Source organism: Schistocerca nitens, chromosome 5 (genome assembly GCF_023898315.1).
Source record: "Schistocerca nitens isolate TAMUIC-IGC-003100 chromosome 5, iqSchNite1.1, whole genome shotgun sequence".
Classification (NCBI taxonomy): Eukaryota; Metazoa; Arthropoda; class Insecta; order Orthoptera; family Acrididae; genus Schistocerca; species Schistocerca nitens.
The window spans coordinates 212,701,628-212,773,716 of record NC_064618.1 but is presented as its reverse complement, the minus strand read 5'-3'; positions in this window follow the sequence as shown (position 1 = coordinate 212,773,716).

Here is a 72,089-nt window from a genome sequence, read left to right as displayed (position 1 = left end):
TTGGGATGCTGACAGGAAGAGCTTTTCTGTGCAGCATCTGTATTAGCCAATAAGGCGAGTGACGGAGTGTCACTCGATGATCACAGGGATGCGAACAGAGTGTGGGTTGATAAGGAGTCTCCCTCTCTGCTCTCGGCCTGGCTTTCCCTCTCTCTTTCTGCCGATTTTTGCCATTGAGGCCACTATGGCCCCTCTGAGTGATTAGTGACTTCTTGTCTCATCCTAGGGCCCACGCACTGTGAGCCACACTTCCAGAATATACAGTATTTTTACCTCTTGAACCGCTACGGTCGCAGGTTCGAATCCTGCCTCGGGCATGGATGTGTGTGATGTCCTTAGGTTACTTAGGTTTAAGTAGTTCTAAGTTCTAGGGGACTGATGACCTCAGATGTTAAGTCCCATAGTGCTCAGAGCCATTTGAACCATTTTTACCTCTTGAACGTATTGTTTTATTTTTATATGTATCGGACGCACACTTTCTCGTATATCCTGCCAACGTACCACACTGGCAGCTGCAGAGACCTGACAGGAAGAGTGAGAACGAGCATGGAGAAAGACACGCATAGTGCGAAGTTTTGTTTATTCTTCTTCGATTGCAGATCATTGTTTTCAAATTGCTTGTTTTTACCAGTGTATACATTCCACAAGTGTAGTTCCTGTACTATAGCAGCAGAAAGGAATATTTAAATAAGTGCTGGCAATAGCCAAGCGGAATATGAAACTTGTAACGATCTTAATTACAGTCAACGTGCCTTTAGCCATGGTACGTCTTTCACGAGAGTTATTCAACTACAGAAGACATTAACTACCACATCATGGACCTGAATTTTATATTCTTACCAGCAACAGCCCACATCATGTTTTGGGCAATACTGAAAAGAATGGATATGTTAGTTTCTGCCTTTCGTTGCGGTGCTTACCCTCCGCTGCACCCAGTAGCAATATAATGTTGTTGAAAATATATTCCATGATGCTGGGTTTTCTTACTCCTTTCCTCTTACTCCTTTTTCGCTGGTACTGTGAAAATCCTCCGCACCTCTTAACTGGTTACTTCACTTAACTTTGAGGAACTTAAAGAAACCTTTTTCCGTACACACACACCCGCACACCCGCACACACACACACACACCCGCACACACACACACACACACACACACACACACACACACAAAATCGAGCGCGCGCCCGTTCCAGCCACCTCATACCGTACACAAATGTTGGCATTCGTACCGTGATATACGCATTAGAAACCAAAAAATGTGAAGCCATGACACTGTTATATTTATTTAAATTTACAATAGTAAACATAACATACTTCTAGTATAATTGTTTTCTCACAGGAATAATATTAGTTTACCAAAATAAATCAGTTGCTCTACACATCAAAAACGTATTGGAAGACTTACACAAAAATGAATTTAAAGGCTAATTCACGTAACTCAAATGTAGTAGTCTGCATCGATACGGTTGGCATTTACGGCAGCTTGTAGACGCCTTGGCATGGAGTGAACCAAGCTGCGAGTAATATCTGGCGAGATCTTCTACCATTCCCCTCTAACAACACTGTCTGAAAATCCACTTCCCTGTAGCACCACGTCTTCGAACTTTTGTACCCAAGTGTGTCCCAAGATGCTCTGTCGGGCTAAGATCAGGGCTCCTTGGTGGAGTGAAAACTTTTCCTGGAGCAATATAAAACAACCACTCCTAAATTCTAACAGCCGTATGTTTAGCGTCGTTGTCTTGTTGCAAGTAAAATACGCCATCGAGACCCAGTTTCTGTGCACTGCTACGTAAATGGTCTCGAAACACATATATATATTTACGACGACGCACGACACCTTCAGTAGTTGCTAAGTCACCAACAGCAGAATCTGCCTTGCATCCCCAGACCATTATGTGTTCCCCCCACGTTTTATTGTAGGTAGAACATGTTGCGGTTGGAGTTGTCTTTGCTTTGCACCACACTTTTTCCTTTCCGTTAGATCAAAACACGTTAAATGTGAATTCGTCATAAAATAGCACTGTATTCCAAAATTCAATCGATTTATTGACATAATCTTTGATGAAGTGTTATCTCGGGCAAATTCCGAAACAAATGGCTTCTTTTTGGGTGATATGCCACGAAAGTCAGCCACGTTCATAACGTTCGTAATAGTTTGAGATCTGATCTGTTTGCTGCACGTTGTCTGGATGTCTGATACAGAAGGCCCTAGTCTTTTAAAGGGCTATTTTTGTGTAAGACGATCTTTCCTTCGACACTCGCTGCATGTAAGAACCCTTGGACGTCCGAATCTGCATTTGTTATCTGTTGTACCAGTCTCTTGAAACTTCTTGAGGATTATAGCAGAGGTTGAAAATACCGCTTCAGTTGTATGGTTCGTTTTATTTAGAACTCGAACTGGTGAGACACGGCATCCTGTACTCGTCCACCGCGGCGCTCGGGTTCACAGCTCAGATTCGTAACATCTGATGATGGGGATGTAAGAGCCCGGAACCTGTCGTGTTCTAAATAAAAAGTACCATTCTACCTCTGCTACAGTGCTCAGTTACGGATGTTCCTCCGACAGGATTGCTTGTTCTTGAGGACTGCCCTCATTGTTGTATAATTAAGGGGCTCCGGAACGCCCTATACTTGCAATGTTAAAATAACGCTTATAAATTACATCTTCCCTCACAAAGTATTTGAGGTAGGAAGTTGAACTTTTTACAGATTATTTATTGGAATATGGGCTACAACTTAACACAGGGATTTTACAAAATTTTAGTTCAGTTATTAAAGACGATTCTTTTTAAATTGTAATGAAAATTCACAACATTTTTTTGCAATTTTTTATTTATATATTCAAAAATATACAGTTTTTTGGAAAAAGGCTGTGTTATATTATGCAGAAGGTACTGTGTAACATTTACTGAAAGTTTGAAACAAATATGTTTGGAAGATCCTTAGAAAACATGTAATTTGTATGAGAAAATAAAAGTTTTGGGAATCGGGCGACAAAGATTGGATTAACTTTTTAGTGCATTCCAGGTCCATAGGATGGATTATCTTCATCCTCTGCAAACTCCTCCTCCAGCTTCCTCTTGTTCCTCCTGCTGTTTACTCTTGCTTGTATTTCTAGACTCTTTACAGCCCTGTCTGCAGCCCGAAGGCGTTCCTTGTCTAAAGCAAGCATCGCTCGTACCATGTTAGAACCTATCTTCATTCCCATATTTCTAAATACCTTGCACATTACAATGTTACCATCATTGAAAGTCGCAACAGCATCATACACACCAAAGTGAAGTGTTTCTATTCCAACAAATACAGTCTTGGGGATTCTCGACCATATAACACTATTTACACTTTCATTGGGGTTTTGAGTTTTTCCGTGAATACACTTTTTCAACAGTTCAGGTGCTGCTAAGTCTCTGAAAATAGGTTTTATCACCTCCATTATTGCATGAGGCAGACTATGCTTATGAGTGTACACTTCACTAGTTAGCAATCCTTTGTTATATTTACACCAACTGTCTTCTTCTTTGGGACACAAGCTGTGTTGGGGATTTTCATCGTCTTTATTGTTTACAGTAATAACACATACCTTTGGCTTTCCAACATTTCTCCTTTTCTTAAAAGCCTTCAGAGGATTTCTAATAACTTTACTTTTACTCATTATTATACTTCAACAAAACAGAGACTCAAGAAACAGAATTAATTACGAATATTTTCGAGATAACGACAGAGTAAATAAACATGAAACAATCGACAATCACACCAGCGATATATATTGAACCATCACAGGTTAGCCACAAAACATACTTTATCTCACGTCACTAAAATGTACCTGATGAACACGGACGTTAGTAATAACACCATTTGACAGCAGTTTAACAGCGCCACAGTGGGTCACGCCCATGTAGAACACATTTCAAAAAAAATTTAAAAATAGTTGTAGTCTTCGGAATTGAATAAATTATATATCTATTAAAAGGTAATAGTCTGCAGATTCAGAAAACGCAAAAAAGTAAAAATTGAACTTTTCATGATTTTGAGCCTTTCCGGAGCCCCTTAACAGAAAGTTCGTTATCATCCTCACAGTAGCTTTTATCCCGCGAATCTTTTATCCCGCGAATGCAATAAGACCACCTTGTTGCGGAACGACACGGAATGCTACTTTCCCTTCGCACTCGTCGTTACAAGTGAATGCCCCTTTAAATTGGCCATTAGGCAAGCGGCTGAACTGTTTGTCAAATCCAACTACACAACTCTGGTACGCGCAGCGCTGTCTGTCAAGAAGAAAACAAATGTCGTACGGCGTGCCAATACTTCTTTGAGGAGGAAAAAACACTCATTTAAATGATTGCACATGTTTCTGTTGTGTTAGGAAAATATACTGTCAGCATGAAGGAGTTGTGCGATATTAATTGAAGTTGGTAGGCGTGTTTCTACGTCTGAAAGATGATGTCTGTTGATAATTCTCGCTAGTCGCATAAGAGCAACGCTGGGAGGTTTGCTTTAAATGCATGCTGTAACGGTTCTGAGCGTTAGTTACCCTTGAGATTGGAAGGGGTTGGTCAAGAATGCATTGAAGGCGGCGAAAAAGGCCATTATCAACACCTCAACGACTCTGAACGAGGACGAGTAATTGGGCTGTCAGAAGCTGGACGTTCCTTCTGCGATGCTACAGAAAGACTCGGCAGGAATGTACTTACTGTACATGATGGCTGGCAGCAGTGGTCACGCGAATTTACGTCCGCAAAAAGACCGAGCCCCGGACTGTCACGAAGCACTAGCGAGATGAAAGCCCATTGTATTCGAGGTATGGGTCCGGCGCATTGCACAGCATCTGCAGCAGCAATCTGAGCAGCAGTTGGGACCACAATGACACAACGAGCCGCTACAGGGACCGCCAGGTACCCGCTGGCGTGCATTCATTGACCCCAAAACACCACCATTTGCGACTTGAGTGATCTCAAGAGAGAACTCACACCCGAGGGCAGGGTATAGGTGTGTCGTGGTTTTGTGATGAAAGCTTGTTGTGCTCGGTGCCAGATATGGCCGTGTGTTGGTCAGAAGGAGGGCAGCTGAGGACCTGCACCCATCCCGTCTACGTGCCAGACACAATGGGCCCCTCAACTTGAGTTATGGCCTGAACTGCGATTTCGTATGACAGTAGGAATAGCCTCCATGTTATCCCAAGCACCCTGACTAAAAAACTGTACGTCAGTCTGGCTATTTGACCTACTGTGCTGCCATTCGCGAACAGCTTTCCAGAGGTTGTTGTCCAAGAGGATAACGCTCGCCCACATACCGCTGTTGTAACCAAAAATGCTCTACAGAGTGTCGACATGTTGCCATGGCCTGCTCGATCACCAGATATGTCTCCAGTCGATCAAGTACTGGACATTATCGGCCAACAACTCCAGCTTCATCCGCAAACATCCTTGACAGTCCCTTTACTGGCCGACCAAGTGCAACAGGCATGGAATTTCATCCTACAAACTGACTTGCGGCTAGGGTGACCAGATACAATTGTTTAAAAAGGAGGACAAACAGCTTCAAAAAGGAGGAAAAAGGAAGAAAAAAAGAGGACACATCAAACGGGTAAACTGCGGATGAGGATACCACCCGTCAGCTTTGGACAAGTCACGTGACTGCCGGGAATTACCGGTAAAGCTAGTAGTTAATTGGTGATTCCCAGAGCCATATTTTTTTTATTTTAAATTAAAAACATTGATTGTGGTGACAGTGTGGCATCAATTGTTTTTATATTTACCCGTAGTTTTAAGATTTAACAAAGACAGCTGCCTAAACGCCACTCCTAAGTGGCTACTTTCATGTCACTTGTCCAAAGCTGACGGGTGGTATTCCCCATCAAACACACGTTCAATTTTAATAAATGAGTTTGTTATTTATAGACATTACATACATTGCTTAACGGTTATTGATACTTCTCGGAGGAAACAATTTTTTGCAGAAGTTTAGACTTACTTAACAGATAACTGTAAAATGAGACACATGAAATTTTTTAAAAATTATATTGGACCATCAACAGACCTTTCACTGATTCAAGGTTTAATCTATTCCTCTCATCAGTCCACTGTGTGGTAATTAGAGAAAATATTCTCGATCCTGGTGCCACCTACTAACACCGCCTTTGTGCGTGTTCATCACGAAGGCTGTGCCAATAGTTAAAGTATTTAAGACAAGAGCAATAGAACGGGACGATTTGTAAATTTAACTGAATTACGCTCAACTTTGCGAAAAAGCCGGACACTGTAAAAATCCGCCCGGATCCCGGACAAAGAGCTAAAAAGGAGGACATATCCGGATTAATCCGGACGTCTGGTCACACATGCGGCACCTGTACATCACAATGCATGCACGTTTGCATGCTTGCGTTCAACATTCTGGCAGTTACACCGTTTACTAATGTACCAGCATTTCACCTGTGATTTTGCAAAGTGAATCACTTAAATATGATATCTAGACAACAGTATTGCGGAAATTTCGTTACTCAACATTACTTCCGTTACTTAGTTTTTGGTGTTTGCTATTTCTTCCCATCAGTGCATTTTAATATGCAAGTAATTTCTTTATTGTTTCAGAATTAATGGTATGTACATAATGTTCCTCGTATTTGTACATTTTTGTAATATCTTCATTGATTCAGAGTTAATGGTATGCATGTAATATTCCTAGTATTTATACATTTTGTGTTAGATGCGGTAAGGTACGTGTGCCAATAGCTTTTGGTGCCACTGTGTGAGTGATACGCACTTGCGGCACAATCAGGAAGTTATGCAGGTGCATTTTTGGCTTCAACCAGGTGGTAGTTACTCTGCAAGTGTCATTAAGAGCAGTGTACAATTGATATGTATGAACCCGCCTAATCGCACACAACTTCCGCAGAAAACGCGGGGTGGGAGCAACAACACACACGGACCTGCTGAAACTGGTGGGGAAACAGTTCCCTGTCGAACGCGCGCTAGGCATGATTGACGAAACAGGAGCCGCAGTGGGCTGGAGACGGGCGCATGTGGTCGGGCTCCCGAGGCTATTTGGTGGGCGCCTGGCGCGATTAGCGACCTCGGCGGTAAATAATACATGAGCCGGCGGCGACCTCGTTACCTTGTTAACAGCGGGGTCTATCTGCCTCGCTCATGAATATACAGCGCGGCGGGCGCATCGGCTCGTCCGCAGGGGCGACCCTTCGCTGACACCTGCTGTCAACTGTACCCCAGCTGCCGTTAAAGACCGGTATCTGGGTGCTTCTGTGGCGTGTTCCGCTATTGTGCATTACCCGCTGTGTGCACCGGAGGTGTTTTAGGTAAGCGTCCCGTACGGGAATCAAATCTAATAAGCTACACATCTGTATCCTTCTGCTGGTACTTGACAGAACTCTCGTGTTATGTATCAGTTTGCACTCTCACGTAACATCTGTGCGCAATCAGAGGTTAAACCACCTGCAAGGGATAAATGCTCAATTAAATCACAGGGTCGCCATCAGCCCAAGCCCTTATTAATATACGAGAATAGACCGAACTCGAAATTATTAGACAGCTTTTTCAAAACATAATATTGTTAAATAAAGTCAAAATAAGTCAACAACTTGTCTTCCCGCACCATGTAAAACCAGGCTAACATTTTAATGAACCAAGGCACTAAAAGTATTAACTTGCAAATTATGTAGTTATTTACAAACGGTATGAACTTTTACTACAGTCATTTATACACAGATAGCCACAAAGAATGATGGGTAGACATCCTATCAGAGTTCTTAACTGGTTTGTGAACGTGAAATAAATTGGCCGGCTCTAGTAAATTGAGGTTACGCAGCACAGTTTAACTACGCGTCGGTGAGAGGGAAGAGAGGAAAAGGAGCAGGAAATACAGGAATTCATTTTAAATGCCTTGGCTAGCAGGACAGAGCGGATTATGTTGTGGAAAGGGGCCGAAATGAGTTCCTGTCAGTTGCACTCAACACACGACTTTATTTATCAACACACAATATTACAACATGGATGCAAAACACTCAAAACTTTAATCGACCTCCTTTGATTAGCTTTAGATCGGCTGAAGGCCACATTCAAAATCCAAGACACAAGGCTTAAGCAAAATTGAAATACAAGGTTCTTCTGAAGGTTTCACCCAAGAATATTTTCCAAATCTTCAATCTAATCGGTAGAAGGCCTTAGAAATTTAATTTTAATGGAACTAGGCTGGAGGTCGCATATTAAGCACTAAGAGGAATTTCAATCAAAAGGCAGAAAGCCTTATCTTAAAACATTTCATGCAAATTGGGCTGAAGGCCCCATTCAAAAGCAATAACAATCTTATGCCTTAAGGGCAAGAGAAGAAGATTAATTTAAGAGATACTGAAATTCGGTAGAAGGCTATTCACCAACAAATAATTTAACGGCTTAACCCATAGAAAGGGGTGTTTCAAATTAAAATGGCAGAAGGCCGTATCTTATTTCATATAAAGTAAAGAATAACAATCTCATGCCTTAAGAGCAAGACAAGGACATTAATTTAAGAGATATTGATACTCGGCTGAAAGCCACACATGAACCAAATAACTAAAATCCAAACAGGGAAATTACTGCATAACACACAAGGAACGGCACTCAGAAGTTTCCAAGGGTCGGCCTGGGATTGTAACACTAATACCCGTTTACGTGAGACAGGCAGCCTGTCCAACGACTTCTTAATTTGAAGGCAACCCAACCAACAGACAGCCAACCAACCAATCAACCAAATCAGTTCTGCTCCACGCAACCAGCATAACGACCACAGGATTTCAATACGACACCCACGCCCGGGTTCCCGGGTTCGATTCCCGGCGGGGTCAGGGATTTTCTCTGCCTCGTGATGGCTGGGTGTTGTGTGCTGTCCTTAGGTTAGTTAGGTTTAAGTAGTTCTAAGTTCTAGGGGACTGATGACCATAGATGTTAAGTCCCATAGTACTCAGAGCCATTGAATCCATTTTAATCCATGACACACAGAATATTGGCGCCCACAACGACCAAGAACACAGCTGTCGAACTACACTCCGTGCTGGACAACAACAACACGACGAAAATACACTGCCTAAAATTACGTCAAAGACCAGAGCAGGTAACTGGAACATCAATGCCCACAAGGCAGAAGATACCACCGGTGAACTTCAATAACAGAGAAAAAATTAAGTTAAATTTCACAGGAAGGCGGCTGGAATCTTAGCCGACTTAAAAACACACATGTTGTTACTCGCAGGAATGTCCCAAAAGCGACAAAGAGAATCAAACTTAGAAATGTAAACAGTTGAGGCTCAATAGTAAGTTAAGGGAGGACTCAACTTTCATGTCCAAGATCGGCGGGCGACGAAGTTCGTAGCACTCGCAAGCAGCACCTCACACTCCAACCGCGAGTGCACGTCGCCAGCGGCTACAGCCCCACTACGTGCGACGGGGGCTTGCTTGCAGCTCCACGCCAACCGACCGACTGGACTGCTGGTCCGTCCGCGGCTGCTGCTCCGTCGCGACTGCACTGCTGGTGCGTCTCCCACTCACTGACTACCCGACACACAACGACCCGAAAATACTATCAGTCGCTCCAGAGATGGTACGACAGTGCGCTTATCGCACGCGCTGCTGCTGCCAATCACAGGTAAGTAAGGCAGGAAGTTAGTGACGCCAGTAAATGGAATAAGAAAACGAGGCGGCACTACCGTAATAGAAGATATAGAAGATTACAAACAATTAATGGGATGAAGCTTCCTGGCAGATTAAAACTGTGTGCCCGACCAAGACTCGAACTCGGGACCTTTGCCTTTCGCGGGCAAGTGCTCTACCATCTGAGCTACCGAAGCACGACTCACACCCGGTACTCACAGCTTTACTTCTGCCAGTATCTCGTCTCCTACCTTCCAAACTTTACAGAAGCTCTTCTGCGAACCTTGCAGAACTAGCACTCCTGAAAGAAAGGATACTGCGGAGACATGGCTTAGCCACAGCCTGGGGGATGTTTCCAGAATAACGGGATGAACACGAGCCATGCACGGCTACGGCTCATCGTTCATCCAGTCTAGATCCACACGAAAAAAGGCGAAGTTCAGAGGAACAAACCACCACCACTACGTCCATGCACAAGCCACGAAGAAGTTTATACCGATTGAAACATCTTATTAGCATAAATACACGACGCGAGCATTCGCGCCCATAACACACAAAGAACCGAATTGACCAGGTCTTGGACTAAGTCAAACATTTAAACCTTCCAAATAGAAATAAAACAAAATCACGAAAAACGTAGAAATAATGAGGGAACACGACTACAAGAACAAACAGACCATGAATCACCGTGAATCGATAGTAAAACCAGCAGTATGGAAGACTCCACTGGTTCAAGGAACGCGTGGCCCCTACTAAAAAAACGCAGTTACCAACAGTTCGCACAAAACACGAAAATGCGATAGCTCAATTAACGCACCCGGCACTGATCAATTAAACTAAAGGGACAACGTATAGAGATGGAATAACAGCGCTAAAGGTTCACAGAATAAAGAACAGATGGGACAACACCAGAACAAGGTAGACTCTATAACAGGTGCAAGAAAAGTACAATACATGAAAACAAAATATCGTACACACACAAAGTCACAATTACTCTCATATCCACATAGGATTGAAAGCACCCTCCCTTAGGCTAATCATATTCTGTAGGGCGCACTCAATATTCCAAAAGAACAAAGCAGATTTTGTCCACGATAAAATCATAAATCCAAGCATTGCATATCGTCAGCAATGCTTAGTACGTTCCGAAGAATTAATCGGAACAGTTCGGTTACGATGAAGAACTTAAGTATTCTCAACAACGCAATACATGAAGACTGCAGTTACAGCTACGACTGTCTCACCGCTGCTAGCATAAGGCATATTTAAAAGCTATAGACTACATTCAACAGCTAGCAGCAGAATGTCGCTCCAGTCTGTGCACCCAAAAAACCCACGCGTGGAACGGAAGCGACCAGACGGGTCCTTTCGCGCCACCAACCTAACATACAACTCTGGAACAAAAGGGATAGACTTTAACCACGTAAGAGAGACAAGGTAGGTTAAACTGTGCTCCAATCAGACAAAAGGCAGCTCAAGTACTAAACACAAGACAATCCGAAAAGGACACATGAAAACGTCCATTCACTCACACTTTAGCACACCAGGGATGTAGGGTTCAAATGGTTCAAATGGCTCTGAGCACTATGGGAATCAACTGCTGAGGTCATTAGTCCCCTAGAACTTAGAACTAGTTAAACCTAACTAACCTAAGGACATCACAAACATCCATGCCCGAGGCAGGATTCGAACCTGCGACCGTAGCGGTCTTGCGGTTCCAGACTGCAGCGCCTTTAACCGCACGGCCACTTCGGCCGGCCAGGGATGTAGGGGAGTGGCATGATATGTACGGGTGTCGATTGCTCGTGGCAAAAAACGAATCACTCAAAGTATTAATATAATGAAGCAAAGCATTGGCCACTAGTATTTAGCGATAACTTCACTGCTTGCGCTCTGTGGGATAGGTGATAAAACACAGAGAATATAGGGTGATTTGTGCGAAAGTGTCTGGAGAACCATTCACTGCGTGGGAAAAACGTAGACAACATGTAATTTCGACGACGGCCTGACAGGTGTTTTAGAAATTATGAACATGTTCAAACTTGATACCGGACCAGCATGTAACAACTTCTTCGCAAAAGCAGACGAAGCGCATAGAAGCGAGCAGAGAAGCGGATGACAGAAGCTACCAAAGAGGCTCGCAGGATCATCATGGACGTGAAGAAGGTGGAGGTGGATCTCATTTTGGATGTGGAAGTGTAGTTGTATGCTCCAGGAACCGACGACTAGAGGTATGGTTAACTTTTCTACAAAAAATGTAGCCCAATATTTTAAACGCGTATTTTTCAAATTGGCGGGAAAAGAAACTTGAACAGCGCATATAATTTTGATTGGAATTTGATGCCAGCAGTCTAAACTGAATTTCGTATCAGCCTACGTAGTCGGTTTGCGATATCTTCATAAGTCTATTTTCCTTGCACCTTTTGTCTCGACTTTCTTCAGCACGTCACTATTTTCTCAGAACTTAATATTTTTAATCATTCTTTGTATGCTGACTGAAAAAATGCTGAAAATGACTTCTTGTGGTTGTTCTGGTCTTCAGTCCAAAGACTGGTTTGATGCAGCTCTCCATGGTACTCTGTCCTGTGCAAACCTCGTCATCTCCGAGTACCTACTGCAACCTACATCCTTCTGAATCTGCTTACTGTATTCATCTCTTGGTCTCACTCTATGATTTTGATTCTCCACGCTTTCCTCCAATACTGAATTGGTGATCCCTTGATGCCTTCGAACGTGTCCTGGCCAACCGATCCCTTCTTCTAGTCAAGCTGTTCCGCAAATTCCTCTTCTGCCCACTTCTGTTCAGTACCTCCTCATTAGATACGTGTTCTACCCATCTAATCTTCAGCGTTCGTCTGTTTCAAAAACTTCTATTTTTTTTGTCTAAACTGCTTATCGTCCATGTTTTACTTCCGTACATGGCGCACTCCATTCAAATGCTTTCAGAAAAGACTTCCTGACACTTAAATCTTATATTCTATGGTATCAAATTTCTCTTCTTCAGAAACGCTTTCCTTGCAATCGCCACTCTACATTTCATATCCTCTCTTCGACCATCAGCTCAAATAGCAAAACTCATCTACTACTTTGAATGTCTCTTTTCCTAGTCCTCTTCCCTCACCATCACCTCATTCAATTTGACTACATTCCATTAACCTCGTTTTGCTTTTGTTTAATTTATTTTATTTCACGAGCAGTAGCAGTGTTTCGAAAATTCCAGCTCACGACAAATGTTCCAGTTCGAAGGGGTCGCTCCATTTGGTGCAGCGGATAGAGAGAGCGTCCGATGTGGACAAAAAAATGATTTCTTAGAGAATAAAGTGTAAGTAATAAAACTATATCATCCGATTCAACATTACTTTTCATTAACTTGCAAAAGAAATCACGCAAATCACCCATTTGTCATGCGTTCAAAGAGGACTACCCGTGTAAAATGTTGTCGATACCCTGGGAGGAGGCAACGGAAGGATGGTCGGTGAAGGGTACGTCGCTATAAAAGTCCACCTGTTCTATTCGTCTAACTGTTTAGAAACTTATTTACATTTTTGAGGAGGAAATTATTGGAAACTTTTGTTCCATAAATACAGAAAAGTTGGCTCAAACAAATATAACGAATGTCTTAGATTTTTACAAGTAACGAGAAACATTAACAGAGCCATACTCATGTGGACTTGGTTTTTCATGACACTATAATAATATTATTCTCTGTCCTATTCAAGACTGTGGTGCCCTTGCATTTTGAGTAGACAAAGTGTTATGCTTTACTAAAGGAAAACGCGTTTCATGTACAGCTGAGTGAAGTTAGATTCATAATTCTTGTTATTTTTGTTGTGGTCTTCGGTGCGAATAGTGGTTTCGTGTTGCTCTTCACGCTTGTCTACCCTGTGCAAGCCTCAACATGTCTGCATAACTAATGAATCCACTTAATGTATGCGCCCTTGGTCTCGATTGTTCTGCCTCTCCAAGTTTTACCCTCCACACTTGTGGTCCGCATCGTAGCTAGAATGATTCTTTACTCATGTCTTCTCCACTTACATGCTTCGGTTACCGCGTCACGTGCACCTAATGCCATTAGGCGGTATTAGACTCACGGTACACAGTGGCAATAAAGTTTTAGGTTTATGAGAGTTTGATCTCCACTGTGCAACACAAAGGATCACTTCTTCGATAACCCGTGACTGCCTTCCATTGCGACGCCAAAGTATGCCATTTGGCTTCAAAGGTGTCTACAAACGGATTCTGCTCTCCCCTCCCCCTGTCCCCCCCCCCCCCCCCCACACCCGCCTTGTTCGCGCCACAGGAGGGCGCAAAAGCGGAAGGCTGAGAAAGCATAAGCACCCGTTGCTGCTTCGGATAGCGGTCAAACTTCGTCGAATGGTTTTGAATCGTCCCTTGCGGTTCCACAGCAAACACGATAGCAAAACTTGCGGTCGCTCTGCACACCAAAAGGGTGGAATCACGTTCAGTCGGGTTTCTAGCCCGCGACGTCCTTAGAGAAGGGCTGAAGTGTCCGTGGCTTGTCAGCAGCGTCAAACATTGTCAAGAACGTCATCCCCCTGCTCATCGCACAGCGAACTGTCGTTCTCTAGTTCTCAACCGCGAAATGTTTGGCCATCAACGCCCGAAGGAAAGAGGTGGTTTCATTGTTTCATTGACGCCCTTTTTACCACCCACTGAAGCCTTTTCGTGTCGATTTTGAGGGCGGTGTGTCTGAAATGATTTCATCGGCCACCCGTGAAAATGCCGCATGATATCAACTCTTTACCTCAATCGCAGAAGCGTTAAAACAAGGGGTGAAATGTTGTAAAGGGGGTGGAGGGGGGAGGCGTCCGACGACCTTGCTATCGTGTGACACGTCCACGGTTGTATTGAGTAGTGAAATTTGGTGCCGATGTGACATCATTAACCCACGTTACACCTCACATGAACTTCTTTTCCGTACCTTGCTGCTTAAAGCGTCGTCGAGCACGGTGATGGCGTCGATGGACGCCGCGATTTTGCTTCATTACAGAGAAAGGTTGCAGGCACCTTTGAGACTAATTTCAAACTTACACTTCACGGTGGGAGGCAAATATTAGGTTTCGAAAAAGTGATCCTTTAATTGTGTTTCGTAGTCCAGTTGCCAAACGAAAATGATAATGCCGGTTAGCGACGTATGTGATGTAGTGAGCAATACCTGTAGTATCTCCTCACAAGACCGTCACATAAAATGTGCCCAAAATCCGTCTTCAGTTCGCAGTCTCTCCTCTCTTAGCGAATATATTGCTAGGTACTTATCATCTAATACGCTCTTTCTCTAGCACACTTGCCTATGAAAGGTACAAGGGCACGTATGAAAAACAATAGCATGAGTTTGAATGTAAATAAATAAGACAATAATCTCAAAACGGGATACTATAAACGCAAAGCTCTTCTGTTGTAGCGTTTCCCAAATTAAAGCCAGCCGCTGTGGCTGTGCGGTTCTCGGAGCGTCAGTCCGGAACCGCGTGACCGCTACGGTCGCAGGTTCGAATCCTGCCTCGGGCATGGATGTGTGTGATGTCCTTAGGTTAGTTAGGTTTAAGTAGTTCTAAGTTCTAAGGGGCTGATGACCACAGATGTTGAGTCCCATAATGCTCAGTGCCATTTGAACCATTTTGAACCCAAATTAAAAAAGCAAAACGTTATCATATAGGAGCAAAACGAGTTAATGCGACAAGTGTCACATGTCATAATGTAAAAGCACTACCAAATAAAAAAAAATAAAAAAAGAGAACCACCATTATCGGAACAAGAGGACATACGTATAACGTCACAGAGTCGATTCATGTAATGTTAGATATCAATAAAATACTAGTCATGACTTATATAACTCAACTACCTACCTCTCCACGTGCCGTATGTCAAATGTGATGTAATGTCGTACATTTAATAACTGTATAACAAACTGGAGGAGAGTGCTGTAGTTTTGAATACTTTTCAGATTTACGCTTCTAGCCAGGTCTGTAACAGAAGTTCATGATGTTCATGATGTTCATGAAGTGAATGATGTACCAGTTACACGGCTCTATACAGGGTGTTACAAAAAGGTACGGCTAAACTTTCAGGAAACATTCCTCACACACAAATACAGAAAAGATGTTATGTGGACATGCGTCCGGAAACGCTTGATTTCCATGTTAGAGCTCATTTTAGTTTCTTCCACCTACGCTCAATGGAGCACGTTATCATGATTTCATACGGGATACTCTACCTGTGCTGCTAGAACATGTGCCTTCACAAGTACGACACAACATGTGGTTCATGCACGATGGAGCTCCTGCACATTTCAGTCGAAGTGTTCGTACGCTTCTCAACAACAGATTCGGTGACCGATGGATTGGTATAGGCGGACCAATTCCATGGCCTCCACGATCTCCTGACCTCAACAATCTTGACTTCCATTTATGGAGGCATTTGAAAGCTCCTGTCTACGCAACCCCGGTACCAAATCTAGAGACTCTTCGTGCTCGTATTGTGGACGGCTGTGATACAATACGCCATTCTCCAGGGCTGCATCAGCGCATCAGGGATTCCATGCGACGGAGGGTGGATGCATGTATCCTCGCTAACGGAGGACATTTTGAACATTTCCTGTAACAAAGTGTTTGAAGTCACGCTGGTACGTTCTGTTGCTGTGTGTTTCCATTCCGTGATTAATGTGATTTGAAGAGAAGTAATAAAATGAGCTCTAACATGGAAAGTAAGCGTTTCCGGACACATGTCCACGTAACATATTTTATTTCTTTGTATGTGAGGAATGTTTCCTGAAAGTTTGGCCGTACCTTTTTGTAACACCCTGTATATGAGTTATGTTGCCGAATCACGATGACGTCATTTCGGCATATTGCCATCGTGAGGTCGTCTGTAAATACATGAATAGCTGCCAGTCTTGATACTATAAACTCTAACTATGATAGTAAAGGTATTATACATTCGATTGCTTTTTTTACTTATGCTGCCATACGCTTTCTTTGTTGGAATTTGTATTTAGCCGTCAGCTGCACTTTCGTTGTATCTGACTTTTAGATATAGAGTAGGCAGTTTTTGTGCGTTGTTTTCGCCCTTGACAGCTTGGATGACAGTGGATCAACGATACTGCTTTTTTAAGTAGTTACCGCTAGAAATAGGTGATGCGTGGAAATTCTGTTTTGTTTTTATTATTTTCTTAGGTTTGGTTTTGATTGTGGCTTTACATGAAATTTCGTCTGGTATGTGTTGAGATTATTAAGTTTTATTTCGTTTTTACTTGGTAATTTTCTTATGGTTTATGAGTTCTGTAGTTTTCTTGGCGTTATATCTTTGCTTACGGTGTTTATACTGTTGCTATGGATGTGTGTTCCTTAGGATCTCTGGTTTGTTTATTTTACCCGTTTTACTGTTTTATAATATGAATAAAATTTTCTGTGATGTTCTGTGCTGAGGTCGTTTTGTTTGTTCAGTAAATTTAGAAGATTATTTTGTGGATGTGAGTATACCTCTATGTCTTCAAGGATGCTACTGATTGCTCCCATTTACGCAGTATGGAGGATTTCCAGCGCTTTGTGTACTGATCTTACGTCGTGTTTCTCTGTTTCCAGATACTTAAGCAATATGGATGGGTTGTTTCTCCTGTATGTGGTGTTTGCAAGTAGCACCCATCCATAGTAACAGCTTGAACACCGTACAACGAAGACATAATACCAAGAAAAGCTCGAAACTCATAAACCGTAACAAAATTATTACCTAAAAATTAAAAATAACAATAAAATTTGATAATCTCCACAAAAAACTGACGAAATTTCAAGCAAAAAATATATTTAGAACCAAACGTAAGAAAATAATCAAAAAAGAACCGAATTTCCAAACATCACCAGTTATACTGGTAAGTAACGTTAATATCGCTGATCCACTGTCATCGAAGCTCTCAGGACGGAAAATGACGCACAAAAACTGACTAATCTATATCTAAATGTCAGATATAACAGTACGTCTACAACGAACGTTCAAGTAACAAATTCCAACAAAAAAGACCAATCGAATGTGTAATGCCTATACGATCATATTACAATTTACAATATTGAAATTACCACCATTTAATGTGTTTACAGAACACCTGACAATGGTAATATGCCGAAAAGCGGTCGTCGTGATTTACGCAATAAAACTCATATAAAGAGCAGTGTAGAAGGTATATCATTACCGTAATTATGTCATTACTGTACAAGACATACTTTATACTGCAGTCCTCAAGTAATAAAGAGAAGTTTAATATATTTTCTTATTCCATTTTGAAATTATTTTATTCACTTTATGTGTACTGCTATCTTTTTCTGAAGTTACTAAAGTAAGGTTTTTAAAACTTGATAATTTTTTCCTAGGTACTGTGATAAACCTTTTGCATTTCCTTTATGTTTTCGTCTTCTTTAAAGGCAAAGAGAGAAGGTGAAGCGGTAGCCCATCATAGAGCCTATGCCTACCGTCATGTATTTTTTGACTTTCAGTTGTTAAAAAAAAGAGGATTTTTTCTGGTACCAGTAGGAGGAAGGAAGGATTCGCGCTCAGCTAGTGAACGAGTGAGAAGCATGCCATTTTTAGCGAGTAATTGTCAAAATGGTTCAAATGGCTCTGAGCACTATGGGACTCAACTGCTGAGGTCATTAGTCCCCTAGAACTTAGAACTAGTTAAACCTAACTAACCTAAGGACATCACAAACATCCATGCCCGAGGCAGGATTCGAACCTGCGACCGTAGCGGTCTTGCGGTTCCAGACTGCAGCGCCTTTAACCGCACGGCCACTTCGGCCGGCGAGTAATTGTAGACCGCCATTTTGTGGTCGCTATGAATAAGTGAGGAGTATGTATTTCATATGTGCACCGTTTAGAAAAATACAGTATTGTTTTATTAACAGAAAGGTCGTGTGAGTTGTTATTTCAAATAGTACAATAATTACAAGAACTGAAGCCCACCTGTGTACTTTGGAAATTACGAAGATCCGATAAGCTTAATGGGAACACGGTCAAGACTTCAAAGGTGAACACGGCGACCAAACGTAGCATTATAATGAACGGTAAGCACAAATCTACAGCGGAGAAAGAAACTACTTCGCCCTGCAAAATAATATGAACTAATACGAACTTATTTCGAGGCATAGCTCAGCTTATTGTGCTTGTCATTCATGCCGAAAAATTAATCTCATTAATTCAATACATTTTAAAAAGCCACGCATTTCAACATTTTATTATCATCTATTCCATTATTTTATTATATTATAGTACAACATGAAAATCTATCTGCGAAAAAATGGTCTATTCCAGTTCAAAGTGTTCCAATGAGAAAACCTTGTCTATAGTGTGTATATTAACCTATGTGTTAAATTATTACATTATTACACACCAAAATTCAGTAAGTGAAATCAAATTCAGGAGATACACAGTCGACAACCATTTACGAGTTGAAAAAATTTCCAAATAGAAGCTAGTGGAAACTAACACAAATTTCTATTTTCAAGACGGAGGAAATTATTAAGGCTTTAAAGAAACAGAGTTTCTTTGCAAATATCGTGCAGTACATGGTAGAAGATCTTTCGTTTCAAGATACAAGATGGTGAACAACTGATGAATTACGGCTCCACACGCTATGTACGAACTTTTAAAACCATACAAAATTTATTTTGTAAATGAGTAATTAATAATATTATGAAACGTCCCCTTTCAACAATTATACAGGACTGTGCTTAAACTGACACACAATATTTTTAGCCCAACGCAATCTGACTTTCAAAAATCCCTACAAAAGAATGGCCCTGACTATCATTAACCTATACGTTTCACCAATCACTTACCTCACAAAAATCTTGGTTACTCGAACTACTGCAATATAGCGAGCGCCACTACTGCCAGCTAAATAAAAGATTCAAACTACGGAAGGCACTAACTACTGATAGGCATAGTTAGCAAATGAAAGATTTTGATAGAGAACAAACAATGTATTTACCTTAATAGTCATCAAAAGTCATAATATATATAGGAGTTCATAACATCCATTCTTACAAATATCAAAACTCCGCCATTTCTCTCCCCACATCCACCACTGCTGGCGGCTCACCTCCAACTGCGCAACGCTACGCGCTGTTCACAGCCAGCTGCCTAACACTATAATGGGGAGTATTACAACAATGCAAAGCAGCCACAGACTGCACACAGCACAGCCAGTGATTTTCATACAGTGGTGGCGTTACCAATAAAAAAACCTAAACAGACTACTTACATAGCCCCCATGCTCCCCACAAAAAATTTTACAAATTGTTTTGGGCAGTGGCCAATAATGATTTGATAAAATTTTTCATAATTACAATAACAAAGATATCAATTGCACACACTTATTCACCACTGCTGGCGGCTCACCTCCAACTGCGCAACGCTACGCGCTGTTCACAGCCAGCTGCCTAACACTACAATGGGGAGTATTACAACAATGCAAAGCAGCCACAGACTGCACACAGCACAGCCAGTGAGTTTCATACAGAGGTGGCGTTACCAATAAAAAAACCTAAACAGCCTACTTACAATATACTGCATATAGCTCTAATACCGCACTTAAATATGTCGAACTCGGAATGTTCAAAAACGCTGCACAAAGCACAACCTCATGTTTCTAAAGAACAAGAACAATAAAAAGTACCGGAAACTGTTTATAGCGGTATTTAGTGTGCTTTCTTTTAAATGACTCTAAAATCGATCTCAAGACTAAAGCAATAACCAGGACATATCGTGTGTCCGTAGGTACACTATCCTCCACATATAACTCTCTCTTGCATAAAAAACTCAGTCCTAAAAATAGATACTGCTTTGTGTTGGCCAGTTATCAACTGAGGTGACAATAGTCATGGGATGGTGATATTCATATATACAGATGGCGGTAGTATCGCGTACACAAGGTATAAAAGGGCGGTGCATGTGTAAAGGTTTCCCGCATGGTTACGGCAGCACGAAGGGAATTAACAGACTTTATCCGCGGAATTGTAGTTGGAGATACGCGCATGAAACATTCTGTTTCGGACATCGTTAGGGAATTCAGTACTCTGAGATCCACTGCGTTAAAAGTGTACCGAGAATTCCAAATTTCAGGCATTACCTCTCAGAACGGATGACGCACTGGCGCACGGCCTTCGCTTAAAGACTGAGAGCAGCGGCGCTTATGTAGAATTGTCAGTGCTAACAGACAAGCAATACTGCGTTATGTAACTGCTGAAATCAATACGGGACGTACGACAGACGAATCCGTTAAGGCAGTGCTGCTACGGCAGCAGCCACCCCTTGTGAGTGCCTTTTTTATTTATTTATTGTTCCGTGGGACCAAATTAAGGAGAAGTCTCCATGGTCATGGAACGAGTCAATACATGAAATTATAACACGATATTAGAAACAGATAAAATTAAATATAAAAAAACATATTCAGGTGAGAAGTCGTAAGTTTAAATGAAGAAAATCAACAATGTAACACTGGAATTTGCTTAATTTTTTAGCTCTTCCAGGAGCTCCTCGACAGAATAGAAGGAGTGAGCCATGAGGAAACTGTTCAGTTTAGACTTAAAAGAGTTTGGGCTACTGCTAAGATGTTTGAGTTCTTGTGGTAGCTTATTGAAAATGGATGCAGCAGAATACTGCACTCTTTTCTGCACAAGAGTCAAGGAAGTGCATTCTACATGCAGATTGCATTTCTGCCTAGTATTAACTGAGTGAAAGCTGCTAACTCTTGGGAATAGGCTAATATTGCTAACAACAAACGACATTAAAGAAAATATATACTGTGAGGGCAATGTCAGAATTCCCAGACTATTGAATAGGGGTCGACAAGAGGTTCTCGAACTTACACCACATATAGCTCGAACAGCCCGTTTTTGAGCCAAAAATACCCTTTTTGAATCAGAAGAATTACCCCAAAAAATAATACCATACGACATAAGCGTATGAAAATATGCAAAGTAGACTACTTTTCGTATTGAAGTGTCACTTATTTCAGATACTGTTCTAATGGTAAATAAAGCAGCATTTAGCTTCTGAACAAGATCCTGGACATGGGCTTTCCACAACAGCTTACCATCTATCCGAACGCCTAGGAACTTGAACTGTTCCGTCTCGCTTATAATATGCCTATTCTGTCTGATCAAAATATCGGTTCTTGTTGAATTATGAGTTAGAAACTGGAAAAACTGAGTCTTACTGTGATTTAGCATCAAATTATTTTCCACAAGCCACGAACTTATTTCATGAACTACATTATTTGTTACTATCAAGCTGGTGTCATCAGCAAACATAAATATTTTTGAATCACCTGTAATACTAGAAGGCATATCATTTATATAAATAAGAAACAGCAGTGGCCCCAGCACCGACCCTTGGGGAACGCCCGACTTAACAGTGCCCCATTGGGACTGAACATCACTACCACTCTCAATATTGCGGAGAATTACCCTCTGCTTTCTGTTCTTAAAGTAAGAGGCGAACCAATTGTAAGCTACTCCCCTTACTCCATAATGGTCCAACTTCTGCAGTAATATTTTGTGGTCAACACAGTCAAAAGCCTTCGTTAAATCAAAGAAAACACATAGCGTTCGCAACCTTTTATTTAATCCGTCCCAAACCTCACAGAGAAAAGAGAATATAGCATTTTCAGTTGTTAAACCATTTCTAAAACCAAACTGAACATCTGACAGCAAATTATGTGAATTTAAATGCTCCAGTAACCTTGTATATACAACCTTCTCGATGACTTGAGCAAACACCGATTGCATAGAAATAGGTCTAAAATTGTCAACATTATCAAAGTCTCCCTTTTTATAAAGTGGCTTCACTACCGAGTACTTTAATCGGTCAGGAAACCGACCACTCCTAAAGGAAAAGTTACAGATATGGCTGAGAACTGGGCTAACATACATAGAACAATGCTTCAGTATTCTGCTAGATACCCCGTCATATCCATGAGAGTTCTTGGTCTTTAGTGATTTGCTGATAACACGACATCGACTGCTGCGCCTCTTCTGAGAACGTGACGATATCGGTTGGACCATTGAGGACTGGTCAGATGAGTCCCGATTTTAGTTGGTAAGAGCTCATGGGAGAGTCTGAGTGTGGCGTAGATCTCACGATGCCATGAACCCATGTTGTGAACAAGGCACTGTACAAGCTGGTGGTGGCTTCACTGCGTTCTCTGGTCCACCTGCAACGATCATTGACTGGAAATGCTTTATTTCGGCTACTTGGTGACCGTCTGCAGCCATTCATGGACTTCATGTTCCCAAACAGCAATGCAATTTTTGTGGATGACATCGGGTCATGCTGGAGATTGGTTTTAAGAATTTTGTGGACAATTCTAGTGAATGATTTTGCCATCCAGAGCGCCCGACATGAACCGCAGCGCACATTTATGGGACAGAATTGAGAAGTCAGTTCATGCACTTTCGTAACTCTGGACGGCTAGAGAGGCAGCATGGCTCAATATTTGTGCAGGGGACTTCAAACGACTTGTTGAATGTATGCGAGGTCGAGTTGCTGCACTACTGCACACTGCTGATGGATGTCCAACACGATATTAGGAGATATCCCTTTCGCCGCCTCACTTACTGCACATTGTTTATGCAAACATAGGTGTCGAATTTTATCAACTGCACTAAGTATTGATTATTTTCTTTTTAGCTCAATAATACATCGTCTAACGTGACAGTCTTCGCCATTCCACTTTCGCAACAACTTCGTTGGAAAGAAGCCGGCTCCCACATCTTTGCACTGGCGTTTATCCTCACCATGCCAACTACTAGTTTGCCTATCGACTTTACAACAACTTCAGTGAAAAGAAGCCTGATGCCTCATCTTTGGAACGGCGTCTAACTTCGCCATTGCAACCAGTGGTTCCAAATGGTTCACTAACAGGCCTTGAGAGGGCAACCCATGTACTGCCAAACCGAAGTTCATTTATGAAGTCATGAGAGTCTCTTCGGGTTTGCTACCGGATCCTAAAATCAACTTGACTCGATATTTCGGCGATCCAACTGATCGCCATCTTCAGGAAAATACTGCTTCTGCTGATGAGTCCTGCTGAGAACTGACGCCAGGTTGCAAATCAACGTCCTGTATAGAACACCGTTCAGTACACGGCGCATGCGCCACCGATGACGGTTTCTGGCTTCGAAAACACGGAGGTGGCGCCGCCCTTAGTGAAACACTGCTGGTAACGATATATCGCAATCAAGGCCGCACCGAAGAACGTTCAGTTTTGATGCGAGATAATACAGGATTCCACGTTTTGCCAAGAGGAAACCCATTGTCTCTGTTGATTAAATTATCAGCCAACCTAATTTCAATCGCCTCTTTATAAACACTCTTCCAAAAACCGGAAATGTTTGCAACCACAACAGTTTCCTCAAATTTCATTTTGTGTCCCTCATTTAGGCAGTGTTCTGCTACCGCCGATTTTTCCGGCTGTTGTAGTCTCGTATGACGGCGATGTTCCACACACCCGTCATGCACTGTGCGAATAGAACGGCCAACGTAAGCTTTCCCACATTGACACGGAATTTTATACACCCCGGGTTTCCTAAGCCCCAAATCATCCTTCACAGAGCCGAGCAGAGCCCTAATCTTAGAATGTGGACGGAACACACTCTTGATGTTAAAATTCTTTAAAATTCGTCCAATCATAAACGATAAGCCTCCAGCATAAGGAAGAAAGGCCACAGATCTATGTTCCTCTTCGTACACCTCCGGAGATAGTCCAAACTCCATAGCCCGACGAATCTGCTTCTCGGTGTATCCATTTTCCTTAAAAACAGTCATCAAATGCTCACGTTCTTGGGTTAAGCTGTCTGCGTCGGAAATGGCATATGCTCTCCGTACCAAAGTCCTAAGGACGCCACTACGTTGGTGTGGTGGATGACAACTCTTAGGATGCAGATACAAATCTGTGTGTGTCGGCTTTCGGTGAACACTGTGTCCCAAAGTTCCATCTGGTTTTTTATAAACGATTACGTCTAAAAAAGGAAGCATCCCATCATTTTCAACCTCCGTAGTAAATTTGATACGAGGATGAAGACAGTTGAAGTGGTCCAAAAATCTGTTAAGAGCATCACGTCCGTGGGGCCAGACGAATAAGGTATCGTCCACGTATCTCCAGAAGCACGTTGGTTGCAAAGCTGAAGTCCTCAGTGCCATGTCCTCGAAGTCCTCCATAAATAAATTGGCGACAATGGGTGACAAAGGACTACCCATAGCCACTCCGTTCAAAAATGTTACCGTTAAATAACAAATACGTGGAGATCAGCACATGACGACAAAGCTTCACCAGCTCTTCATCCAGTTTTTCCCTGATCAAACTAAGGGTCTCTTCCACAGAAACTCGTGTAAATAGGGATACCACATCGAAACTCACTAACAGATCTGAAGGACTCAACGTCATACGAAGCTACAACAGCCGGAAAAATCGGCGGTAGCAGAACACTGCCTAAATGAGGGACACAAAATGAAATTTGAGGAAACTGTTGTGGTTGCCAACATTTCCGGTTTTCGGAACAGTGTCTATGAAGAGGCGATTGAAATTAGGTTGGCTGATAATTTAATCAACAGAGACAATGGGTTTCCTCTTAGAAAAACGTGGAATCCTGTATTATCTCGCATCAAAACTGAACGTTCTTCGGTGCGGCCTTGATTGCGATACATCGTTACCAGCAGTGTTTCACTAAGGACGGCGCCACCTCCGTGTTTTCGAAGGCAGAAACCGTCATCGGTGGCGCATGCGCCGTGTACTGAACGGTGTTCTATACAGGACGTTGATTTGCAACCTGGCGTCAGTTCTCAGCAGGACTCATCAGCAGAAGCAGCATTTTCCTGAAGATGGCGACCAGTTGGATCGCCGAAATATCGAGTCAAGTTGATTTTAGTATACGGCATCAAGCCTGAAGAGACTTTCATGACTTATTACGCCGGAAAAGCCTACTTAATCACATGAAGTTAATTTATGCTACATATTTAAACATTTTTAACGCTTCTTAATTGACAATAGCTGTTTAATAAGCTGAGTTTAGTGTGTGTTTATTTTTATTTCTTGACAATATTCTTTTACTAAGAAATTTTGCATTGTTATACGACTTATAACTCAATGGTTAGTAATGACATCATGCAGTCAGAAGTCGGTGGAGCCTCCATTATATATAGTAAGACGTGCACTGATTTCTCTAGTAGTGATTCTCCAGGAGAAAGAGGTTCCTACTCAATGGCAATTCATCGTTTTATAGCCTTATAACTTTATGTACTTTCTTTAATGTATGTAGCCCTCTAATTAAAGCTTTGTATACGACTTGTAGGTCTGAAGATGACGACAGTAGTGGTCGAAACCGGTCACCTTAATAAATAAATCGTGATCAAGACTGTTTTTATAGTAAATATTTGTAACACATTGATCACTGTCACTTCCATAATGTATTCAAAAGTAATTGCCGATTTTGCTACACGACCAGTAGTATTGCTGACGGAAATACTGATTCTTCCTTCGCTTCCTAGTATAAAAATTCCACAATCATAACTAAAGAGCACGATAGCGCTGTAAGACGAGAAACTGGTTACCAGGATACATTAATACTGTATGGCATACACAGTTTCGTGCTTTTCATTTATAGGAAGTTAATATAAGACTTTATAACAAGGCGCACGGCTTCTACAGAATTCCACATGAGATAGTGACTGCAATCGTCGAAAACACATACCACCATTAACTGAATGGTCAAGAAACTAAGAGGGGCGTTCAGTAAGTAATGCAACACAATTTCTTTTCCTGAATGCATATGTGCTTTATTCGAGATTCAAATACATTGTGTTATTCCACACTCTTCTGGCTACAAAACCATATTTTTCAACATAGCCTCCTTTCAACGGAATGGCCTTACGCCACCTTACTGCGAGCGCCTGTATGGCCGCATCTTACCGCTCTACTGGTCGACGTCAGTGCCAACGTTTTGCTGCCTCAATAATCTCCACAACATCTACAAACTGCTTCCCGTGGAGAGTAACCTTAACTGGACCCAAAAAGATGGAAATCGTGAGTTGCCAGACCCGGTCAGTAGGGTGGATGAGCAAGAGCAGTCCACTGAAGTTTTGTGAACTCCTCTCAGGTTCGTAGATTTGTCTGGGGCCTTGTGCTGTCATGGAGAGGAAGAAATTCATTCGCGTTTTTGCGGCGACGAACACGCTAAAGTCGTTTCTTCAATTTCCTCAGGGTAGCAGAATACACTTCCGAGTTCATCTTTGTACCATGATGCTGGAATTGAAACAGAATAACTCCTTCAGAGTCCCAGAAGACCGTCGCCTTACTTGAGGATACGAATCTGAAGTTTTCTTCAAAGGAGAGGTATTGTGGCACCACCTCATGGATTGCCGTTTCGTTTCGGTTCGAAGTTATGAAGCCCCGTTTCATCGCCTGTGACGTCGTTCGACAAAAAATTATCGCGATCAGCATCGTAACGTGAAAGACGCCCTGCTAAGCCCACAGGACAGGACAGATAGTTTAAGTTGTGGAAAGGGGCCAAAATAAGGGGCTGTCAGTTACTCTCGAACATAAAACCTTTCATTTGATTAAACATTACAAGACCCAAGATTTAAAAAGAAACAGCTTTAGTTTTGGTACTTAATTAGCGGCTGAATCTCATGCCTTAAGGCCAAGACCACTTTAATTTAAAAACGGCTGAAAGCCAATAACTTAAAGCTGAACCAAAATCAGAAATTTAAAAGGCAAAGCCTCATCTTAAAACAGTTCCTTAATTGGGCTGAAGGCCCAAAGAATCTGACACTTTAAGAGCAAACGACTTAAATTCAAAATCGGCTGAAGGCCCAACACTTAAGACTCAATAACATTAATTTCAAAAATGCCAAAGGCTTTACGTAAAACAGTTCTTAAATTAGGCTGAAGGCCCAAACCATCTGACGCCTTAACGGCAAAACAACCTTAATCTAAAAATCAGCTAGAAGCCATACAAGCACAGACAATGGAAAAAATAAGAAAAAGCAGTACACCGAAGGGCGCTCAGAAGTTCCGACAGTCGGCCTGGAATTCCAACACTAACCCTCGCTTAGATGAGACAGGCAGTCTGCCTAACCATTGTCGATCCGACGACAACCCAACCAACAGAAACTCAAAGGACCTACCGTCAAGACAACCTCCGCTTCACCTAGCCAGCACACAACAGGGAGTTCAATGGAACAACATAGAAGGTATTGGCGCCCACAACCAATTATTCATTGAGCTGTCAGACTACACACTGTGTTGGACAGCCACAACACGACGAGGAAAATACGCTGCCTGACAAGGCAGAAGATTCCGCTGGTGCACTTCAACCAGGTACAGTTAAACTCCACGGGAGGGTGGCTAAAATTTGGCAACTTGAAAACACACGCTGTTGCTCGTGGAATTATCCCAACAGCCGACAACGAACTCCAAACGACACAACGTGAACAGTCGTGACTTGCTGGTAGATCAAGTCAAAACTCAACTTTCATGTCTAGGATCGGTGAGCCACGAATCTCGTAACAATGGGAACAGCACCACACACTCCGACACCGCCAGCGGGCCTGGCCAAACCACGCGCCGCGGAGATTTCCTCGCTGCTCCGCGCCGACCGACCAACTTCCAGGCCCGGAAACGGTGTAAGGACCAAATATACATCGGCCGATGAGACGACCAACCGAACGACCAACAAACGGTCGTCCCGCTCCAATCTCCCTCCATCGGACAGTTCATGTGTGCGCCAGTGGTCGGCGAACACTGGCTGTCAGCGCCTCACCGGCGCTCCGTCCCGACTTCACTGCTGCTGCGTCCCGATTGCACTGCTGGTCCGTCTCCAACTGACTGCCAGACACACGACGTCCCGGAAATACTATCGGTCGCTCCAGAGATGGTACGACAGTGCACTTATCGATATGCGCTGCTGCTGCCGCTCACGGACAAGTAAGGCAGGAAGTCAGTGACGCCAGTAAATGGAATAAGAAAACGAGGCGGCAGTACGGTAAGAGAAGATGACAAACAATAAGTGGGATAAATGCGAGCCGTGCACGGCTCAACGTGCAAACTACTCCGCACACATGGCCCTTCGTTGCTGTGTATGAACTTCCGTTAGTCGGTGAGTAACCCAGAGGGCACACAATTTTCAGTACCCCAGCTGGTGAACAAGTGTGTCAGGACTATAATCCGTTCATCATAAGAATAAACTTGATGTAAACAAACACAAACGCGATGATTGGTCAGAAGCCATAGCATACGTACACTGGTGTTGCTACGCTGTTGGAAGTAGGTCATCTTAATGTTAAGTTACGTTAAATGAAACTTTAAGATATTTAAATGTATTAACAGCCATCAACGTTTTTCTTAATCACGCTTTAGCTACGTAGTTTTATTTCAAAAATCGTGTACAGTCACAGCCTCTCCAGCGTTGTGCTCTGATTGTCGCGCTGTAAATGCGCAGTATGAAAATGGATGAGGCTGCTTTTTGCAGTGAAACACACACGTGGAACACACTCAAAAAGTGCCGAGAAATAGGCTGTTCTTGATGTTTTTCATAAATTTACAAAGATAATCGGCTTTGAAGTTTTCCCGGCATTGTATATAATGCAGTTAATAAGCAAACCTGTATTGAACGTGTAGCGCAGTCGGTAGCGTAATGAACTGTGACACAGTGCGGACCGTGTTGGCCGCCGGCCGCGCTGCGGTGCGCTCACCTGTTTGTTTACACCGGAGCTGCTTAGCGTTAGCGGTGTCTTGAGTCTAGAACGAGATTTCACCCTCGTACGGAAAACGACTTTGAAGTTCAGTTTTGCGAACGACTATACAGGACGAAAGGCACACGAGAGTGACCCTTTTTTATGAGAAGAGGTTAAAATCGATCCACGGGAATTGGTGGGAGTCCATTTATCGATCGTTTCAAGCGTCGTCTATGTGAAGCTTATTGACGAGGCGGCTTGTGAAAGACTTCTACAAAGATCACAGAACGGATATCGTTTCTGTCATGCCGACGGGAATGTTGGTGCGGTCACAGTCGAGCACGCGGGAATGGGAATACTCACCATAGGGTCCCCGAACTTCCGTTTGAGGTCCCGTCTGAACTTGTGATCGACGCCTTTCGACTATATGATACAGTTCTATCCCATGTGGCCGAAAAACGGACGAGTTTTACCGCATACCCCGTTCTAAATGGGGTGAGACAAATATGAATAGCCGGCCGGAGTGGCCGAGCGGTTGTAGGCGCTACAGACTGGAACCGCGCGACCGCTACGGTCGCGGGTTCGAATCCTGCCTCGGGCATGGATGTGTGTGATGTCCTTAGGTTAGTTAGGTTTAAGTAGTTCTAAGTTCTAGGGGACTGATAACCACAGCAGTTGAGTCCCATAGTGCTCAGAGCCATTTGAACCATTTGAACAAATATGAATAGAACTGCGAAGCACGTCCCCTCTTATTTGTACATAGGTGGTTGTCGAGCGATTATAATTTATGGTGAACTACCTCACACTTGCTCGGCGTGCGGGAAATAAGGTCGGAGTGCCCCCGGTGACGTTTAGTGCAAACCCCGTGGGATGACGTTCGGGCTCCACAACAGATGACTGTATTGCCGTTGACCTTTGTGGAGGCCCTGAGAGAAGAAGTGAGGGAGATTTCCGATGGACGCCAGCAGCTGCGCACTATACAGAACGTGGACACCAACGGATTGGAACTCCGACCGCCGGTTGCACGACAGCAGACACAGGACCTCATAGAAGACATGCAACTGGCGGTCGCTCCAGTCTCAACCGTGGTGGCTGCCAGTGCTCCCACAGAGAGCGTGATAGACCAGGCTCAAGACGGAAGATATGCAATCCAAGGCCGGCCGCGGTGGTCTCGCGGTTCTAGGCGCGCAGTCCGGAACCGTGCGACTGCTACGGTCGCAGGTTCGAATCCTGCCTCGGGCATGGCTGTGTGTGATGTCCTTAGGTTAGTTAGGTTTAAGTAGTTCTAAGTTCTAGGGGACTGATGACCACAGCAGTTGAGTCCCATAGTGCTCAGAGCCATTTGAACCATGTTTTTGCAATCCAGACAGCCAATGCGGAAGCAAGACAACGGAAACAGCGTTCGCCGAAGAGAAGAAAGAAGCGTCGACTGACTTCAGCTGACGATAGCCATAGTCCCGAGGGGTATGGCAAGAAAGGAAGAACGAATTGATTGTTGGTGTTAATAACGATCACCCTCCTTTAACTTCTCTGCATTACTGCAGATGACGTGTCAGTGAGCACATTTGTTCTGTGCATGCAGTACACGTGAGGCGCCTAGTTGTTTCCACTGCACTGTGTGGAATACGAAGGTTCTGTTATAGTTCACTAACCTGCTGTCTTCAAGCTGATGTCCCCAGCGCAGAAAACAGCACGCAGGTCGTAGGTTCTGTATCTTGAGGCTGAAACTGACTTTTAGCGAGGTTCAGTTCTGAAATAATGTATCACTTCTTTGGGATGACACTCGCGTATTTTAATATAGCCACACGAGAAGACTACATGATCTTAATGCAACACCTTCTGATACAGCAATGTACATGATCGAACACAATGTTTTCGAAAATGTATCTTTACACTATTTGTGGCACGTGTCTGTGCCTCATGACTACCGGAGTGAATCTTTTAATACTGAATACTGGCAAACACATCCTGTCTGTTCTTCTCGACTACCTAATCCACAGTGACGAACAGGAACATAAATAAAAATTAGAAACACATCCTACGACAGACAACATGTCTGTTCGGGACTGCCTAATCCAGAGTGACGAACAGCCCGAAACACTTCGCGCGCCATACCGGAAAAGGCGTGACCCGAACGCTTCCGAAGTGCTTCGTCTGCAATTACGTCAGTCTTTTGTTTTTTATTTAAATTGTTTTTAATAATTCTAAAACGACTGATCGATAGTCAGCTGTTCAGAGATATTTATATTAAAAAGTGAAGTCATTCCAATGAGTAGCTTAACTAATAATAATAACTGTACTTTAACGTTTTGGCGCCCTTGCTCCGAAGACAGCAGCCAATCACAGAGTAGTAGCATTATGCAGGCGGTCTTTCTCACTGTTATGGAACCGAATCTAACATCTGTCACAGGTACCTCACACCACATTTCGTCATCTATATACTTCTTGCATCTCCACTACTCTGGGAACAGCTTCTTGGAGCCTAATATGATGGCTGACTAAGCCACAAATATTACAGGGGACAGTGCGACGGTATCGACCTGCGACCAGTGGATTCAGCAGATACTGACAAGGGAACCTCCCCATCGCACCCCCCTCAGATTTAGTTATAAGTTGGCTCAGTGGATAGGTCTTGAAAAACTGAACACAGATCAATCGAGAAAACAGGAAGAAGTTGTGTGGAAGTATGAAAAAAATAAGCAAAATATACAAACTGAGTAGTCCATGCGCAACATAAGCGACATCAAGGAAACGGTGAGCTCAAGAGCGCCGTGGTCCCGTGGTTAGCGTGAGCAGGTGCAGAGCGAAAGATACTTGGTTCAAACCTCCCCTCGAGTCAAAAGTTAAATTTTTTATTTTCAGACAATTATTGTCTGTCTGTTCGTCCGTCCGATGCTAGGTAGCTGCCCCGTAGTATGGGGACGCTACACCTAAACAAACATCGAAACACACGACGCACATGCCGTCACCAGTGTCCTATAGAATATATCAGACGCGTTTTCCTGTGGAGGAATCGGTTGAGCTATGACCTTGCGATCAAATGTTTTCGATTCCCATTGGAGATGCACGTCCTTTCGTCTACTAATCGCACGGTTTTGCGGTGAGGTCGCAAAACACAGACACTAAACTTATTACAGTTAACAGAGACGTCAATGAGCGAACGGACAGATCATAACTTTGCGAAAATAAAGAAAGCAAACTTTTCACTCAAGGGAAGACTTGAACCAAGGACCTGTCGTTCCGCAGTTGCTCACGCTAACTACGGGACCACGGCGGTCCTGAGCTCACACATTCCTTGATGTTGCCTATCTTGCACTTGGACTACACAGTTTGCATATTTTGCTTATTTTTTTCATAGTTCCACACAACTTCTTCCTGTTTTCTCGATTGATCTGTGTTCAGTTTTTCAAGGCCTATCCACTGTGCCAACTTATAACTAAATCTGAGGAGGGTGCGATGGGGAGGTTCCCTTGTGAGATGACGGTGCAGGAATTGCACAACGACGATAACTTGAAGTCTCCTTCTGACCGGAAGGCAGAAGTGGAGATGACAATTGTCCAGCATCAGAGCGGTGACAACCCTGCCTACTATCCTTCGGCCAGTTCCGGAGGACGGCGGTTCCTTCCCGCGTCCAGCCATCCTGATTTAGGTTTTCCGTGATTTCACTAAATCGCTCCAGGCAAATGCCGGGATGGTTCCTTTGAAAGGGCACAGACGACTTCCTTCCCTGTCCTTCCCTAATTCGATGAGACCGATGACCTCGCTGTTTGGTCTCATTCCCCCAAACAACCTAACTTAACCAGCTCCGGAAATAAGCTGGGGCACTAGGCGCAAGAAATGGACCAACAGGAGCAGGATGAAGTTACGGACGCGGCGATTGAGGATATTCCTCGCCAAGCGCCCGGAGGGGCCGGGGAGTGTTGAACAACTTGGTGTGGTGAGGAGCGACGGGGTTGCCGTAGCCGACAGCAGTTCAGTTTTCAACACATTCGCTTGATGACACCGCCCTACAACTGATGAACACATGCCAGGCGCACCGCATTGCAACGATAAACATTAATGGCATTCGGACACCACTTAAAATTCAAATTCTGAAAGATATGTCACACGCCGCAGACGTGGATATTGTACTCCTACAAGAACTGCGTTTCACATCGCTCCGGAGTTCTACGGCTACGACGCACATTATTCAGTGCACTATGAGAGTGGATGCGGTATGGTGACCCTCACCAGGGAAGGAATAGAAGTGGAGGAAGTCATGTCTCTCCTTCCGGCACGTGGCATAGCGATCACTGTCGACGGCGTTCGTTTCATCAATGTATGTGCGCCGTCTGGCTCCACAAAAAGAAGAGAAAGGGAGACCTTTTACACCGAAGAGATAGCACCGTTGTTCGCCGGACGCTATGACAATTATGTATTGGGCGGCGACTTTAATTGTGTCGTCGACCAAAAGGACCAAGTACCTCATTATGTGCCTTGCATGGAATTGCGCGCTTTGATTACCGAAATGCCGCTTCTGGATACCTGGGAACTGCAGCATGGCGATAGGACGGGTTACACGTATGTAACGGGACACTCGGCGAGTAGGCTTGATAGAGTGTATGAGAGGCGCGCTCTACGAATGGCGATACTGGATGCCGAAATCTGGCGAGCGGCTTTTACGGATCATATGGCGTACGTCTGTACGTCAGAAGATATGGCGGAGTAAGGGTCACTGGAAAATGAATGGTGCACTTTTACGTGACGCTGCATGTCGCCGGTCGATAGAGAAGATCTGGGAGACCTGCGTTCGCCGCCAACGAGCATACACCTCCGTCTTCCAGTGGTGGATCAAATGCGCAAAACCATCGTTACGGAGAACATTGATACGATAAGGGCAGGACAAATCGCAGTGGAAGCGCGCGACGGCGGATTTTTATTTTACTGCTCTGAGGGAGCTGATGATCCAACAACCATCGCCGGAAAGGCACACGGCCATGCGCTGGATAAAAGTCAATTTATTACAGCTGACGAGACTAAGAAGGGAAGGGATAATGGTCCGGGCGAGATTGGAGGACACAGCTGCTGCCGAAGCCCTCTCAAAGCAACACGTAGTACGTGAACGCCAACGACATTGATCAGGGAACTAATCTCTGGAACTGGCCAGCAAGTTATAACCCAACGTGATATTGCGCAGGTGTTTACCGATTATTTCCGTCAGTTACATGGACCTGTGCAGGTGAACCACGAGACACTGCATGATGTCATCTCCGAAATGCCAGATAGAAGACCACCACTGGATGCAGAGACTTTAATCACAGCGATAACGGAGGACGAGCGGACAGACGCAATTGCCAGAGGAACTCCGAACAAGTCGCCAGGACAGGACGGCTTCCAAATTGAATTTTACTGCAACTTTGCATACATCATGGGACAGACGTGGATTCAGACGTATAACGAACTCCTGTTACCGCAGACTGAGATACCTGTCGGATTCACGGAGGGTATCATCATCCCAATACACAACCCACGAGGTGGCAGAAGGCCAGGAGATTATAGACCACTAACTCTCCTGAACTGTGACTATAAGGTTTCGCGAGCATCCTTGGGGCTCGCCGGAAGCCTTCAATTTCTGATAGACTCCTCATAGATCAAACATGCCTCGTCGGTAAGAGAAATGTACATACGGCGCTTGGTTATTACCGAGATATCGTCGCATTAGGAGCGGCATGCCGACTGCGTTGGGCACTAGTTTTTATTGACTTCGATTATGCGTCCGACAGGGTTGATCATATCTTTTTACAAGCAGTGATGGGCAGATTGGGAATTTCACAGGCCTTAATTCTAAAGATCATGCGACTGTTACACGGCGTGCGATCAAAGGTCTCAGTGAATGGGCGTTGCACTGACAACATTGTCATTTCACGGTCAGTTCGCCAAGGTTGCCCCCTTTCGATATTTTTGTATGCGATGGCGTTGGAACCCTGCCTATATGGTCTCCGAAGACGGCTGGAGGGAGTGATGGTGCCACAAATAACCTTTCATTGCCGCGCTTATGCTGACGATGTGATGCTGATGGCACGGACAGGCGACGAAGTACGTACGGCGTTGGCATGGAGACAGCGATACGGGATGGCGGGGGTGCTTAATCTACAGAAGTCACGCTGCATGAAAGTCGGTCGAGGATTACAACCGGAGGAAGAAGGCCCACTCTTGTTAGTTAATAAATGTGTTCCAATGTGTGTGAAATCTTATCGGACTTAACTGCTAAGGTCATCAGTCCCTAAGCTGACACAGTACTTAATCTAAATTATCCTAAGGACAAACGCATACACCCATTCCCGAGGGAGGACTCGAACCTTCGCCGGGACCATCCGCACAGAACATGAATGCAGCGCCCTAGACCACTCGGCTAATTCCGCGCGGCTGTTAGTTAACACCATAAAATGTTTAGGTGTTACGTTCCACACGGAGGTGCAGCGGACAGCAGCGGATAACTAGCGACACATATTGAAGCTGATGCGGACAGTGGTGCTGTTACAGAAATTAAGAGCGTTGGATATGATTCAGAGGGTGACTTACGTTAAAGTGTACCTAGTACGGAGACTCACTCACGTAGCGCATGTCCTGCCTTTAACTCACACAATGGCAACGCGGATACGAGCAGCTTTCGGAATTCACGTGAATGTGGGACACCCGTTTAAAATCCAATGCACAACGCTTATGCTACCACCTGGAGAGCGTGGACTTGGTCTGGTGAACGTATATGGAAAGGCACGGCGTTATTCGTCAGTACGAGTTTTCTACAGTGCCGCGGTCAGTTTCGCAGTATCTCGGGTGCGTTGGCCGATGCACTGGCGCACACTTCAATGGTGCTCCCAGTCAACGTCGGCCATATTTCACCTAAGATGTCACATTTCAAGTCTTTCTTTTTGGAGCTTAGCAATGTCAGAGAATCCTTCCCAACAACAGGACTACCGACGACGCGAGATGTATACCAAATCTTACTGCGCCGGTGCCCCATGAATACCCTGGAAAAGAAATGCCCAGACAAGAACTGGCGACAGATGTGGTGCGTTATACGGAACGTTTACGTCCCAACGTCAGTACGCTCAACATGCTAAGTGGTGGTAAATAGGAAGTTCGCAATGAATCAACGGCGGCATGCGATTCATTTGCAGACACTCCACTATGTTTAAGCTGTGCAACAGTGGACACTGATGAACGTCGTTTAGCATGTAGTGGGACGACTCCCGTGTGGCAATTTGCACGACAGATATTGGCATTGCTGTTACGCTCCTCCCCTCACACAATTTCACCGGACATACTTTTTTCCCCCAAGAATCTTATTTTCCTGTCCAAAAAACCAATGCAGTGACATGGGTACGGGGAATGGTTGTGGACTACGTCTACAACGAATTGGAAAAGGACAAAATGGATTTTTGGCATTTTCTCCTGAATGGACACGCGAAGCTGCAACAGTATAAGAAATATAGGTAAGAAATCGCTAATTACCTGCATGGACATTTACCGACCCGCCGGCCAGCTCGGTTGTGACGGGTGAGAGATGAGATAGACGAAGTAAGCCGAGACAGACATCGATCACACTTAACGGAACCTTGGTTATTTTCGAGAAGACGACCCAGTCTTATGACAATGTATGGAGAACGGGTCGATAGATGGCTCTATTGCTCTGTCGAACGTCGGGTGGTCATCATTGCTAGATGAGCATATTTCTTTCGTATTTGTACTATCAGTGCTGTTGGATTGGATTGTTTGGGGGAAGAGACCAAACAGCGAGGTCATCGGTCTCATCGGATTAGGGAAGGACGGGGAAGGAAGTCGGCCGTGCCCTTTCAAAGGAACCATCCCGGCATTTGCCTGGAGCGATTTAGGGAAATCACGGAAAACCTAAATCGTGATGGCCAGTCGACGGATTGAACCGTCGTCCTCCCGAATGCGAGTCCAGTCTGCTAACCACTGCGCCACCTCGCTCGGTATCAGCGATGTCTTCACGTCTTTTTCATCTACACGTTTTCAATTTTATTCATTTCCGTTCTTAATTAATTTTCTAATTAGTCACTATGTGTCAACATTTGGACATTTTAGAAACTATTTATGCGGTAGTGTACAATATATAATTAAAAGAACGCATAAACCACAATGACACACACACACACACACACACACACACACACATACACATATATATATATATATATATATATATATATATATGTGTGTGTGTGTGTGTGTGTGTGTGTGTGTGTGTGTCATTGTGGTTTATGCGTTCTTTTAATTATATATATATATATATATATATATATATATATATATATAGATAAAAAATTGCATAAACTACAATGACATCAAACCTACACCCTCAATGCTGCAAAAAAAGAGTGGTAGAACACTTTAAAAAACTGTGAATAAAATCCCGTTATTTGTGCGTTGGTTCGAATCTCTCCTGTTTCATTTTTTTCTCGTTCAATGTGAAATACCTACATATCGTAATTACAAAACTCATCATAATTATTTATGCATAATGCAAGTCTTGTAGTCTCTAATTAAATCTAATTCCTGTTTCCATTTTGAAATTCTCAATTATCGATGTTACATAAAAAGTTGTTTAAATTAAGGAAACATAACAATTTAATTTTCTAAGGCAAAAACTAGAAACCAAATACTCTTTATTTGGACTATGTCCATCGTTTTATACCACAGAAGTAGTTAAGTATCGTAGAAACATGAAAAACAATCATTTTCACAGCATCGGGCACATCTTACAAATGCCACATTTTTCTATTTGCTACTGTACCATTACAATATGAACCCAACATAACTGATCTGGAACCAAGCTGCGGAATTTGACCCGATACGTAACAAGACTGTTGAACTGCCAGACGTACTGGAACTAACGCACGCGGCTTTTTCACACGTCACTGCAGAACGGTGGCGGGATATAGAACGGCTCGTCATAAAAGAAGAACAGAAAATACTGCGCTGATTGGCTTCGTGGATTCTGTTTTTGATAGCTTCGTTATTAAAGTAGCAGGTGACATTTCCAGAACTGAAATGAATTTCTCGGATTCGGATAAGGAAGGAGTTAAGAGATTGCCAGACGACTGACTGTAATACTTTCAAAAAATGGTTCAAATGGCTCTGAGCACTATCAGACTTAACATCTATGGTCATCAGTCCCCTAGGACTGAGAACTACTTAAACCTAACTAACCTAAGGACAGCGCACAACACCCAGTCATCACGAGGCAGAGAAAATCCCTGACCCCACCAGGAATCGAACCCGGGAACCCGGGCGCGGGAAGCGAGAACGCTACCGCACGACCACGAGCTGCGGACAAGTAATACTTTCAGTGGCTTTGTAACGTCTACGCTCGGGCGTACGTTAACTCTTTAAAGCCTGTACTATGGTAAGTTGACGGGCTTCACCTTATGAGAAAGGATTTTAGTAAATATGTTGACCGCGTGTACCTGAATGGAGGCAAAATCAGACTTATACCCACTCAGTAACAACAATGATACGTCAAGCAAATCTAAAGTGCAACAACACGTTAGGACGGGCAAGAAACATACAAAGCAGATGCTACCAATTGTCAATAATACGGTCGCCAGCCTAATTAGGCATTAAGTGAGTTTTCTCCTTGTACAAGTGGGTGTACGTACAAGCATAACAACACGTAGTAATACTGCATTATATGGAAAATTTTAGAACCAGAAAAATCTACTGAACTAATATTTTCCCTTTCTGTACTAATTTGGACAAGCTATAAATACACAACATTACACTATAATGATTACTACAAACTGCGTGTTGTCTATTGATCCGACTGAAATCGGGCATAGGTTACCCTAGAAATAGCACTTTTGAAACACACATACAATGTCAATTTTAATAAGTGTAAAACACTGATAACTTTAGGTTTTATATTGACTTTAACTTTGCTGGTCAAATCAGTTCAGTACACTTCAGAATTTAAATGAATAGAAAAGAAAAGAGCGGAGGGGGGACCCTGAAACTGTTATGATCACTGTGTTGAAACTATTAACTATTGGAAGCATTAAGCATTCAAGATTTACAATATATGAGTTACTACTCTTTTTGTCTTATTACTTCCTCATTTAACTACCATTATTTTTGTCTCAAATTAATTAAGCTTCATTACTAAACCAATTCCAAAATTATCTTCCAACTTTGTCAGACCTTTGTTCTTTGCTTATATTTTCATTAACAATAAAGCTACTTAAACATCTTTCTAGCATAGATAGGTCTGCAGGTAATTCTTATTAACATAAACTTTAAATCTTCATTTCGGGACACTCGGATTGCACAACATGTGGAAAGGACCCTGTCTAGGTTAGTGATGAGGATAATTAATTGATAGGACAATTCTGGTAAAAGTTAAGTTGTTATTGAACAGTCAGGAACAAAATTAACACTGGTCCACACGAATACAATTCTAAAGATTCAACCTGTTCGTGTCGATGCGGCGGTTGGCGGGCGGCGAGATGGCGAGGCGCACAGCACACATACAATCACAGCTATGTCTCTTGGTGTATCGGCACTTTGCTTCTTCTTAGCGTCGCAATCCTTTTCAATTTAGTGCCTATAGAATATAGCCATGCTGTATAGTCGCCGGAAACGGCACATCCGAGGCTCAATGAAATCACGTTTTCCAGGAGAGCCTCCTCGATCCAGAGCGTGTTTCTCAGACCGATGCCCAACTCCGACTACCTTCCTGAGCCCGTTATGCCGTGCCGCGCCCGTGTGCATTTTCCCGCGCTCGCCTGCCATCCACCTTTTACCGCTCCCCTACAGACAGGGTATTCACCAAAGGTTTTACATTCCACATATCCTAATACATTGCCTACGTATGGACCAGGCGCACAATTACAATTTTAAACATGTTACAATAGATTCAACATGGGTTACACTTCAGTTCTATTATAGCCTTGCTTGAAATTTGACATAAATATTAATATTCACGTCGAAAGTTGCCTACAGTTTCTTTAACATAATGACACGAAAAGAAAAAGAAATGAAATCAAAACATTGCTTACACTAATTTATCGAAATTCAGAAGAAAAAATTATTATATGTACAGTTGTTGTTGTTACACATGCCCCTGTTTCCAGTAAATTTTACTAAGTATAAATTTTATGGGAACACTAAATTTTACATTTGTACAGTGGTTCTGAATCTTTATGTGAATGTCCCAAAAAAAATTTTCATACCACAAACTTCCTTTCACTCACATTATATAGGTCTATACCTTTTAACATATCAAGAACATTTACTTGTCATTTACTTAAGTGCCTTTTGCACAGTCCAACCTCCCATCATAACATTATTAAAATAGCAAATTACTCATTTTTACTAAATTTCTCAAAGAAATAATTTCAAAATCTGGAACACAAACATTTAACTACAAAAGCAAATGCAAATATCTGTATACACTATAAGATAATTTATTGCTGCTTGCATTGAATGGCAGTCCATTTCCTTACTTACTAAAAAAAAAAAACACACAATAATATTCAGAAATTTCACTACTCATATTTGCTGCCTATTATTGAGATTTGGGCAGTCCTTTTCACCTCATATTGTCACATCTCCTGTATCGCACTTACAATTCTCCATTGACTATTTATCTGCCCTCATTGGTGTTTGGCAGTCCTTTATATTATGACTCATATACTGTCCACTTTGGTTTTCGGCATTTACCCTTTCGTTTTCAGTCCTTTTCTCCATACATTCTTACATTTATAGTGCATTTGGTAATCTGAAACTCACATAACTACATTAGCACACTGTCAATGGTATACATACATTTACAAAGATTTGTTACACTTGGAATAAAATAGTTTCAGCATAGGATACAGCACATTTACTGCAAATTGCTTTCTGAGTGTACTTATGTCACTCACTCCTGGGAACATACAGTTTCAGGTCCACAACATTTCTTACACCTAAAGGTTTTTTGGATTTTGGGTAGATCAGGTAGTAAGCATTATCATGTGGAATGTTCTGTATTATATACGGTCCATTATAAATATATTTAAATTTGGAAATTTCATGGTTCAGTTCACTAGACTTTTTGTGGGATTTTAAAAGAACATAATCTCCAATTTTAAATTTTTAAACTTTCAGATTTTTATCGTGTCTTTTAGATCTAGTTTCAGCTTTTTGCTCTGCCCTTTTTCTGACTAATTCTTTCTTTTGACTCAACCCCAAACTTGTACAAGGTGGAAACTCTAGTTTTTCTTCAATCAAACTTTTACTTCTGCTGCCTAACAAAATTTCTTCCGGTGGGAATCCAGTAGTTTCATGATGTAATGTGTTCATGACATTCTCAAAATCCGATATAAATCTGCCCCAGACTCTAAATCATGCCCCTTCCTGTTTTTTCCGCAACGCACCTTGTTCGTCTGTCACATTGTCCCAAGATACGTTCCTGACCTGTGAACCATTTATATCTGGCGACTTTTTCGGTTTCTGGAGTTCAAAGTCTTTACTTACTTGAACTCGTTGCAAAATAAACACTGAGTCGTCCAGTGGCTCTTTCTTTCTTTGTTCAGTCTCAACATCTGGATTTTGTTTTGAAACTTCGTCATCATTAGGTACAATATCACAATTAGCTGTATTTCCATTATTTCCACTATTACCGAAATATTCGTCGTCTGAATTATTGTCAGAATCCGACCATTGTGGATCGCTTTCAGGTTCTAACATAAAAGCTTTTCTGAGACAGGCACTAAGTTCTTCCTTTGTATTTTGGTCAGGCTTTGATTTTAACTCAGTATCCTCTTTTGGCAAAACGGCCTCATCATCAGCTTTACTCACATCTACTGTTAATTCATATTTCGTGTAATCCTCATGGACTTCAATTACTTTTAGGTAATCATCTGTCCCTTCCCCATGGTGCCTTTCGGTAGCAGTTTGTACTGTTGGCGGATCATTAACAGAAGTTACTTCCTCGTCAGTGCTAAGGATTTCGTCCTCCAATTCCTTCCTATTTTTCACCTTCGTCCTATCAGCAGCACGCGTACTTTGCGCGGAGCTATTTACTCTCTCCTCTTTAAACTCGGGCCACGTCACCTTATCGACGTCCCTTCTATCTCCTTTTCCACTAACTAATCTCTTTGCCTCATACTCCTTCTTAAAATCCTCCCAATCACATTGCTTTAGGCCCTTGTACAGATCGTCGATCTGCACACGCCAATCAGCTACTTCTGCTAATTCATTCTCACCTTTTACTTTATTGCTAACACTACTAACCGCAGCTCTCTGTGTATTCACAGTTTCATCTATTATTTCCTTCGCCACGGAATTATCACTCGTAATATATTCATCAGCTCTTACCGCTATATTCGTACCTAATGCTGCCTTATTGCTAGCGGCTTCTCTCTGAACAGCTGTTCTGCTAGGCTGGGCCGTTGCCCTCTGATGCTCCACTCGCCTGTTAACAAGTAGCGCTCTGCGCGGCGGAGATGACTCATTCTGGCTCGCACCTGACGCTTGTTTCGCAACAACACGTTGCGTCGTTCTTCGCCTGTCTCTAACCTGTCTCATAACATTACTGTCAGTTCGGTAACCTTTCTTAAATCGGGGCCGGTATATATTGTCCGCTTCCGTTTGGCCCGCAACGTTCGCGGAAATCAGTTTCCTGCGTCGTTATTATTTTGCGCAGTGTATCCTCTACCGCGACCTGGATAACTTCCTCTTCCTCTTCCTCTAGCTCTCTGTATCATATTGACGCGAAATCCATCGCCGTCATTTCTTTCGTCATTATTATGATTATTTTGGCTACCAAAATTTTGATAATTGACACGACTTTCGCGCCAGTGGTCTTCGTCTTCGACCCTTTCGAGAAATGCTTGGAAGCTGCGATGATTGCTTCCCACGTATCTCTTTGAATCTTCTGGAAGCTTTTTGTATAGCTCCCATATTATTTCAGAATCGGATCTTCTCCCTCTTAAGTGTGTCAACTCCCGGTACAAATATTCGCAGAAATCTTTCAAAGAATTCCTGCCCCTGTTATCACGAAGCTTGGCCATGATAAGCTCGCGCCATAAACGATCCTGTTTTTGTTCGGACCAATATTCTTTCGTAAACCTTTGCTTAAATTCTTCGAACGTCATTCGTTCGGTATTCAAATTAATTCCCCAGCGCTTAGCGTCACCTGCTAAGGCGCTAATTACTACGTTTAGCTTTTCCTGATCAGACAAGTGTTCAGGAAATATCCTCTCGCAATTTTTGATGAAATCTAACGGATGCCATCCGTTATGTTTCTTGGCGGGATCGAAGCGTTCCTCACCTTCTAACAGCTTCGTAATTGGTTTGCCATTACAGACAACACCAGGTCTATCTTTAATTTTACTCTCAAGATCGAAAATTTTGCCTTGAATTTTCGAAGTATTTTATTCACATTTTTGCACACATCCGGTAACTTTCTCACCTAAATCTCTTTCGGTGTCTGAAACTGCCTTTTTCAACTGTGAGATTCCGTGTTGACATTCGTTTACGATTTCAGTTTTAAGACCGAAAACTTTTTCGTCTACTTTTGTTTCAACCAGAGGTTCTACTTTCTCTTTGATGTGAATTTCAACATCGAACCTACTGTTAATGTTACCAATTTCCCCCTGCATAGTATCTATATTTTTGTTAATGGTGTCAATTTCAAATTTCATAGTATTTACCACAGAACTTAAATTACCCACTTTTTGTTCTACCTGTTCTATTTGTTTACTAATTTTAATTCCTTGATCTTCGACCTGTGCTTTAATTTGACCAACTTGCGTTTTGAGCTGCTCGTCAACGTGTGTTTTAAGCTGATCATTCTGTGTTTTGAGCTGCTCGGCAACGTGTGTTTTAAGCTGATTATTCTGCCCCGCAATTTGTTTGGTTAATTGTTCAAATAAATCGTTCATGCTTAAAATTTTCACACTGTTTTGTTCTACGGAATCTGTGTGTTCCGATCCTACTTCAGAACTTTCTTTCGGTTCTTTCTTTATCTGTGGTGAATCAAACATGCCAGTGGATTCATTCACATACCCACTATCATCTACAAAGTCACCCTCTACTTCCTGTTTTATCCCTTGCTGTGTTCGAGACGATCTCGACATTTCAATCAGTTCGTTAACGTGTTCATGATATTGTATGTACGCCAATTGTCTTCCGCTAACGCCATCTGTTATTTGGCCGCGTAAACTCCTGCTAGTGCAAGCCGCATTTTCCTTTACGCTCGGCCCATCTACTGTTTCTACATTCTTGTCCATACTGAACGCAAATTACACCACACTATCGTACTTGACGTTCACTGCTATTTACTTTATTAACTATTATTGCAATTGGAGCCACTGAACATCCACTGTTCGGTATTCACTTTAATTTGTGATCGACAACAACTGGATGTCCTGTCACCGGGAAGCCACTTGTAACGTCTACACTCGGGCGTACGTTAAGTCTTTAAAGCCTGTACTATGGTAAGTTGACGGGCTTCACCTTATAAGAAAGGATTTTAGTAAATATGTTGACTGCGTATACCTGAATGGAGGCAAAATCAGACTTATACCCACTCAGTAGCAACAATGATGTTGTTGTGGTCTTCAGTCCTGAGACTGGTTTGATGCAGCTCTCCATGCTACTCTATCCTGTGCAAGCTTCTTCATCCCCCAGTACCTACTGCAACCTACATCCTTCTGAATCTGTTTAGTCTATGCATCTCTTGGTCTCCCCCTACGATTTTTACCCTCCACGCTGCCCTCCAATACTAAATTGGTGATCCCTTGATGCCTCAGAACATGTCCTACCAACCGATCCCTTCTTCTGGTCAAGTTGTGCCACAAACTCCTCTTCTCCCCAATCCTATTCAGTACCTCCTCATTAGTTATGTGATCTACCCATCTAATCTTCAGCATTCTTCTGTAGCAACACATTTCGAAAGCTTCTATTCTCTTCTTGTCCAAACTATTTACCGTCCATGTTTCACTTCCATACATGGCTACACTCCATACAAATACTTTCAGAAAATACTTCCTGACACTTAAATCTATACTCGATGTTAACAAATTTCTCTTCTTCAGAAACGCTTTCCTTGCCATTGCCAGTCTACATTTTATATCCTCTCTACTTCGACCATCATCAGTTATTTTGCTCCCCAAATAGCAAAACTCCTTTACTACTTTAAGTGTCTCATTTCCTAATCTAATACCCTCAACATCACCCGACTTAATTCGACTACATTCCATTATCCTTGTTTTGCTTTTGTTGATGTTCATCTTATATCCTCCCTTCAAGACACCATCCATTCCGTTCAACTGCTCTTCCAAGTCCTTTGCTGTCTCTGACAGAATTACAATGTCATCGGCGAACCTCAAAGTTTTTATTTCTTCTCCATGGATTTTAATACCTACTCCGAATTTTTCTTTTGTTTCCTTTACTGCTTGCTCAATATACAGATTGAATAACATCGGGGAGAGGCTACAACCCTGTCTTACTCCCTTCCCAACCACTGCTTCCCTTTCATGTCCCTCGACTCTTATAACTGCCATCTGGTTTCTGTACAAATTGTAAATAGCCTTTCGCTCCCTGTATTTTACCCCTGCCACCTTTAGAATTTGAAAGAGAGTATTCCAGTCAACATTGTCAAAAGCTTTCTCTAAGTCTACAAATGCTAGAAACGTAGGTTTGCCTTTCCTTAATCTTTCTTCTAAGATAAGTCGTAAGGTCAGTATTGCCTCACGTGTTCCAGTATTTCTACGGAATCCAAACTGATCTTCCCCGAGGTCGGCTTCTACTAGTTTTTCCATTCGTCTGTAAAGAATTCGTGTTAGTATTTTGCAGCTGTGGCTTATTAAACTGATTGTTCGGTAATTTTCACATCTGTCAACACCTGCTTTCTTTGGGATTGGAATTATTATATTCTTCTTGACGTCTGAGGGTATTTCGGCTGTTTCATACATCTTGCTCACCAGATGGTAGAGTTTTGTCAGGACTGGCTCTCCCAAGGCCGTCAGTAGTTCCAATGGAATGTTGTCTACTCTGGAGGCCTTGTTTCGACTCAGGTCTTTCAGTGCTCTGTCAAACTCTTCACGCAGTATCGTATCTCCCATTTCATCTTCATCTACATCCTCTTCCATTTCCATAATATTGTCCTCAAGTACATCGCCCTTGTATAGACCCTCTATATACTCCATCCACCTTTCTGCTTTCCCTTCTTTGCTTAGAACTGGGTTTCCATCTGAGCTCTTGATGTTCATACAAGTGGTTCTCTTACCTCCAAAGGTCTCTTTAATTTTCCTGTAGGCAGTATCTATCTTACCCCTAGTGAGATAAACCTCTACATCCTTACATTTGTCGTCTAGCCATCCCTGCTTAGCCATTTTGCACTTCCTGTCGATCTCATTTTTGAGACGTTTGTATTCCTTTTTGCCTGCTTCATTTACTGCATTTTTATATTTTCTCCTTTCATCAATTAAATTCAATATTTCTTCTGTTACCCAAGGATTTCTACTAGCCCTCGTCTTTTTACCTACTTGATCCTCTGCTGCCTTCACTACTTCATCCCTCAGAGCTACCCATTCTTCTTCTACTGTATTTCTTTCCCCCATTCCTGTCAATTGTTCCCTTATGCTCTCCATGAAACTCTGTACAACCTCTGGTTCTTTCAGTTTATCCAGGTCCCATCGCCTTAAATTCCCACCTTTCTGCAGTTTCTTCAGTTTTAATCTACAGGTCATAACCAATAGATTGTGGTCAGAGTCCACATCTGCCCCTGGAAATGTCTTACAATTTAAAACCTGGTTCCTAAATCTCTGTCTTACCATTATATAATCTATCTGATACGTCAAGCAAATCTAAAGTGCAACTACACGTTAGGATGGGCAAGAAACATACACAGCAGATGCTACCAATTGTCAATAATACGGTCGCCTGCCTAATTAGGCATTAAGTGAGTTTTCTCCTTGTACAAGTGGGTGTACGTACAAGTATAACAACACGTAGTAACCAGAAAAATCTACTGAACTAATATTTTCCCTTTCTGTACTAATTTGGACAAGCTATAAATACACAACATTACACTATAATGATTACTACAAACTGCGTGTTGTCTATTGATCCGACTGAAATCGGGCATAGGTTACCCTAGAAATAGCACTTTTGAAACACACATACAATGTCAATTTTAATAAGTGTAAAACACTGATAAATTTAGGTTTTATATTGACTTTAACTTTGCTGGTCAAATCAGTTCAGTACACTTCAGAATTTAAATGAATAGAAAAGAAAAGAGCGGAGGGGGGACCCTGAAACTGTTATGATCACTGTGTTGAAACTATTAACTATTGGAAGCATTAAGCATTCAAGATTTACAATATATGAGTTACTACTCTTTTTGTCTTATTACTTCCTCATTTAACTACCATTATTTTTGTCTCAAATTAATTAAGCTTCATTACTAAACCAATTCCAAAATTATCTTCCAACTTTGTCAGACCTTTGTTCTTTGCTTATATTTTCATTAACAATAAAGCTACTTAAACATCTTTCTAGCATAGATAGGTCTGCAGGTAATTCTTATTAACATAAACTTTAAATCTTCATTTCGGGACACTCGGATTGCACAACATGTGGAAAGGACCCTGTCTAGGTTAGTGATGAGGATAATTAATTGATAGGACAATTCTGGTAAAAGTTAAGTTGTTATTGAACAGTCAGGAACAAAATTAACACTGGTCCACACGAATACAATTCTAAAGATTCAACCTGTTCGTGTCGATGCGGCGGTTGGCGGGCGGCGAGATGGCGAGGCGCACAGCACACATACAATCACAGCTATGTCTCTTGGTGTATCGGCACTTTGCTTCTTCTTAGCGTCGCAATCCTTTTCAATTTAGTGCCTATAGAATATAGCCATGCTGTATAGTCGCCGGAAACGGCACATCCGAGGCTCAATGAAATCACGTTTTCCAGGAGAGCCTCCTCGATCCAGAGCGTGTTTCTCAGACCGATGCCCAACTCCGACTACCTTCCTGAGCCCGTTATGCCGTGCCGCGCCCGTGTGCATTTTCCCGCGCTCGCCTGCCATCCACCTTTTACCGCTCCCCTACAGACAGGGTATTCACCAAAGGTTTTACATTCCACATATCCTAATACATTGCCTACGTATGGACCAGGCGCACAATTACAATTTTAAACATGTTACAATAGATTCAACATGGGTTACACTTCAATTCTATTATAGCCTTGCTTGAAATTTGACATAAATATTAATATTCACGTCGAAAGTTGCCTACAGTTTCTTTAACATAATGACACGAAAAGAAAAAGAAATGAAATCAAAACATTGCTTACACTAATTTATCGAAATTCAGAAGAAAAAATTATTATATGTACAGTTGTTGTTGTTACAGCTTCAATAACGTATCCTTATTATCGTACTTGACAGTACTCGAGTCAGCTTGGCTGCAATTCCACGTGAAAGGGAAATCCAATGAGGTTCCAGCAAACACGGAAGAATACATAGTTCAATGTTTACACCAGGTTTATTCTTATGATGAACGGATTATAGGATCAGAGACATCCAGTTGAGCAACGAGGTGTTTGACTGTGATCCAGAGGATCACCTCGAATGAGTGTGTCCGCACGTTCCAGCATTACAGGAGTAGTAACAGTTCTGAGCGCTCGGACGACACGCAGGAGATAGGTCAGGTTTGCGCGACCTAGTAGTGATAATGGCGGACACCTCGCCAAACGACTCACCGTGCTTTTGCTCACTGCCAGGTCTCCATCGACATTCTGCAAGTGCCTATGAATATTTGCGATGCTCTCGTTTTCCGCCAAAGCAAACTCAGTCACTGTTCTCTTCTTGGAACACACTTTCATAACAGACGCGATTTTGAAGGCTACGTATGGCACTGCCACCTATCGGAACCATGTCCCACAAGAAGTTCCGTACTTTTTCAACTGAGAGTGGGAGAGAAAAGAGATGTGTTGCATTACTTGTTGAACGCCGCTCGTACAACTGCTTATGACATACTGAAGGTCACAGGGAGAGAAAATGCAACTATCCATCTACTAGGATCACTACTCCTGGGATAGTATATTATACAGTGCGGGTAACCTTATAGTATTAAATCTAATACGATCGTGGTAACTATAAAACAACCAGATCGAAAATATTTTATATTAAAAATTTTCTGTTTTATTTTAATACAACGTATGACATTCACTGAGGAGGAAATGTGAGCCAACGTAGATCATATTGCACTGGGCTAATGTCCTATTCACATTACCTGCAAGAATGTACAAACAGTAGAATGGAGCTTTACTAAGTCATCGGAAATTATAAAGAAAGTTATTATAATCCAAGTTAATTTGTTCACTAAACATAAAAAGAATTTTACTGGGTGCACTCACATATCTATTAACTCCATGACGATCACGTTGCATCCCGTATTCTGTACACGGGGTCCATCTACGTTTGGATTTATGTCCTGTATTTTTTATTCCATTTCCTTAAGATTCATGTTCAGACCTGATTGGTTCTTTGAATTAATTTCAAATGTTTTCTAAACTTGATATTCTTGGATCTTGCCATCAGAAAAACATAGAATGCCGAACAACCCTAATTGTCAACCCTATAAATAGAAGAAGCTGCCCTTTCATGAGTGCACTTTTTGCGGAGCCTAATCTTGTATTTCCGAGCGTTTCCAAGTGAAATGCCGACTTTAAATTCTGATTTCCGGGATAGGTTGCTTAACTGGTGGGATACTGTAACACAATTATCGATATTAACTATGGTCGTCTTGTCTAAATTATTTTTCTGTTTTTCTCAATTTATGATAATTTATGTAACTGTGATTAATCTATGGATGTAACTTCAAAAATAATGTGCTGTAAAAGATTTTAAAAGCTAGAACTTTCTTTGTAATACCGGTTCATGCATAGGGAAAGTAGGTTTGTAAACATGTAAAACTTGGAAGGAAGTCCCTCCGCGACGGAATTAAGCAGGCGAGAATAGAAAAGGTGGATCTCTCCGTGTAACTGGGAGCCTCCCGTGTGGCATGAGTGAGTCGGTGGCTAGCAAGCAACGGGTGCGCATCTTGTGAACTGAAAGAGGCGAGAAGAACTGCAAGATTATGCAACATAGCCTCGGATGCGGAAGTAATGCGGCTTATTATTCAAGGCATTCCTTGGTTAGTGCTGTACTATTCGACGCTAAGAAGAGAATTTTCAGAGTTCGTCACACAGGAAGAGCCATGGATACTTTTTTGAATAGGAGATTGACGTTGCCACCACCTTCATCTCACATTAGCAGTTGGGTACTGATAACTGCATGGACCAGTTATGTGTTTTCGTTTTCAATAATAATCTTGTGTTCTGTAAACTTTATGTTGAGCCACGGTATTTAATCCTTAGTCATTTACCTAGACAGGGTCCTATCCCAAGTGCAACAATGAATCCGAGTATCCTGTGTTACTGAACTGAAAAGAATTCCTCAACAAAAGTTAACAGAATTTGTGGAGTTGTAAAGCACCTAATTATTTAGTGAGCATAAGTTTTGAAATGCTCCACGTATTCTTCATGAATGGACAGTTAAAGCACTCAGTTCAAAGATCATTTTAATTGAAATAATAGTATTTACATTTTCATGTGTAGTGTTGTTAACAGTGTTTCGCGTTTTGTGTGGTGAGCTAAGTGTCCACCCATGCTCTGAATCTACCGATTAATTAGTATCTGGATCCCCATGCTGATTGTTGGGCCAAGTTTAAATGTTATATTACAATAACAGCAATGAAAAATAGGCAATTAGCTACACTTATTCAAGTTATACTAGATACAGGTGCCCCGACTTTCATTTGAGCTAAATAATATAAGGCAGTGATATTCCTCGAAAAACTACTATTAATTCATAACTATTTCAGCAGTAATAATTTCCTAAATGACAAAAGAACTTCTAGTCCACGTCAACAATACTCCTCCATTAGTAATCATTTACCTATAATTATCATCATCTTCCTACTGTAATGTACAGATAGTAAATGTTATTGAGAGAAAGTTTTAGCCTAAACGCAGTAATACTTCTCTAGTGTAGCTGAAGTCAATTCACTGGAACATTACTCGTTAAATTGTGCTACTGTGCCAATTAGGCTGGCGACCGTTTCTTTTCACGTAATCACAGTATGCTTCGTCCCTAAAAGAACCTTGGTACGATTTCCGTCTGTTTTGTTATTGTTTCCTCTCAATAACAATCTTTCCAGATTTGAAAAATAGTCCGATACATTTTCATTACACACAGTCACGCTCATAAAAATCCTTTCACTGGAATAATATTATCGGTACAGTACATATGTAATAACAGCCGGTAGTCTTATACATGACGCCGGCCGCTGTGGCCGAGCGGTTCTAGGCGCTTCAGTCCGGAACAGCGCGGTCGCAGGTTCGAATCCTGTCTCGAGCATGGATGTGTGTGATGTCCTTAGGTTAGTTAGGTTTAAGTAGTTCTAAGTTCTAGGGGACTGATGACCTCAAATGTTAAGTCTCATCGTGCTCAGAGCCATTTGAACCATTTGAAGTCTTATACGTGACTTTTTCCGTGACGGGACTAAGTGGTTCAGTTAGTGGAAGAGTTATAATACACAATTCAAAAGCAACTTAGGAAAGCCTACCTTTCACTCTGGTAATCTCACTTACCCTGTTTTCCGTCTGTTTCATTCGCCTGTATATTCCACCTAACAAAGTTTATACGGAAGCTGCTATTTCTAACTAATTTCAAACATGGCTAAGTATACTTATATTGCGTTTGCCTTTAGCGGAAAGTGTAACAACCTATTCGAAGTAACGAATTTTATGATTTTGCGAACGACCCGGCATTTCATGGATAGTTATATTAGTGGCTATGGGTTTTATAAAAATGATGAACTTATGCTGGTGTCCTTTTCTTGTAATTGTAAGACCAAGAAAGTTGATCCGATTCTACCTCATTTTCTACCGCATCTTCCATATTCTATGTGCAGTATGAAATTGGCGTGATGGCCGAAACGTGTCACACTTGGCAGAATATTAAAGGAACATTAAATAGTCGAGTAGAAGTCATTATTTACACATATTATAAACTGAAACCCCAAGCTGCGTTTTCTGTCTCTATGTGAAGACTAATCTCTGAAGCTACCGTATGGACTTTCATACGATTTCCACTAGTGGATTGGAGATTACACAAGCATTCGGGTTTACAGGGTCACTAGTGTCTACTGTGGAATGTTTCCAGATGTGTCAGCTGCCCTACAGGAACCGTGTTCCATGAACGGACGCCACGTCATTTCCGCAGAGCCATTCTACGCAATTGCAGATAGTTTAGGGTGAGACGGATCGCTGTCGATTTGGACATGGGGTAGCAGAAACGTATTATTATGCACAGCATAGGCTTCAGCAGTCAACAGCCGTCTCGTGTCCCTCTACTGACATCACTGCTCAGACTTCAACAACTGGCATGGTCCGGAGAACGTCGTTGCAGGACCATAGAACAATGGCTACATGTAGCACAGGATGACGAATTTTTGTTTCAGTTGTCCCGATGGGCTCGTGAGAGTGGTGTATGCGTCATGAAGCTGTGGACCCTGCGTGTCAACATGGTTGCGTCCGGCCTAGTCCAATCCCAGTTCAAATGGTTCAAATTGCTCTGAGCACTATGGGACTTAACATCATAGGTCATCAGTCCCCTATAACTTAAAACTACTTAAACCTAACTAACCTAAGGACATCACGCACATCCATGACCGAGGCAGGATTCGAACCTGCGACCGTAGCGGTCGCGCGGTTCCAGGCTGAAACGCATAGAACTGCTCGGCCACATCGGCCGGCAGTCACTGCTAATCTGGGCTCCCTTCACATGATCGCACTGTCTAAGGACAGAAGACACTCTGAAACCATTCTTAAAGAACTTCTGCACTAGTTCCATCAACCATCGGATAATCAGTATATCAGGAAGCTGACTCCATTAATACACTATAAACTGAAGTGTAAATATATTTCTAAACTTAAGATACGAAGTTCAGTTAGTTAAACGTGACCACCTGTCAAAAACCCGAATACCTACAGGGATGTGGAGCCATGCGGACTCCAGAGCTATGGCCAGCTGCACTAAGTTGCTCGGTTGAGTATTCATGGCGCGATTCTGTATTGGAGTTTGTTGGCCAGGGAAGTACAGTAAACTCGTGATCGTGCTCCTTGAACCACGCACGTACGCTCCGAGCTGTGTGTCAAGTTGCAGTGTCTAGATGGTAGATCTCATCATGCCGAGACGAAACAAAGCATGTAGGAGTGCACATGGTCAACAAAGACAGAAATGAACTTGTTTTCGCCCACTTTGCCTTCCAGAGTGAGGAATTCACACAGGGAATGCCCTCCGGCCTGGACCCTTCTAACCAACGATTGTTGTTGGGGTGATTGCCTTTTGATGTTTCATGCCGTACACGCCAAAGTCCATCTATCCGATCGAGCATAAAACGTGATTCGCCTGAAAAGGCAACCTGTCGCTACTCACTGACTCACTCGACGTCCAGCCGCGCAACTCGTGTCCGCATTCCTTTCATCGCCAGTGAACAGCAGCCAGTATGGGTGCATGTAATAGGTACCAAATATTGAGGATCATACGCATCTACTTTCGTTGAATGGTCTTTAAAGAGATTGTTGACAGTCCCTTGATTCATCTAGACGGTCAGCTGCTCCAACAGTTGCACGTCTGTTCGCTTGTAGAAATTTCTGCAGCCGTTGTTCACCCTTATCATCTACAGGGTGGTCCATTGATAGTTACCGGGCCAAATATAACACGAAATAAGCATCAAACGAAAAAACTACAAAGAACGAAACTTGTCCAGCTTGAAGGGGGAAATCAGATGGTGCTATGGTTGGCCCGCTAGATGGCGCTGCCATGGGTCAAACGGATATCAACGGCGTTTTTTTAAATACGAATCCCCATTTTTTATTACATATTCGTGTAGTACGTAAAGAAATATGAATGTTTTAGTTGGACCACTTTCTTCGCTTTGTGATAGATGGCGCTGTAGTAGTCAGAAACATATGGCCCACAATTTTAGACGAACAGTGGTAACGGGTAGATTTTTTAAATTAAAATGCAGAACGTAGGTACGTTTGAACATTTTATTTCGGTTGTTACAATGTGATACATGTACCTTTGTGAACTGGTCATTTCTGACAACGCATGCTGTTACAGCGTGATTAACTGTAAATACCACATTAATGCAATAAATGCTCAAAATGATGTCCGTCAACCTCACTGCATTTGGCAATACGTGTAACGACATTCCTCTCAACTTAGAGTAGTTCGCCTTCCGTATTGTTCGAACATGCATTGACAATGCGCTGACGCAAGTTGTCAGGCGTTGTCGGTGGATCACGATAGCAAATATCCTTCAATTTTCCCCACGGAAAGAAATCCGGGGACGTCAGATCCGGTGAACGTGCAGGCCATGGTACGGTGCTTCGACGACCAATCCACCTATCATGAAATATGCTATTGAATACCGCTTCAACCGCACGCGAGCTATGTGCCGGACATCCATCATGTTGGAAGTACATCGCCATTCTGTCATGCAGTGAAACATCTTGTAGAACATTACGTAGAAAATCAGCATACATTGCATCATTTAGATTGCCGTCGATAAAATGGGGGCAAATTATCCTTCCTCGCATAATGCCGCACCGTACACTAACCCGCCAAGGTCGCTGATGTTCCACTTGACGCAGCCATCGTGGATTTTCCGTTGCCCAATAGTGCATATTATGCCGGTTTACGTTACCGCTGTTGGTGAATGACGCTTCGTCGCTAAATAGAACGCGTGCAAAAAATGTATCATCGTCCCGTAATTTCTCTTGTGCCCAGTGGCAGAACTGTACACGACGTTCAAAGTCGTCGCCATGCAATTCCTGGTGCGTAGAAATATGGTACGGGTGCAATCGATGTTGATATAGCATTCTCAATACCGACGTTTTTGAGATTCCCGATTCTCGCGCAATTTGTCTGTTACTGATGTGTGGATTAGCCGCGACAGCAGCTAAAACACCTACTTGGGCATCATCATTTTTGGAGGTCGTGGTTGACGTTTCACATGTGGCTGAACACTTCCCGTTTCCTTAAATAACGTAACTATCCGGCGAACGGTCCGGACTTTCGAATGATGTCGTCCAGGATACCGAGCAGCATACTTAACACACGCCCATTGGGCATTTTGATCACAATAGCCATACATCAACACATATCGACCTTTTCCGCAATTGGTGAACGGTCCATTTTAACACAGGTAATGTATCACGAAGCAAAAACCGTCCACACTGGTGGAATGTTACGTGATATCACGTACTTATACGTTTGTGACTATAACAGTGCTATCTATCACAAAGCGAAAAAAGTGGTCCAACTATAACATTCATATTTCTTTACGTACTACACGAAGTTGTAATAAAAATGGGGGTTCCTATTTAAAAGAAAAACGCAGTTGATATCCGTTTGACCCATGGCAGCGCAATCTAGCGGGCCAACCATAGCGCCATCTGGTTTCTCCCTTCAAGCTAGACACTTGACGCTTATTTGGTGAGATATTTGGCCCGGTCACGATCAATGGACCACCCTGTACAGCCAGTTGTGTACCATGATTCCCAAGGAGCCAGTTTTGGATAGCGCCATTTTCCAACCTACGATACACTTTAGCCACTGCGGCACCTGAACTGTTTACAAACTTCGTCGTTTCGAAAATGCTTCCGTCCTTGGTCCGAAAGCCAATGATAATACCCTTTCGGGCGTCAAATAAATCGCTCCGTTTCCGCATTACGACAACGACTTCACTGTTTTCTGCGTCCTCCGGTCATGCTTTATATACTCTCCACTGCTATAGGTAGCCGTCCGTGAGTAGTTATTGCACGTTAATGTAGAACGTAGACGACGGTCTCATCAATGTGTACGGCGTCGAGCCGAGAGGACGCGGTAGCAGCAGCAGCAGCAGCGTTTTCCTGACACACAGTAATTTAATTTAGTTTCTGTATTTTTTTTTCCAAATGCTTCTGCAGAGGAGTGAACTGTACCTGTGTATTTTACTGTTCAGACTATTGGTTAGCAAATTACCGTTAAGTTTTTGTTTTTGCGAGCATATCCTTGTGTAAGGTGGGTTCCTATAGCAATTTTCTCGCCGTCAGACCGCTACGTCACGCCACTCAGTTTAAATCTCGAACTAGTACATAGCATTTCGTTTAGACAAGTGCATTCTAGTTTGCATGCTTCTCTCGTGCAGTAGCTTTCGGGTAATCATAGTTTCTAGTACCAGGTAACTGTAGATACATCCGCTTCAGCAGAGGAATTTATTTCTGTTTAAGAGGTTGCCGTCTGGGAATAGTGAGAAGTCTGCAGAGCGCTCTTTAGTGTTTCTTTATTCATCTCATTATATTTTGCGTATGTTCCAAAATCAGTAGCGCCATTTGAGGTCATATATCTACTTTTAAACACTGCAGTATTGCTAGGAACTGTGCTTGTCGTGAATGGACACAAGGAGAATTGGCTGCTGACTGTAAACAGCTGGAAGCAGCGTTGGTACCGTCGACGTGCTTCTGGGTAATTTTCAAGGTTGTGGCGGCATCGGGGCGCTGGGAACGAGACCTGCAACACCTTTGGTGTCACTGGAAACCGCTGGCGACCCGGGTGTCGCTGCATCTACTTATACGCAACGTCTGGGTATGCTTGACATTTGGAGCTCCAACGCTAGGTGTGCGATGGAGCCCCTCAGGGATATAGCAGGCAAGACGGGAAAGAACGCCAGCGTACACTCAGTATGTTTGCCGGGGGTCTCGTCCGTGATGTGGAAGAGGGTGTGCCGGCAGCTGTCGAGCACACGAGAGCAACCGGCTGCATATAGTGGCACATGTCGGCACGAATGATACTTGCTGCTTGGGTTCTGAGGGCATCTTTGCGTTCTTTCGGCGGGTGGCTGATTTAATGAAGGCTTCTAGCATCGCAGGCGGGGTGCAAGTTAAGCTGTCTATTTGTAGCATCGTTCCCACGATTGATCGTGGTCCTCTGGTTTGGAGCAGAATGGAAGATCTAAACCAGCGTCTTAACCAATGGGTACAGAATTACCGGGTTCTCCTTAATAGAACAGATGTGCACTACACGCAGGAAGCGGCCAATAAGGTAGTGGAGTACGTGTGGCATGAGCATGCGCCTTTTTTGGGTTAGGGAAACCCTCCCATAGCATCAAAGATGATTTGCCTGATAAATTAGCCCCAATGCCCTCAGAGAACGTTCGTCGTCGCAAATCAGGGATAGAAAAGGTTAACATGATTTTAGTAAACTGCAGGAGCATCCAAGAAAAGGTCCGAGAATTAGTATCCTTACTGAAGGTAATGAAGCATAGATAGTATTAGGAACAGAAAGTTGGTTGAAACCGGACGTTAATGACAACGAAATCCTAAGTTCATTTGAAATATTTATCATAAGGATAGGTTAGTCACCAACGGAGGCGGCGTGTTAAAGAATTCGATAAAATCCAGTGATGTTATCGCGGATTCCGATTGTGAATTAATTTGGGTGAAGTTAAGTATCAAAAATGGGTGAAAAATAGTAATCGAATGCTTTTAGAGACCACCTGGGTCAGGAGCTGTAGTGGTAGAGCGCTTCAGACAGAACTTGCAGAATATTGTAAGTAATTTCACTGATCATACCGTTGTAATAGGGGGTGACTTCAATTTGCCAGGTAAAAACTAGTAGTGTCATGCTATCAAAACTGGTGCCAGAGACAGGGATTCGTCTGACATTCTTCTGGATGTCTTGTCCGAAAATTACTTTCAGCAGGTAGTTAGAGAACCAACTCGCGAAGTTAACGTCTTAGACCTCCTGGCAACTGACAGTCCTGAACTTATCTGATCAGTTACCTTACAGGAAGTTATCAGTGATCGTAAGGCTGTGATAGCATCTATGACAAAGGGGATGACAAGGAATGTTAAGGAAGGTAGGAAGATATGTTTGCTTATCAAGAGTGATAGGATACAAATTTCAAAGTATCTGAGCAGTGAGCATCAAATATTCAGTGATTAGGACGAAGATGTGGAAAACAAGACTGCAAGAAAGCTCAGGTCATTCCCACTTTTAACAAGTGTCATAGGACAGATGCACACAATTACAGACCTATATCGTTGACATCAAACTGTTGTAGAATTATGGAACATGTTTTATGGCCAAGAATTATGACGTTCTCGGACAAGGAAAACCTGCTCTATAAAAATCAACAAGGATTCCCCAAACAGAGATCTTGCGAAACTCAGCTCTCTCTGTTCCTCCTTGAGATCCTCAGTGCTGTAGACAATGGCGCTGTTCCTTGACTTCAGGTTTAGTGGAACAAAATATGAGCTTGTAGAGTATCGGACCAGATTTCCGACTGGATTAAAGACTTCCTTGCAAACAGAACTCAACAGGTCGCTCTTAACGGAACAAAATCGACAGATGTAAAAGTCAGTTCTGGTGTGATAGGACAGTTACTGTTTACAGTACATATAAATGATTTAGTAGAAAGCGTCGGAAGCTCTCTAAGGCTGTTCGTAGATGATGAGGTCGCCTATGACAAAGTAGGAACGCCAGAAGATAGTAACGAATTGCAGAATGACCACCACCTCTGGCAGTTGACCCTGAAAGTAAATAAATGAAACATATTGTGCATACATAGGAGAAGAAATCCACTATTGTACAGCTACACTATTGATGACAAACCGCTGGAAACAGTATCTGCCATGAAATATTTAGCGATTTTAAGTGGAATGACTATATAAAACACATAGTGGGAAAATCAGATGACAGGTTCAGTTTCATAGGAACATTCTTAAGGAAATGCAACTCACCGCCGAAGGAAGTGGCTTATAAGCCGCTTGTTCGACCGGTGCATGAGTATTGTTCATCTATCTGAGATCCCCACCAGGTAGGACTGATAGAAGAGATAGAGAAGATCTAACGAAAAGCGACACGTTTCGTCACTAGATCGTTTAGTCGGCATGAGAGCGTTACGGAGATGTTCAACACACTCCATTAGCAGACGTTATAAGAGAGGCATTGTGCATCATTTGTAGATTTACTACTGAAATTTCGAGAGAGCACATTCTGGGAACATATGGATATCATACTGCTTCCCCCTGCATACATCTCGCGTAATGACCATCAGGAGATAATTCGAGAAATTAGAGCTAGTACAGAGACTTGTCGACAATCAGTTCTCAAGCGCTATTGGCGTTAGTGGTACAAAAAGTACCCTCCGCCGACACAGTTAGGTGGCTTGCAATGTAAGGTGTAGATGTGGTTGTGGACCAATGTGAATGGACCGTGTAAATGTCAATCGAAGATCTTTAGGACATCCAGTATAACGTAAGTCTTATCTTTATTTCCCTCATCACGCATGTCATGAGGTTCAAGGTGTCATCGATAAAATTAAACCCATATCGAAGGTCATAATCCATATGAGGTATGTCACTGCGTGTGTTTCAAAGAGATGAATTTCAAAAATGAATTTCAGCTTTTAGATCGTTTCTGGATACATTTTATGCACGAGGCATTGACATTGAAAATATGGGTGCTAAACTGGCATCGTCTCACTCATGTTCTACGTTCACTTTTGGTTTCTTTTACCATCCTGACACACACTGAATATGCGACATATGCAGTGGAAAGTGAATAGCGCTGTCACACTTCACGTCAAGATGTATTGCACGACTCCCCGTATTTTCTCCGGACTCATTGTTATGTGATTTACGATGGAACTGCTCCCATTTCCAAGTGTGACGAATTTACACACTTTAGATTCTGATGGTAATATTAAAAGGTTGCTATATAATTTCAAGTTAGGTTTCATAACTCCAGAATACATTACTTAAATTGTTTTCTACATAACTGGGTCCACAGCCATCAAATAATGCTTAAATGAAGACATGATTTCGCTAAGGCTACAACTTCATGTAATCTTTCTATTATTTTACTATTGATTAATTTCAGTCTCATAATCATTATCAAGCATTGGTTATGACCTTTTATATGAAAAGTTTCATGATGACCATGAGGTCGAATTGACCAGTGACCAGTGACCAAAGTTACAGTCCCAACGGAAACAGGTTTCATTTAACACATATAAGGGGTCTATTCTTTTTTGGTACTCTGTGAAACTGTTGTGAGCTCTCTTTCTGTTCGATGTGTCATACTTCAAATTTTTACACTGTATATTTTTCAGACAGAAGTCTCCAGTAGTCGCTGTTCCACGCCATAGGGATTCTGAGTACGAGTGATCTTTGGTTGACAGTAACGTTGTTGTTCCCAATAGAGCATTTAGTGAGAAGTAAGCGAGAGAGTTGAGTGTTGCTTAAGCCGCTGAGCGGTCTAGAAATACCTAGCAGAACACAGAAATGCAAACTCAGAGGATGTTTCTGTTTGGAAATGCGATTTTGTAACGACTGATTTGAGAAGAGTGAAGATATTCAGGCTATGTTTTCAGTCCTTTGCTTACTCGTGCGTAATTTATCATGAGTTCGTATAAAGCAAATTTTTAGCATGTTTTTTCTTTATTGATTTGGGGAAGTTAATTTGCCTGTAGAGATGTGATTACGCCAAATTATCTGCTCACACGGCTTGCACTCAGAGTTATTTGTTTCACCATTCCTTAATGTTTCGTTAACGTATTATATGGCAGAGTAATATTTTTCAGTAAGAAATGAATTTCCTGAAGATTGTTGGAATTGTTAAAGAATCAGTTTCATAAATCACGATTCAGTTTTTGAACGCTAGTCTCTTCTGCATCATTCATTAAATTCAGTACCATCGTCTCCTCATAAAAGTTTTATTTTCTTGTCGTGTGTTGCCGCATTGCACTTAGCGATACATAGTTGCTCCGGCTTAACGTATGCTAACTATAGATGCTTTTCTTTATATTGCACTTGGGCAATGTACCTTTTCTTTAGCTAGTTTGGTGCTGCGCTGCGTGTTAACATTCATCACTTCCGAGATCTTTCTGTTACCACAAGGTAAGTCACAAAACTTGTTAGCGTCAGTTTAACACCAGTCAGGCACCATAAAATCGTTTACACTCACGTTTTGCATTTCAGATTTATCATCAGGTTCAGCTCAGTAAAGTTTAGTTCAGATCTCATTCACTTCTCACAGCGCAGTATTACACATGGGTGTGTGTGTGTCATTCAGTATTCGGGATTTTAATTATTTGAGTATGTAAAACAACTACGCATTTTAGTAAATGCATTTTGGACATATTTTCTTTCAAAATTCTATTCGCAGTGCAGTTATACATTTTCACTTGGATATGATGACTCATTTAATCAGTTAACGTTTACGCAAGCGCACCTCTTACATTATTCACATTCGCAAAACAACACAGGCATACAGGAAGCTTAAGAATAAGGAACCATTTCTCACACGAAGAAGAAAATAGTAAACAAAACAGTTCCACAAAATACAAAGCAGTTACACGTAATACGTTACTGTTTGTGAACTGCGTAACGCTGCGAAGGGATGAAGAAAATGTTGTGAAACATAAAGTTAGAGTGTGCTTTCGCGGTGTCTGAGTTCCCTCTTAGATCTTGTATATCTTATAAATGGTAGAACTATCGATCTGTTCTCACACTGACGAATAGTAACAAGAAGCTCTTTAACATGATATCGGATCCTCATTATCAACCGACATGCGGCTATTAACTTCGTTTTTCAGTTACAACTTCGCTACGTTTTGGCTCCGTAAATTTGGTCAGAGACGGGACAAACAGAATTATTTAGTAGGTCTAGCAACAAACTAGAGAATAAAAATGTATCTGATATGTAGAACTTTCCGCAGCTTTTGTAGTCAGTTGAATTGTAAACGTTAAAGTAAATGGTTACAAAATGTATTGTCTAGTCTTGGTTCTGCGCAGCTCAAACTGTACACAGACATGCTAATGGGAGCGGTCGTTAATTGCTACTCTGTTACAAGCATCGGGGCTAAATGCACGTAATGAGGCGTCGCTAACCTGTTTGCACGCTGTTACCGCAGCAGCCGCGATCAGTCAGCTCCACAGTGGGACAGCCGCGTATTGGTCGATAAGGCACCGACTTGCAGCAATACCCGACTAGCAACGGACTTAACGGCCTATGATTTTCACTGCTGAGCTACCAGCTGAACCCAACAGAAATTACGGGAGTTAAATGATTCAGCTACGTGAGATCTCTTACCACCTTCTAATCTGTGTTTGGATTTACCTGTTGTGAGAGCTCTTCCCCAAGTTCACAAATCGAAATCAAGAAAATGTGTGTATGTTATGGACAATACGGTACAAGAATTTTTAATGACGTGATGTATTATTCACCAAAAAATGTTACAAGAACGGATGTTTTTACAGCATAAATGTTTATTCTTCATTTCAGTAATTATTTTTATTTCGTCAGTGTAATAAGTAACCTTTCTCTGTTTTGCACACAGTCGTCGCTTATTTAGCCTCTCATGATGAACAGTACCAGGCAACTTCTTTGGAAAACATATACATTAAACCGTTACAGAAAAGTGCTTTCCCTGCCTATTACTTTAAATATCAGCAAAAAATTAATTTTATGTTTCCTCAGGGTAGTTCGAATATCACGTGATAACTCACTTCAGGTCATTTGATCTCTAACATACCACCACTATTTCTATATCAGTCTCCTACCGCAACATTATGTTGCCATGTGTAGAAATAACATAATATTATTTTTTCTAGAGAATTTTAACCTTATATCTTTTGAAGACTGATTTCCTGTGAAAACTGAAAGTTTGTAAAATTTCTTTGGCGCACTCTGTATTAAATGAATTTAGTAACCTTTATCAACACCTAGACTGTTGATTTTCATCAGGGGTTTTCCAGACGCACTGACGCCTCTGTGGTTTCGTAAGGGTGAGATTAAAGAACGTTGCTGATTATCAGGTCTTTGTATAGGGACTCAAGTTTGGTGGACGCTTCCAAAGTTTCTAATATAACAGTCTTTGCATTGCCACAGAGTTCTACTTTTTACATTCTGTCTTAACACCATTCAGCACACATTCGTCGCACTCATCTACATCATATTTCCTTGCTGTGGCATAAAAGTGATCCTCCGTTTGTAAAGTCTCAGATCCCCAAGTCTCGTGCATATGTTTTAGTTTCCTTGAAATAGATTTAAGTGTTAGGTATTCTTGTCTGAAGGCATTTGTGTTGACTGTAGCCATGTGTTGTAACAGCGACCGGAACAGTCGCGGGGTTGAAGTAACGGAAACGCGACAGGACCTGCGGAGTGGCCCACGAACAACAACACAACGGGAGAGGACGGACACGACCAACGAAGGACCTTACAACAACAAGAACGGACAACAGAGTCAAGAAAACCAAACAAGACAACCACATCCACTCGTAAAGAAAACACAGAAGTAAATACGCTGTCTAATGCGAGACGATATGTCCTGAGACCTATGCAAGGTTAGACTGGCAGGCTGAGCTTTTTTTTTTCTTTATTGTGATTTCATTCCCCTCCCCCATATGAGCAGGGGAGGGCTGTCAGCGGCACAATCCGCCGCTCTTCAGCCGAGTGACATGACAACTTAAAATAAGAGTAAAATGTTACATACATAAGGCGATAAAAAATGGGAACTTAAAACAGAATAATGGGGGAAAATGGAGGTAAAAATAGACTGACATGGAGACGTTCATGGAGCACAGTTAAAAAAGTCACCAGAAAGTTAAAAAACGCAGTAGGCTATTCTTAAAACACAGAGAAGACACTGAATGCACATGCTCAGGTCGGCCACAGTATTAAAAACACTCCAGAACAACACACTTAAAATCCACTTCGAGCACACACGGCGAAGAATAAAACTGCCAGGTGGGACCTGCCGAGGGAAACGTCAGAGAGGATGGAAAAGGAGGGGAGAGCAAGGGGCAGCAGGGGAAGTGGCGGGATGAAGAGAGGAGGGGCGTCAGCGGGTACACGAAGAGGCAGGAGACACATGGGGCAGGAGGTGAAGAGGGAAGACAGGGCAGGAGAGAAAGCAGAGACACTGAAAGGGGGCACAAGAGAGGGAGGGGGACTAGGAGGGGGAAGCCGCTCAGGAGGAGGGAGGGGGAGGAGAGGGAGCCCTGAGGAGGAGGCAGGAAGATGGGATTGGAGTTGGTAGGAAGGGTAAATGTCAGGGCAAAGCTCATCATCTGGGAGGGGTAGGTGGTGGATGTTGTGTTGGGAAAGGAGAAGGAGGGTGTGGAGATGGAGAGAGGGTGGGACACAACGGTAAAGGCGCGGCAACTGGTTGGGGGTGGAGAGGAAGGGAGACACCAGGGGGTGAGGGCGTTCAAGGCGGCGGACAATATTTTGTGTGCGGATGTGTTCAAGGGAAAGGAGAAGGTGAGGTAAGGGGATGAGGTCATAGAGGATGCGCTTGGGGGACGGAAGGCGGATGCGGAAGGTGAGGCAGAGTGCATGGCGTTCGAGTATTTGGAGGGCTTCATAGAACCAGGGAGGAGTGGAAATCCAAGCTATGCTGGCATAACAGAGGATGGCGCGGATCAAGCATTTGTAGGTGTGAAGAATGGTGGAAGGATGCAGACCCCACGTCCGGCCGGACAGGAGTTTCAGGAGGTGGAGGCGGTTGTGAGCTTTGTTTTGGATGGTAAGGAGATGGGGGTCCAGGTGAGGTGGCGGTCGAGTGTGAGGCCAAGGTATTTGAGGGTAGGAGTGAGGTGGATAGGACGGCCATAAATGGTGAGGTAAAAATCATGGAGGTGGAAGGAGCGGGTGGTGCGGCCTATGATGATCGCCTGGGTCTTGGAGGGATTGATACGAAGGAACCACTGGTTGCACCAAGCGGTGAATTCGCCAAGGTGGGTTTGGAGGGTATGTTGGGACCGTTGAAGGGTAGGATAAAGGGCGAGGAAGGTGGTGTCATCAGCAAATTGGAGAAGATGAACAGGTGGGGGAGGTTTGGGTATATCAACAGTGTACAGGAGATAGAGGAGAGCGGAAAGGACAGAACCTTTGGACACACCGGCAGAGGGATAGAATGTACGGGAGTTGGAATTGTGGATAGTCACATCAGAGGGACGATGGGAGAGGAAGGAAGCAACGAGACAGACGAAGTTGATGGGGAGAGCATAGGTCTGGAGTTTGAAGAGGAGCCTGGGATGCCAGACACGGTCATAGGCGTTCTGTAGATCCAGGGAAACAAAGATAGTGGAGCGACGGGAGTTAAGTTGGAGGGAAAGTTGATTGGTAAGGTTAAGGAGCTGGTTGTCGACGGAGAAGCAAGGCTGGAAGCCACATTGGGTAAGGGGAAGGAGGTGGTGCTGGTTAAGGTGGCGGTGAATACGTTGAGAGGGGATGGCTTCGAAGACACGGAGGTGAGGCAGATGGGCGATAGGAAGAGGTAGCAGAGAGGGGTTTGTTAGGTTTAGGGAACAGCAGGACACGGGAAGTCGGGGTAAAATCCAGTGGAGAGGAGGACATTGTACAGGGTAGCAAGGACAGACAGTAAGGATGGGGGGGGGGATTCCTTGAGGTGGCGGTAGGTGACGCCATCATGACCAGGGGTGGTTTTGCGTTTGGAGCGGAGGACGAGTGTGATGTCTTGTGCGATGATGGGAGTGTTGATGTCTGAGGGGGGCAGGCTGAGCGACAGGCAGGCGCTTAAGTACTCTATCGGGGCGCCGCTATTGGCCGCTGCAACCACGTGTTCCACTGTGGCGCCCTCACTCTAAATGCGGGCCAGGAGGCGCGATGGTGCAGAGACCTCTAAGTGTCTTCGACGTCTGTCGTGGAAATTCCGCGGCGCGCGGTACCAGACCATGCATGGAAATGAAACATGGACGTGAAAAAAAAAATGTTCAAGTGGCTCTGATCACTATGGGACTCAACATCTGAGGTCATCATTCCCCTAGAACTTAGAACTACTTAAACCTAACTAACCTAACGACATCACACACATCCATGCCCGAGGCAGGATTCGAACCTGCGACCGTAGCGGTTGCACGGTTCTACTCTGAAGCGCCTAGAACCGCTCGGCCACAACGGCTGGCGACGTCAAAAACTTTAGACAAGAAGAGAAAAGAAGGTTTTGAGTGTGGTGGCACAGAATAGTGTTGAATCTTAGATGGATAGATTACTTGAGTAATGCGGAGGTACTGAACAGGACTGGGTAGAAATGAAATTTGTGGCACACTCTTGATTAAAAGAAGGGATAGGTTGATAGAATACGACTTGAGACGTCAAGGGGTCACTAAGTTAGTACTGGTGGGAAGAGTGGCGAGAAAAACCACAGAGGGAAACCAAGAGGTGAACACAGTAAGCAGATTCAGAAGAATGCAGGTTGCAGCAGCCTTTCTGAGATGAAGAGGCTTGCACAGGATAGAGTAGCATGGGCAGCTGCGTTACACCGGATTGAAAACCACCACAACAACAACAACGACATGTCCAGCTTTGCAGTCTCAAAGTTGAAATAGTTGAAAACAGTCATAACCCATGTGTAACGTTCTTTTATTATAATTCAGCGCAAAGCAAGAACATATTGCTCCACGTTAACATAGTGTCTTCAGAGCTGCCGCTAGACTATTTATTAGACTCGAATCGTCTGAAACTGCTGCTTCCGTCTCTCTGTCCTACTGGCTAGATTAACTCACTGAAAACTCTTCAGACTCAGCCAACTTCAGCTGAAGTGCCTTTTGTTGTTGTCATGGCTTCTGTGGTCATTCTTGTGGCGTCAATCAATCAGTTCGTCAGTATTAGGATCTGTCTTATAAATCAAAACATCGCTTGTTCGATTTACAATGACACTGAAGGCCAATTTTGACTATGAGTCAGTAAATCAAAGTAAAATTCTGGAACCTCACATATCGCCGGTTCTGTTTACACGCAAGTCATTTTTATAATATAGTGACTGACGCGAGCTGACATGGAGACAAAAAAGCTAAAAAAGGTGAAAATGAGAATCACTACGAAAATGACAAGACATAAATGAAACTGAAGATTGCTCTTTGTATATTTAGATGTTTTCCTCAACTTGTATTATCTGAGATTCGACAGGAAAAGAACGCCAACATTAGTCGAGGTATACATGCTGATGTTGCAAGAAAAAGATGAAAAGACAGAGAAAGAAAATGAGGATACCGGATTGTGAGCTCTATATTGTGTCAATGTAGGCTTTCCCACGGTGTACTGCTAAGGAAATCTTTTCGGTCTTTCATCCAGGTAGCTGCGTTCAAATTCTACAACGCATCGATGAGTGTCATACTCGTCATCTTCTGGTGAAGTGCCGATGATATGCGGGCATCCTATCTGCGGCTTCGTTTGGGATATGGTTGCAACCATTGTAACCATGCGAATGCGTTCGACGCAGGCGTTCTCCCAGTTCCTGTGGTTTGTGTGTGGGTGTTAGCTGTTCGAGTGGCGGCCAATGGACGGTTGCAACTGGTTTCGGATGACCAGAGGAAAGTCGTCTGAGTGACTACAATGCGTTTAATAATCCTGCTCCAAAGAGATCAGCGCCCTCACGCGGATAGCTTTTTGCGTTTTGTCTAGTAGCATCCTCGTTGAAGAAAATAAGTACTAGGTTCCTGACAGCCTTTTAAAGGAACGGTACATCTCAACCTTCTGAAAATTTAATACATCCTAGTTAATTTTATTATCCTGACGGCTTTTTCTACAGGAATGTATTGAATAAATAAAGCCTGTTCTGTCAAAAGCAAAAGAATCACACAATGCTATGTTAACTTAATATTCAAAATGAATAAATTTTCTGTCTTCCATACAAGGATCTGATCACAAGAGCCGATATGATTGTTGATGCAATACCGTACTCGTTGCTATAAAGGACTTGCTCACATTAATCTGACTCACTTTAGAGGCGAGGTGGCATTGGTAGAAATAAACATTCTATATTGTTACACATATATTACTGAAATTAAGCTGCATATGTGATTATAATCAGTGACACATTACAGTGGACACATTACAGTCACTCCCTACTAACTAAACCAACGATAAATTTTCTTGTAATTACATAATTTCCAGCACATGTAATATTTTGGCATTTAATACATTGTAGTTTATTAATATTGGTACTAATGATCCGCAATGAATTGTCAAACAGCAACAAAATTTGTGTCACCAACATCAATGGGACAAGCTTATCAAATTTGTCATCATATGAATGCAATCTAAATATTTTAAAGAGAACATGATGTGGATCAGGAATGTTATGTCACGAGTAATTAAGAACTTTTTCAGTTAACATTTTGTATCACTGTTTCTCCAAAAAGTGCTGGTCACAAGTGGGAAGTAGAAACATTTGACTCAATTTTATTCATCGTAATCGATGTTTTTGGAAAGCTGCAGCTGTCATTCAGTCTTTACGTAATGAAACACTACACCAATGACTTATTTTTTTATACTTAGAAAGACTCGGTTCCAGAATTTCTCATTGCCATGATCAGATATTTAAATTGGTATTTTCTGTGTTGTGCTGCTTGTCTTGCACTGCAGTTGTCTTTTTGAGGTTATAATACACTGTGCCTCCTCCGTTAAGCAGTAAACCACAGACACACACACGCCAACTATGACTCATACTGTTTGCGAAATTGTGTGTGTGTTCTTCCGTACAATGTAGCAGGCACAGTACGGTACCTTAGAACCTCAGAAAAACTACACAGTACAGTGGAAGGAAGGCACAACGCGCATACAAACGGTACAAAAATACTTATGTAAATATTTGCAGTTAACAACGAGAATGAATTCTCGAAACGCTTAGTGCTAAGCATGAAAAAAATACGTACCGGGTGCACTGTTCTATTATTTAAATCGGAAACATTTGAGCAACGCGAAGAGAGCAAGGGTATGAGCTACCTCAAGGGGCGGCCAAACGACGAAACACACGAAGTATGCTTTCGAGTAAACAAGGGCTGGCCATGGCGTGCCAGTCTTCACCCGTGGACATTGTGCGGGCCGCGTGTGGGCCAAAATCTGGCTTTACTGGGTCTTCTAGGAAGTATCCGAAAGAGCGTGAGATTCCATTGAGTATTGCGATGTGGCAGTTCTCGACCGGCACAACTCTTCAGTTAGCCGGTCGTGGTGTCAGCGATGTTTAGCATTTGCTGCTTGTCCATGGCATTAAGGATGTTCACAGGTCCAGTGGGTGTTAGGAGAAAAAAAGGCAAGCGAGCGATCTATTGTCACACCCCTTTAAAATTAATGGGAATGGCAGAAGAAGAGAGGTATGATAATTCCCATTACATATTATGCAATCGCATAATCGATGGGTACTGCAATTTTCCTACCACTTGACAAAACAACACCACACAGAAAGAATTTAAAGATTTAGTTGACAGTGAAAGAGCAAAAAATTACAACCATCGACAAACGATATTCATTGTCCTGTACTTTGTACTAAATTTGCAGGCATGGAGCACGTGAAGAAATTGGTGGTACGAACATTAATATTTCTGAAGTCAGTTGCAGAAGTTCTTGATGAAACTGATGAAACTGAACGAAGAGCGTGGAGACTTTATATATTACTGCAAAGTACGTTGGTTCAGTCAGGGTGCAAGCGCGGAATGGTTTTTCCAACTTAATATTCACTATTGTTGAAATTGTGGACTGAAAAGGAGTGCAGAACAAAAATCAGAACATCCAGAATGGATGGCAGACTTCGCATTTTGAGTGGACGTGACGGTACATTGCCCACAGTAAGGCACTGCAGGGTCAGAAAAAAATTTCTTTCTTATTTGATGGGGATGCATTTAAAAAGAAAATCGTAGTGTAGAAGGGAAACATTCTGACAACCACATTCCAGTTCTATAAAACCAATGGCGTTAAACAAAACATGAGGTTTGAAGAATTCATTGTGGTCTTGAAAGAATTAAGAGGATATTCCGTAAATGTTATGAGGACACTGCCAGTCTTACTATTGTTTTCGAGCTGCTTTCGAGACCGTTTGCCATTTCAGCTGAATGCGACCCTGGGCATGTGCAGCAGTAACAAACTGATCTGCAAGGTACTTCCAATTATAAAGGTAAATCCCTTTACCGTTAAAACTGTTCAGGACGTCTACATTCTTTCCTCAGGTAGAATTTCCACGTCTCCACAAAGAGGTTGCAAAAGTGGTTGAATGTTTCGACCAACATACGTGTGTGAACGAAATTTTTTAGATTATGAAACTAGATACGTCGTGATTACGTGTCAACCTGAGTACAAACATCTGTGACACTGTTTATGTCTGTCCGTAAGCTTGCAGTTTGTACTAGATAAGAATTTTATCATGTCTTCAGTGGAGAAAAAGTAATTAAATAATACTGAAAATTGAAATATAAAACCAAGCTGTGCGTAGCGCGACTGAATTGCCATTTAAATGCGGATCGTTCGCAGTTCCCCCACGCCCTCCTCCCCCCCCCCCCATTCACACACACATCCTGTCCCCTCCTCGTGTTCAAACAGTGTGGCATGCCAGTGGGGGAAACGTGCATCGAGGATGAGTGCCATGGCAGACGGGCCAGGTCATGGCTCGCAAGGCAAATTCTTGGCCTCCCTCTGAGTAAACCCAAGGGTTCTGACAGTTGAAACTATCGCAAAGCAGCGCATGCACTTAGACAGTTTGAAAACGGTTTCACTCGTTTGTGACATCTTTACTCGAACGAACCTTATCCATTTGTGAGGGGGTGGGGGGGGTGGGGGAATTCGCGGGCGCCGACTGTCTTTTAGACTAACGGTGCCTTCGTTTTGCCTAGACGAATCCTCTCGCCGTATAGCTGCTAGTGCAGGGTTTGATGCCAAACATAACTGGTAGCCCTCGCTCATGATGACAAGACTATCACGCGGTCTCATCTCAGTTGATTAATTGACTACGATTGCCTCAAAAGCCACCAACTCGCCACAACATTTTTGTTTTTTCGAATTCGAACGTATGTCCCCCATTGAGGCTGTGTTCCGCCACTAGTGAGTTGTCTTTTTGCCCAGACCCCATATAATGCGAGATGCGGCGCTGTGTTTGCCGAACGTACTGTCGGCCACATTCGCAAGAGGTACTAGACAGAGTGTATCATAATTAATGGCGTAAAAGCATACAGTTAAAAGTACACGATACTAGAAGCAAAAAAGTCTTAGTAAACATAGGGTCGAAAATGCATACCTTAAGAGATACGAGCAATTTTTCATCTTAGATACTGTGAAACAATTCTCTTCCACTGCAAGCTCTTTGCTTTCCGTATTTTGGTAAGTGGCAGTATGGACCAATGCAAGAAAAAATGTCCAGTAAAAATGTGCTCTAAGATGCATACGTTAAGAGCTATGAGCACTTTTTCATCTTCGCTACTTTTAAACTTAACTCTTCTAATGAACAAATGCTCATAACTTTTAAGGTACTCAGTGAAGGTGAAGACGAAAACATGCTTTTTTGAAGCAACAGCGTAATGAGTAAGGATAATGAATCGAGAGTAAACTGAAGAAAGATGAAATTAATGAGAAGTAGAAGAAATGATAACAGTGAGAAACTTAATATTATGACGTGAATAGAAAGTAAACAGAGATAAGAGATTCTGCTGCCTTGGAAGCAAAATTAATTCATGGTGGTCGAAGCAGAAGGACATTACAAGCAGCACAGCACAGGCAAAGAGAGAATTCTTGGCCAAAGGATGTCTACTAATATCAAACACAG